Source organism: Silurus meridionalis, chromosome 1, assembly GCF_014805685.1.
Source record: "Silurus meridionalis isolate SWU-2019-XX chromosome 1, ASM1480568v1, whole genome shotgun sequence".
NCBI lineage: Eukaryota > Metazoa > Chordata > Actinopteri > Siluriformes > Siluridae > Silurus > Silurus meridionalis.
Window position 1 is genome coordinate 31,590,169 of NC_060884.1, and position 62,925 is coordinate 31,653,093.

General features: G+C 39.7%; 5 protein-coding genes across 9 annotated transcripts in view; all 5 read right to left on the reverse strand.

Annotated features, from left to right (window-relative positions):
* Window positions 1–3,972, reverse strand: part of LOC124390098 (polymeric immunoglobulin receptor-like) — a 6,289-nt gene extending 2,317 nt beyond the window's left edge. Inside the window, exons 1-5 of one of the 3 annotated variants that reach the window (XM_046855821.1) lie at window positions 3,733–3,972; window positions 3,335–3,652; window positions 2,404–2,727; window positions 1,190–1,531; window positions 821–925 (exon numbers count right to left, since the gene is read on the reverse strand). In XM_046855821.1, coding sequence (XP_046711777.1) covers window positions 821–925; window positions 1,190–1,531; window positions 2,404–2,727; window positions 3,335–3,652; window positions 3,733–3,775 — 1,132 coding nt within the window. In that variant the 5' untranslated portion in view covers window positions 3,776–3,972. Of the gene's footprint in view, window positions 1–820; window positions 926–1,189; window positions 1,532–2,403; window positions 2,731–3,334; window positions 3,653–3,732 lie in introns of all 3 variants that reach the window. The other 2 variants (XM_046855813.1, XM_046855831.1) reach the window with 2 other exon arrangements.
* Window positions 3,973–18,213: 14,241 nt separating this feature from the next.
* LOC124382790 (polymeric immunoglobulin receptor-like) lies at window positions 18,214–25,854 on the reverse strand. Its single transcript, XM_046845048.1, has 6 exons — window positions 25,736–25,854; window positions 25,332–25,652; window positions 24,833–25,159; window positions 21,142–21,483; window positions 18,410–18,441; window positions 18,214–18,309 (listed from the first exon to the last, which is right to left on the reverse strand). Exons 1-6 carry the CDS (start codon window positions 25,776–25,778, stop codon window positions 18,214–18,216), a joined length of 1,161 nt encoding a protein of 386 aa, XP_046701004.1. The 5' UTR covers window positions 25,779–25,854.
* A 2,947-nt stretch (window positions 25,855–28,801) lies between these two features.
* On the reverse strand, window positions 28,802–35,886 carry LOC124389388 (polymeric immunoglobulin receptor-like). 3 transcript variants are annotated; one of them, XM_046854810.1, is made up of 8 exons: window positions 35,747–35,813; window positions 35,603–35,663; window positions 35,343–35,495; window positions 34,844–35,170; window positions 32,103–32,444; window positions 29,857–29,961; window positions 29,666–29,697; window positions 28,802–29,560 (listed from the first exon to the last, which is right to left on the reverse strand). In XM_046854810.1, exons 3-8 carry the CDS (start codon window positions 35,446–35,448, stop codon window positions 29,297–29,299), a joined length of 1,176 nt encoding a protein of 391 aa, XP_046710766.1. In that variant the 5' UTR covers window positions 35,449–35,495; window positions 35,603–35,663; window positions 35,747–35,813; the 3' UTR covers window positions 28,802–29,296. The 3 variants fall into 3 exon arrangements, with proteins under 3 accessions (XP_046710766.1, XP_046710755.1, XP_046710744.1); XM_046854799.1 differs by having other exon boundaries at window positions 34,844–35,167; window positions 35,343–35,663; window positions 35,747–35,886; XM_046854788.1 differs by having other exon boundaries at window positions 35,343–35,663; window positions 35,747–35,886.
* Window positions 35,887–42,507: 6,621 nt separating this feature from the next.
* ppig (peptidylprolyl isomerase G (cyclophilin G)) lies at window positions 42,508–59,809 on the reverse strand. The gene is made up of 13 exons (XM_046854923.1): window positions 59,678–59,809; window positions 54,909–54,973; window positions 54,737–54,811; window positions 53,974–54,081; window positions 53,804–53,848; window positions 51,096–51,183; window positions 50,237–50,266; window positions 49,999–50,138; window positions 48,084–48,270; window positions 47,772–48,002; window positions 47,470–47,551; window positions 46,345–46,496; window positions 42,508–45,196 (listed from the first exon to the last, which is right to left on the reverse strand). Exons 2-13 carry the CDS (start codon window positions 54,967–54,969, stop codon window positions 44,236–44,238), a joined length of 2,160 nt encoding a protein of 719 aa, XP_046710879.1. The 5' UTR covers window positions 54,970–54,973; window positions 59,678–59,809; the 3' UTR covers window positions 42,508–44,235.
* Window positions 59,810–62,502: 2,693 nt separating this feature from the next.
* Window positions 62,503–62,925, reverse strand: part of klhl41b (kelch-like family member 41b) — a 7,084-nt gene continuing 6,661 nt past the window's right edge. Inside the window, exon 6 of the mRNA XM_046862545.1 lies at window positions 62,503–62,925. This exon is cut by the window's right edge and continues 186 nt beyond it. The gene's annotated coding sequence lies outside the window, so the exon portion shown is untranslated.

Below are 62,925 nucleotides of genomic sequence, written 5' to 3' on the forward strand. Positions count from 1 at the left end.
ATGAGGACAAAGAGACATGGTGGTGGAATGAGGAAGTGCTTAACAAGAGTTTCGAAGCTGAGAGGATGCCTGAGGAATGTAGAAGGAGTTTGCTGGTAGGGATTGTTCAGAATAAGGGAGACGTGCGATTGAGAATGCTGAGGATGGAGATGCCAGGATGGAGGAAAAGAGAAAGACCAAGGATGTGGTGAAGAAAGAGATGCAGGTAGTTAGTTTAAAGGAGGCAGATGTAGAGGACAAGCAACATGACCCCGTAGCAAAACTGATACGGAAACGGAAAGTAAGCCCTTGCCACCAAATGCGCCTCATGGCACGAGAGGAATAAAAAAAAACCCTGAAAATACCTCACTGAGGCAGCCCTCCTCTCTCTCTTTGCCCTTTTTTCGTCCCCACTCCATGGAAACTAGGCCAGTCCTCCTAAGACAGGCCTTTCTGTACTTCTCCTCTTTATCCCCTCTCTCACTGTTTTTGTTTTATCTCTTCTACAGGTCAGTAATCACAGGTGTGGGAAAAAGGCCTTCTGGTGCTTTGGGGAATCTGGGCATTTTTAATAATAATGCTGAAAGTGTGATGGTAGGGACGTTGGAACGCTTGGAAAAGAAGACTTTCAGGACATATTTCAGCAGTGTCAGAACCTCTGGGAGCGCTGTATTGTATACCACCTCATAAAAATTCAGTTCAGGTGTGTGCACGCGTTAAAGGATCTCTGGATAGTTCAAATGAATGAAATGGTAACGCAAGTGTATGTGTGTGTGTGTGTGTGTGTGTGTGTGTGTGTGTGTGTGTGTGTGTGTGTGTGTGTGTGCATGTCTGTGCATACCTTGTGTGTTTAACTTGTGTCTTTTTAGGAGAATCACAACAAAGATTCCAATCAGCAACAGGAGCAGACTCACAGACACGGCGATCACAGTGGAAGCCGGAAATCCTGGAAGTGTACACAAATACACAATCAGCTTCCCGTCACGTGATCATCATTCAAAAGTATCATAATGTCATTCATTTAAAAACATGCATTTTGACTATAGGTGCGATGTTTGTTTTATTCTTAGAATCTTAAGAAAACATTTCATCTCAGACATAATTTTATTATGAGCTTTAAATTTAGCCCTCTAGGAAACAAAAATCCACTTAAGGAGAAATGGGGCGGGGACGGACCCAGTACTAACCAATAGAAATGCTTAAAACTCACCTGTAACGGTCAGGTTGATCCGTGTAAAATAAACCTTGTATCCATAATCAAATTTCCAGGCTACTTCAGCTCCACACCAGTATTCATTAGAGTCCTGCTCAGTCACGTGCTTGATGCTTACAGTGAAGATTTGGTTCTCTCTGTCATCATACATGGTGATTTTCCCCACTTTTAAAAATCTTCTACTTTCTTTAACGGTTGCCGTATACAGACAGGCAGCCAAGTTGGGTCTCTTGCAGAGAAACTTTGGGGAACTCTTGAGGAACTCGGGGTATTTACAGTAGATACTCAGTTCTCCTCCTACATAGACAGTTTTACTGATGGACTTCTCATAGGAAGCATCTGCAAACCACAACCAATCAGATCTTATATTTTTATCTATAGTATATATCACATTCTGACAAATCAGTACAGTAAATCTAGAGACGTTTTGGGACGTTCGTCATCTTATAACAGACTGATATAACAATAATACTAATAATAATACATTTTATTTATGGGCGCCTTACATACAATTAAAACAAAAATGTTTATGGACAAATATTTAAAATAATAAAACACTATAGAACCAATAAGAAGTATGTATACAATATCAGTGATGTATCATCAAACATGGAGGTGGAAGCTTAATGATTTGTGGTTGTTTTAGAGCAAAGAAGGTTGGAGACTTATTCTAGGTGAAAAAAGCCAACATGGCAACCATTCCCTACTTCAGCACCATGCAATTCCATCTGGACTGCGGCTCATTGGAACCCACTTCACCATACAACATGAAAATGAGCCGAAGCATATGTCCAAGTTTTATTTTATGGAGCAAAGAGTCGGCTGGAGTGATATTTATCATGGAATGACCTGCCGGGTCACCGCACCAAAATCCTATTAAGCTGCTCTGGGATGAACTGAATTGTAAAGAAATCTCCAACTAGTGAATATCTTAGTTCAGCAAGTTTTACTAGAAGCATGGCAGTGTTTTAGCTGTTCTTCATGCTAAGGGAGAATTTTTAGAAGAAAATTCGGTGTAACATCTGAACATTTATATATTTGTTGGGTTAAAGTAAATCTTAATGATGTTACATTACCGCGTAACTGTTGTAAAGATGCCAAAAGCACATGCATGTGTGTCTCTCAAAAACCATCAAAAACTTGGTGTGTCCAAACTTTTAACAGCCACAGTTCATGTTCATGTATTAACAACTAGTGTATCAGCTACTCACATTCTGTGACGTTCAGCTTCACTACAGTGTAGATCTCTATTTGATCAGACGCAGCAACAGCACATGCGTACGTCCCAGTGTCCTCTATAATCAGCTCTCTGATAAACACACTGAAGAATCCTGCACTTCTGTTGTCATGAATTGAGAATCTGCCATCATGTGACCATTCACTGTGTGCTTCAGTGTTTATGTGTTTAATACTCCACTGATCTGTTCTGATCTTCCAGAAAGATTTGGGTTTGTGTTTGTATTGATCCTCGTATCTGCACTTGATGTTGCTTCTTGTCCCTGCATATGCAGTCACTTCTCTAGAGTCAGAACTTCCTGCTTAAAATGAATTGTAAGTAATTAAAAACCTGTATGTAATTAAGAAAATCCTGGTGATTTGCAGGAAAATAATGATCTTCTACGTTTCTCAGATCAGAAATGAAATTCTCAATTTCGCATTCAATGACTTACACAATAAACTGATGCTGAGATGTTTTGGGAGTTAAATCTATTCAGGTGAAACCAATAGAATATATTTTGATCAACATGAACATAAATAACTGATAATGTAGAAAACAGCAGACACAATCGAGTAAATGAATGTACAAAAGGATTCGCAATTCGATCAACGCGATAATAAAATGTTTTTATGATGAGCACAAGTGATGTGAAGGTCGAACAAGTAGTTTTGAGAATTTCATTTCTGATCTGAGAAACGCTCCAAAAGCGACTGAGAAAAACTGTAATAACGGAACAAATGATGATCAAAGCTGTAGTTAGAGAAAATGATTTAACGTTTTCTGACCGATCAGAATTCAGCATTAATCAGTGCTCTGGTATGTAATAAATGTAATATATGAATTTAACATTCTATTGTTTGTATTATGACTGTGGTGAATGAACGTTCAAGAAGATCAAGAGAAGGTAGTGGTGAGAGACTCACCTTTCTTAATCTCCAGTTCCAGTGTGTAATTGTTCATCAGTACATTCCAATGATCACCACACCGGTACGTCCCAGTGTCCTCTACAGTGAGCTCTCTGATCATCACCCAAAACTCTGCTGATTTGGTGTCATCAAACAACGAATATCTTCCGGAAGTTACCCACATGTTTTTATCTTTTGTCTTTATTTTGTCTGAACAGGCTGGCCATGAACCCTTACAGAAAGATTTTAGGTTTTGTGTGTATTCTGTATTATACTTGCACTTGATCAGGACTCCACCTCCTGAATATCCTGTTACTTTCTTGGAGGCTCCTCCATCTAACAAAACACCAAATATCCATCTGATCAAAAATCTTTCCTTGTTACACTGCTGCTGATTATAAAGAGCATTTCTTTACCTGAGATCAGACAGAGGGTGAAGATGAAGAGGAGGATCGTCATCCTGAGTTCAGGCTCCCACTGTGACTCCACTCGACAAAGATATTAATGGGTTTGTTTGTTTCAGCACGCCTGACCGTCTCTGTCTCAGTGTGTCAGTATACATTGTGCATTAACCACTTCCTTTTTTTGGGTCGCACTGTGAGGAGTTGCCAATTTCTCCGAAAAAAAAAGAGGTGTTAAGAATATGTGCGTGAGAAAGTATGTATGTACGTGAGGCAACTTCAAATCAATTCAAACGGTCACAATTTGCTCATTTGTAAAATATGGTGCAACTCTGTTATTGATTTACTTCAAATCGCAACAAAATACAAAATATAGGAGTATATGCAAATGTATATGCAAATAAACATATTAATCTATAACCAAGATGAGGTGAATAAATTGATGAATGCTTGTACTGTAGTAGTAGTTTTTTGTGTTGTTTTACTTTGTAAATTCTGTCATTTTACTTTTACTTAAGTAAGTTTTGTTTGTAATATTGTACTTAACCACATTTAAAATCATATCTGTTACTGAGTAAAATAAAGAAATACAAATAATACAAGGGAAAATACTGCACTGATTATTAGGTGGAGAACAAACACAAACTCACAAGTCAAGTTTATTTCTTTAGCGCTTTTCACAATGGACATTGTCTCAAAGCAGCTTTACAGAATATAACAGTAAAGGTGAACGATGTGTATTTACAGTTGTGTTCAAAATTATTCAACCCCCAATGCTGTAAATGGTTTTAAGGAATTTAGTGTACATTTGTAATTGTATTCAGAATGAAATCCTACAAGGACTTCTTAAAGAACCATATGCAACTAAAATGACATCAATTAGTTTTGTAATACAGTAGTAAATGTTTCTTTTGTGAATTCTTCATTGACATAATTATTCAACCCCTTAAAGACTACCACTCTGAAGAACAGAGGTTCAATGAAGTGTTTTTAATCAGGTATTGAAAACACCTGTGGATATCAGGGAGCAGCAATAAAGCCTAATAAGCACCAATTAGGCAGCTTTAAAATGACTGTGATACTCAGCTCCTTTTAGACATTTACTGGTGTGGTTACAAACATGGTGAGGTCAAGAGAATGGTCCAGGAAGACAAGAGAACAGGTGATTACTCTTCACAGGAAGGGCAATGGCTATAAGAAGATTGCAAAGATGTTAAACATACCAAGAGACACCATAGGAAGCATCATTCGCAAATTCAAGGCAAAGGGCACTGTTGAAACGCTACCTGGTCGTGGCAGAAAGAAGATGCTGACTTCGACTGCTGTGCGCTACCTGAAGCGTAGAGTGGAGAAAAGTCCCCGTGTGACTGCTGAGGAACTGAGAAAAGATTTGTCAGATGTGGGTACTGAAGTTTCTGCTCAGACAATACGGCGCACCCTGCGTAATGAAGGCCTCCATGCCAGAACTCCCAGGCGCACCCCCTTGCTGTCCCCAAAGAATAAGAAGAGTCGACTGCAGTATGCCAAAAGTCATGTGGACAAACCACAGAAGTTTTGGGATAGTGTTCTGTGGACTGATGAAACAAAATTAGAACTGTTTGGGCCCATGGATCAACGCTATGTTTGGAGGAGGAAGAACAAGGCCTATGAAGAAAAGAACACCTTGCCTACTGTGAAGCATGGCGGGGGGTCAATCATGCTTTGGGGCTGTTTTGCTTCTGCAGGTACTGGGAAGCTTCAGCGTGTGCAAGGTACCATGAATTCTCTTCAGTACCAGGAGATATTGGATGACAATGTGATGCAGTCCGTCACAAACCTGAGGCTTGGAAGACGTTGGACCTTTCAACAGGACAATGATCCCAAGCATACCTCCAAGTCCACTAGAGCATGGTTGCAGATTAAAGGCTGGAACATTTTGAAGTGGCCATCGCAGTCACCAGACTTAAATCCGATTGAGAACCTCTGGTGGGACTTAAAGAAAGCAGTTGCAGTGCGCAAGCCTAAGAATGTGACTGAACTGGAGGCTTTTGCCCATGATGAATGGGCAAAGATAACCGTAGATCGCTGCAAGACACTTGTGTCAAGCTATGCTTCACGTTTAAAAGCTGTTATAACTGTAAAAGGATGTTGTACTAAGTACTAAGATTGAATGTCACTTGGGGGTTGAATAAAACTGATAATGATGTGAGCTCAGAAAAGACATTTGTGGTTATTTCATTATAAATGTTATGTTATATTTGTCTGACCTACACGTGCCTCTTTGATTTAATTGTAAGCAGGATGACTGAATGATCATAATCAATGTCAAACCGACCAAAACAATCAATTTCAGTGGGGGTTGAATAATTTTGAACACAACTGTATCTCTAAAGAGCAGCCATGGTGACTGTGACAAGGAAAAACTCCCTTAGATGTTATGAGGAAGAAACCTTGAGAGAAACCCGACTCAAAAGGGGAACCCATCCTCATTTGAGTGAGATAGAAAGATGGAGATGGATTAATACAGGGCAATGATTTCTGATTTCTCAATCTGTGTTTGCGATATCTCTCATTATCATAAATGACATTACAACAGAAGATTTTTATTTACTCCATAAATCGCATTGGACTTAAGTCCTGGACTGGACTGTAAGTTGACTCAGAACTACAATTCGCTTCTGATCCTCATCACTGTACCCCGCATCATTGTATATCTGCAATAAATGGACTTTCGATGCAACCCAGGTGAGGATGGGTTCCCTCTTGAGTCTGGTTCCTCTCAAGGTTTCTTCCTTATGCCATTTCGGGGAGTTTTTCCTTCACCACAGTCGCCACCGGCTCTCTTATCAGGGACAAACTTACTTATAAAGAGCATTTTTTATCACCACATTATAATTAAAAAGTATTAAAACATGACTCCACAAGAAATCTGAAATCTGACCGTAAGTTCAGCACACCCCCACAGATGATTGTTCAGTTTGACAATCGAATACTTCAGAAGCCAAATCAATGCTGTGAATTTTTTTTTGTATGTTCTTCAAAATCTGTCTGAACAGTTTTCTTAAGAGGGTCTTATCCTGCTTGAAGAATTGCCACTGCAATGAGGGAATAACGTTGCCATGAAATTGAATACTTGGTCTACATCAATGTATAGGTAGGTGATAGATATCAAAGTGACATCCACATGAAAGCTGAAACCCAAAGCATATGCCAGCTTGCCTCTTTCCCATAATACATCCTGGAACCATCTAGCGTTGGACGGTATACCGGTTCATACCGGATACCGGTGTTTATTTTTGTTATGATATGAATTATTAGTATACCGCAATACTGGTGTGTCACTTAAACAGCTGTTGTGTATGTTTCTTTTCACTGTTGCACTGGTGAGGGCACAGCTGGATGTCTTACTAAGCGTGACGGTGAAGATGGATAGGATAGACATTGACGCAAACGGCGCGGGACAAGATTTAATTAGTGAATCCGAATGCAGACGGTTAAATATTCGTGTGTGTGGGATGCAGGAGAATACATTTATTTGCGGGACTCCCTCAATATAGTCTTAAAAATCTATTTTAAAAAATGTTTACTATGAAAAATGTTACATTTGTTTCTTTGTTCCATTTCAACAAATAAACTATGTATCTTTTTTATGATAAGAAATAAACTATGTATCATTTCACACCTCACACTTCGTTATTGCACTAATGGACTGTTTACACGTAAAACTTATGCTCATATGCGCTACCAACTGTTTATTTACAGTACCAACTGTTTACATATGCATCTTGCACTAAAACACTTCATTGTATATATTTACCTGATTTCTGTTTATATTAATAGCCATATATTTTGTTTACAGCACATATCCTTCTGTGTATATTATGTTCATAGTACATACACATATGTAAACTACTTCTTTAATATCATTTTATTTAATTTATGTAAATTATGTAAACACTATATATCCTGCACTTGCTGCTATTGCACTTCTGGTTAGAACTAAGCTGCATTTCGTTGCCTTGTTCTTGTTCATGTGTAATGACAATAAAGTTGAATCTAATCTAATCTAATCTAATCTAATCTACTGATAGCACAATAGCAACAATGGCAACTAAAATAAAATAGAAGGATTTACAGGCACGAGGTCAGAAGCGAACTCTCGCGTGGTTCACGTGCGGTAACTACTAGAGCACAAAGAGGCACAACGTGTAAAGCGCAGCACAGCGGAGAATCGCTGAGTGCTACAGATATCACTCCGTTATTAAAGAAAGGAATAAACAACACAACAAAACCTTGGCCTGTTTTTTATAGCGTTTCAGATGTTCTGAAAACTTCCTTGTTCATGTCCGTGGTGATCATTAACACAAAAAGTCAAACCTAATTCAAACGTAACATTTGTTTACTTTCTATTTTGTTTTTATTCATATTCAAAAGGGAAGCAAGTGTAACAATCAAAAGTAAAAATGTAAATATTGCGGACGAGAGCAGGAGAAAATAACACATTTTTTTGCGGGACATAACCTTGCGGGAGCTTTCATGAAGGTTTGGTTGGTAAAAAAGAATACTGTGTAGAACTTGAAGAAATCGTATTATTAATGCAAGTTGCACACATTTTCTTTTTATTTGTTGAGATATTATGTATTTAAGTTGCATGCTGTTCAGTTGTTAAAGAAGTCTAAACTTTGCAGTTCTAGGGCAAGGGGATTGTTTACATTGTGTAGTTTGCCAGTTGGTTTACAAAACATGGTTATGTCATTGTTTAATGTAATTTTGTACAATCGTCTGCTTTTCTACATTATTACAGTATAAAATACATTATACGACTTTCTCCTAAATAGTCGTAACCCCCAAAACATCTGGGGTCAAAATCTGTCAATCTTCTCTTCTTCACATTGTCTTGAATGAATGAATTGTGCAGATGAATCTTTTCAGAATGAAGGTGCGTGGACATCATCAGATCCAGAGACACATTTTAGATGAAATTAGAGCCATTATTGTGAACTATGTTGTCAATCAGGGACTCACAATGGGTGAGGCGAGTTGGAGGGTACAGCGAAATTTTGAGAGTTCAACTGTGTCTTCAATAATTCAAACATTTCGTACAAAGAACAGGTAGGTAATCCACCAGTGTGGACTGTGCTGTAATACTGTATATACATTCTGTAACACACAAACACATGTAAGTATATCTGTATTACATTAGTGTATTTGTTCCACACAGAACCGCAAGATTACCTCATAGGGGTGGCAGAGGACTTTTTGCACCATGGTCAGAGCAATCAATGCCATTAGGCTAAGGGAAATACAGAGGGTCATTGTAGGAGACAACAATGTCTTTGACAACACCAAATCTGTTAGCGTCTCAACTATCGACAGGGTGTTGAAAAGACACCAGATACCATTTGAAGGGAATGGTGAAAATTGAAGAAGCTCCGCTACCAGTATGTACAGGTAAAACATCTATGAGTATACAGTAACTAATTTACATAAACATCTTATAGTGACTTATACTGTATACACTACAGTATGTGACCTGTATACATTTACTATTGCTGTAGGTAAAAAAATCTGCAATATGTGCACATTTGATATAACTGTATCTTGTGAAATGAAATGAAAATGCTAAACCAATTGGTTGTCTTCTGGGTTGTAGCGTGTAATGGAATTGGAGCTAACTTCATATACGTGGATGAGGCTGGCTTCAGTCTGCACAAAAGCAGAAGACGTGGTTGAAATGTCATCAGCCACAGAGCTGCTGTTAATCTGCCAGGCCACCGGGGAGGAAATATCACTATGTGTGCTGCTTTTTTAGAGCAAGATGTGCTAACTAATAATCCATCTGCACACCCAGAGAAAACTCATCATAACTAATCATGTCTTGCTTGAAGCGCCTAGAACAAGATATAAATCGTGGGGTGATCCTGCTCTCAGTAGCAGCTCCTAAGCTTTGGAATTCCCTCCCTCCTGATCTCAGACTATAATGTTTGCGGATGATGTTGTGATTTGGAGCCTCCAGGAAGGAGGAAAAGAGCAAGGCCAAAGAGGAGGTTTATGGATGTGGTGAGGAAAGACATGCAGGTAGTTGGTTTGAAAGAAGCAGATGTAGAGGACAGGGGGTATGGAGACGGATGATTCGCTGTGGAGACCCCTAGCCGAAAGAAGAAGAAAACAAGTATAAAGCTTAAAAAAGTCTGATTGTAGCATCTTCTCCCTGTTTAATTTTCGATAAACAGACACAGGCAGCCACAAATCCTCCAAGATTGTAAATTTTATTGAAGCTTTAAATACATACAGATGTTACACCATGGTCTCATAGTCCATCTCATTATACATCTCTTTCAGTCCCAAAAAGTTATTTGAATAAAGAAATTTTAAGTAAAATCAATGAAAAACTAAAAACATTCTGAGGAAATTGCATCATAACAGCATCAATATTGAATAATATATAAAGTTACTAACAAATAAAGAAAAGATTATTGTACACAATAAAACTAGTAAATTATCATTAATGTTCAATAGCAAAACAAGGTACACTTGACATTATTTTAATGAGCATATCCGTTGAGCTGAAAATCTTAATGCATTACTTTTTAACCATTGTGTTGGTGAAGATCTCTGAGATTCACAGGAGGTTCGTCCTATCTGGTCTTTCGAGATGTTTTTTTCCAGAATTGGTTTCAGATTGCAGCATCCTTTTACTATTGGATGCTTTGAAAAGATGACATGGAAATTATATATCCATGTTTACAAATTTCTGGGTCGAGGGTTACTCTTACTCATTCCAACGCCCTACCTCTGGATGGAGTTCTCTTTGATTGGAGACCACTCTGGGTGGTTCCACATCCAGATCTATGAAATTACTGGGCAACACAAGAACTTTGGATGGATTTGGACTGAAATTAAGTTGAACAGGCTGCTACAGTGGTTTAGAACCACAGGTAGTATTTAAGCACCCATCACTGCACACCTTATTGATGATGGAACTATAATGAATGTAAAGGATGTGTTAAGGATTGGTTCCCTTTTGAGTCTGGTTCCTCTCAAGGTTTCCTACTCCTACCAGCTCAGGGTGTTTTTGCTTCCCACAGTTACCACTGGCTCACTCTTTAGGAATAATCTTATACCCTCTGAACTGTATATCTTCACTTAGGCAAAAAGTCTAAAACAAGGTATTTCTCTAGAAAAGGAACAAAAAATACTAAATGAAATAAAACAGAAACATTCCAGAGGGAAGCTGGAGACAAGGTTGGAAACACAGGAAAGTAAACCACAAAGGTTCGAGTACAGAACATTAAGAAACAAGTAACAAACTGACACACAGCGGGAATTAAAATAGATGTAGTCAATAGTACACAGGTGGAGACAATCAGTAATCAGGGACGGGCAAAGGAACACACCGGAAACATCTGGTGGGGAAACAAAAGAAAGACAATGACAAAAACGAGTCCTGACCATGACCCCGAAATCTTGACACAATTGTTTCTAGGAATAGGCAAACAAGGTGGTCGCCTAGGCGCAACCAGCTGGGGGCGCCAATGAGAGCCCCCCTGCCCTGCTACCTCCCTTGACTATTTAAATTATATACCTGTTTTTCTGCTAAGGTTTAATAGACAGTACATTTTTACATACTTGAATTCAGGCAATTTAGCAATGATGACTAAATTAGTTTGACCCTTTTTTGGAGGGTTGCGAATTATTTGTACAGTGTGGGCGTGGAGCATTGTGGAGGGAGGGTGGAGCCATGTGAGGTGGCAATAGGAATCCCACCTAGGGTGCCAAAAAGGTTAGAAACGGCCCTGATTATTTTCATAAACCAAATAAACCATATAACCTTGCAGTGAATCTTACTGGTTTCTGGATCTGAACCAGTAAAACACATTGTATCAGAGAATCTCTTGTACACTAATCTGGATACATTTGAAAACAGCCTTTTCTTCTGAAAATGCTCCAAGTCCACACTGAAGCGTTTGAAAATGCTCGTGTCCCTGTAGTGCACGTGAGCGTAATTTTCGCCTGGTGTTTATTTACTACCCGTGTTAGGAAGTTTTCCTATCTAGCTCTAAGGACCAAATGTTAGGAAGTTTTCCTATCTAGCTTGAAGGACCATATAAGGATTCTCACTATCTGGTATGCGCTGATCAGGGGATTGCACTCGCCCCAGTGCATCAGTAAAAACACGATACAGGATTCAGAACACTCTACTTTACTGGGTATAGAATTGATTGTATATGAGGTGATTCTTGCTGTCTTCTGCTAGCTGCTGTTTAGTGGGTTGCGTGATGCAGAATGCATGCCACGGCTCCGTGTTCTGGCCTTTTATACTCTCGATGGGGGGACGGTGGACTGGGATGTCATAGATAGCTTGTCATTGCCTGGTAAACTGTATATCTGCCTCTAGTGGTGAAGCATGGAAATACAACTAAATAGGAATCCTTTCTTACACTGCACCCTAAATATGCATAGCATATTTGCTTCTAAATCTTAGCTAAAGGTCTGTCGGTTTGATCTTGGTGTCGTCTTCAATTGCTATCTCTGGTAGATTAATGAGTCGGGTAACTGGCTGTGTGTATAATCGACCTTTAACATTGACCTCTGCAGACCTTACTTGTCCATCTGCTCCAGGGAATGTCTTTGACACTCTCCTGATCAACCAAAGGGCTCGTGGTAACTGGGGATCAACAATCATAACAACAGACCCAACTGCAAGGGTTTTAGTCTCTGCATGTCATTTATGCCATAGTTGGAGATTGGGTAAAAAGTGTCTCACGAAGCTTGACCAGAAATGATCAGTGAGAACTTGACTTTGTCTCCATCTATGTCGTCCTATGGATTCGTCGGCAGGGTATATCACTTGAGGTAAAGAACTGTCTGGCCGCCCCATCTGCTACATTGGAGGAGACATAACCTAAAGGTTTGCTATTAAGGATTCCCTCTATCTCGATAAGTACTGTTTGAAGAACTTCTTCTGTTACTGTTTGTGCACCTACTACTGTACGGAGGGCATTTTTAATATTTTAATCTCTATTTCCCAGCTGCCACCTCGGTGAGGGGCATTAGGCGGGTTGAACAGAAATTCAATCCTTTGTTTGGCGAGATGCCGTTGAAGTTCCTGGCTGCAAATCTTTAAGGCATCTCTTAACTCTCTCTCTCCTCCCTGAAAGTTAGTGCCTTGGTCAGATATCAGGTGCCTCTGCGTGCTATAAATCTCCTCAAAACCATGAGGAAGGAATCAGTGTCTATAGCTGTGAGAAGCTCAATGTGTACACATTGTGTTGTAAGACCTTTAAAGATTATTCCCCATCTTTTCTCCAGATGTCTGCCTATTTTGATTGGGAAAGGTCCAAAACAATCCATACCAGTACTGTAGAAGGGTGGTTTGTGAAGTCTCAAGCGTGCTGGAGAAAGATCAGCCATTTTAGGGTCCTCAGGTTTAGCCTTCCACTTACAACATTCCATGCAGTTATGTTGGGATTTTCGAATTGCTTCATGACCTCTTAGTATCCAGACACTTCTCCTCAATTTAGCAAATACTCGTTCTGGTCCTGGGTGACACAGCTTACTATCATAGTTTTGAATGAGTAATTTGGTGGCTCGATGATGAGGGTCTAGGATAATGGGGTAAACTGTTTGGAGTTCTAAGCCTTTGGCCAACATAGGCGTCCTCCTACCTGTATAAGCTGACTGGTGTTGTCGAATTCTGGGGCTGAAGTGAGTAATCTACTTGTGGTGGATACTGGCTTACCAGAGTTTAGTTGTTCGTATTCCTCTGGAAAACTGTCTTGTTAAATGTTACGAAAAAGGAGATGTTCTGCTGTCACATAGTCCTTAGCTGTAGGTATACTAGGTTGATCTAAATTACTTTGACGGTGTTGAACTGTGGCTTCAACAAGGTCTTTCCTAGAATTGTACTCACTGGGATCTAAGGGCTTTGATGTTTGTGTGACACTGCAGAATATACTGGCTGTTCTTTCCACTTTATCTTCAGGGGTTTTAAGGGATGGCAGGATTGGCCAATCTGATTAATCTTAAAGTAAAAAGGGTGGGCCTTGACTCCACCTGTTAGGTGTAACAAGCTCTAGTCTCTTAATCTCTTCATTATATGCAACTGCCTTCACGGAATCTCTTGCCAACTGCCGTTCTATGCTTCTTAAGTTGGGCATAACAGAGTTCTTAGAGGCACAGGGTTGTGGCATATTAGCTTTCCTTAAAGGGGGAGTTGCGATTTACTCCATCTACCATCACCCTGGTTGTTCTGGTTTGTAATTAATCGATTGCCACTTGATCCTGCTTTGATCACGTAACTAATTTTTAATTTCTGTGTGGAATAGTATCACCTTGCGAGAGTCTCTCTGCATTCCGGGATAGTTCTTCCATTTGAGGAGTAATAGAGATGAGTAAACATCTTTGAGGCTGTAGCTGTTGCTGCAGAAAGTGTGTTGGGCCTTGTAATGTCCAGCCTAGTCTAGTTCTTATAGCTGATGGACCTCCAGGGGGCCCTAGGCGTACAGGCTCAACGGGTGTTATAAGGTGAGGATGGTCTGCTCCTATCAAAAGGAGGGGTTGTACTTTATCAATTGGCGGTAAAGGAATGTCCTTTAGGTGTTGGTATCTCTGCTGGAGTGTTGCAATGGGATAAGAGTGCTCTGCCATACCTAAGTGCTCAGAGGTAAAGGCATTCTGGATCCAGTAACTCTGTTGGGGCTGCGATATAGAGTGTACTCTAAAGGAAACTGCTGCCCCATTGAGTTTCTTGATATCTTGTCGAATAGTTCTTAATGTTAAATCTTCCTTCTGTCCTTGTAACCCTAGTTTCTTAACTGCAGCTGGGAGTAACATAGTCCTTTCGGATCCGTCATCGAGTACTGCAAAGGTGTTCAGGGCTCGATTGTTGTGTTGTAATACAACGGGAATCACTTTTAGTAGAACATGCTTGGAACCTTCTGGCCTGTCTAGATACAGGGTTTTGTTCGTGGAACTCACTAAACAGGTACTCTCCCTTTGAGGTTGACTATTAACCTCATGAAGGATTTGAAGATGTTTCCCACTGCATAGACGACAGGGCTTCTTTAGGGTACAGTCTTTGGCTAAGTGTGATCGCCCACATTTCCAACAACGCTTGTTGTCTTTGATCCATTTGATCATCTGCTCTGTACTAAACGCCTGGAAAGTGGTACACTGGCTTAAATAATGTTCGGTACTATGGCAGTATGGGCACAGAGGTCTGTTCTGTTTAGATCCCTGTGCTGTCTCGAACTGATGTGAGGGCTTCAGCACTCGAGTAACTGTTTCTGGGGGGTGGTCAGCTCCATGTAGGACAAAAGCGAGTTTATGCTTTGCCACTGGGCCTGGTTTGGCCCGCACCATCCTACTTATCTGATCTTTCCCCTGATTCGATTGCTCAGAGTCTTGACACCAGGATTCAATCCTGAGCCACTCTGCCAGATCTGGTAGAGTGTAGGAATCCTGATGGGGCAGGTGTCGTTTAAATGCGGTACGCAAATCCGCGGGTAACTTAGTGAGTAAGCGAGCTGCATGTAAGGCGCATCTTAGTTCGCTTTCTCCCTTTGAACCTAATGAGTTCAGGAGACCCACAAGGGCCTGAATTTCGAGGGCAAACAGTTTGAAACTAGTTGTATCTCCTGTCTGTACATTAGGAGCATCCATGACTTCTGCTATCTTAGCTAGGGCTAACTGGAAAGGTAGTCCGTATTGGCCATTAAGCATAGTCATAGTGTCTGTGTATGGCTGAGGGGAATTCAGGAATGTGTCTGCTATTAGGCGAGCCTCTCTAAATTTGAGGTGTCCTAAGAGAATCTGATATTTAAAGAGTTCATTTGCATCGGGAGGGAGGATATTATCAAGGGCTAACTTTAAATGAATGAATTCTCTGGGGTCTGGACTGGTGAAATCTGGAATTGTTGGATGCGGGCCCCTATAAAACATGTCCGGAGATGCGGCACTCTGAAGCCGCCCCATCAAGGGAGGATATTGTGAATTAGGTAGATGGGCATATGTATCTACTTCTGACTTTAAGGGACTCTTACTAGGGGGCACTTGTGGTGTATGAGGCACTGGCTCTGGCACCGCTGCCTCAGGTGGTTTATTTATAGTTGGGGGCAATGGGACTGGGGTCTCTCTGACCTGTCGATGTCCGGGGGCTAGCTGAGCTGCCTGCGAATTTACTGATAAATTCTGTATGTCCTTGACAAGGACCTTAAGTTCTCGGAGTTCCTCCAGGATGGCCGCTTTATCTTCACGGAGTTGCCTAATCTCCTTCTCCATGTCATGAATCTTTGACTTATGACTAACGGGTGTGAAGGCAGCCTTGTCCTCTTGTAAAGAAGGCTCCTCCTCTTCATCACTCTCGAAAGGCTGTGTGGTGAGCCACGGTCTATCTTGTTGTATGTCGACATCCGAATACAAAGCGCCAGTAGCGACCGCAGTTGCGTAGATGTCATCAGTATGTGAACTTAGAGAAAGGGAATCAGTATAATCAGGGAGTAGCACACTAGATTCATCGCTCATCATGCTTAGCTGTGTTTCCTCTTTTTGTTCACGTGAACGCTGTGCATAGTATTTCACCTTATAGTCTTTAAGGTGGGATGAGGGCTGAGTTCTGCGTCGTGAACGCGAAAACTCGCTGGAGGGTTGTTCTGACATCCTTCTTCTGTGGTAAGCACACTTATCTGGCTCGAAGGACCAAATGTTAGGAAGTTTTCCTATGTAGCTCGAAGGACCATATAAGGATTCTCACTATCTGGTATGCGCTGATCAGGGGATTGTCTTCGCTCTAGTGCATCAGTAAAAACACGATACAGGATTCAGAACACTCTACTTTACTGGGTATAGAATTGATTGTATATGAGGTAATTATTGCTGTCTTCTGCTAGCTGCAGTTTAGTGGGATGCGTGATTTAGAATGCATGCCGTGGCTCCATGTTCTGGCCTTTTATACTCTCAATGGGGGGACGGTGCACTGTGATGTCATAGATAGCTTGTCATTGCCTGATAAACTGTATATCTGCCTCTAGTGGTGAAGCATGGAAATACAACTAAATAGGAATCCTTTCTTACAACCCGACTTTTTGAAACGTCACGCCAATAACGGGAAAGTGTACCAATGCGTCATCGTTTGTGAAAGCCATCGTTTTCACACTCGGCATTGCAACGTGAAATGCATTTTAAGTTTTCAAAGGTATCCACTTTGTTGCGCCAAAAATTTACGTTTTCGTTTACTAAAAGCGCTGTCTCAGTGTGGGCAGAAGGCCAAAACTTAATTATGCGTAAAAAAAAAAAAAAAAAACTGTGTGGACATGGTTTTAATGGTTTGAGGGGGATTTTAGATTTTACCTACTCAACTCCTGCTGTTGCTTTTTGCACATTTTGTGTACAATGTTTACAAGTACACTCTTGTTTACAGTCCTCTTTTTTGCATATTGTACTGTATAACATATACAGTAGGTTTACTGGTCGGATCTATTTTGCGTTTTGTGTATCTGTCTTGCACTGTCTTGTGTTGTGTGTTTGCACTCGGTCGCACACGATGCACTTTATGTGGTGAGGACACTTACCGTAATTTCCGGACTATAAAGCGCACCCATATATAAGCCGCATTGTCGCACTGAATTTGACAAAGATTTTTATTTTGAACATAAATAAGCCGCATGTGTCTACACTGAAACTAATGAACTTTACACAGGCTTTAATGAAAGACATTGTCTGTTACACGGTGTAACGGGTGAAATATGTTGTGGCTCCTTTAAGAGCATAGCGGTATTTTGGGAATAGCCTGCCGCCCCATTTTTTCGGTATTACTGCATGTGTGCAAGACCCAGGAATATGTCCTTATTATTTTCTGATGCTCATTTCTAAGTTTCTTTGACTAACCCATAACGGTGTTGCCAAGAAAAATAAAATAGCACGAGTTTTGTAAACCTGTCTGTGCTTATATGATTTCTGTTGCAACTGGAGTTAGCGAGCTCTCCCTTCACCCTGACTCAACACGCTACAACGGCTTGTATCTAAGCAGTAGCCTACCAAGAAAGTCATTGTTCACTGTCTTCCTCCTTCCTTTCACAACTATTTTTCTCGGGAGTTTATCTTTTGGCATCGTCGTGCGTTTTAAAAAAAAATGTTTTTTCTCCCGATGCCGTGCAGCTCAGAAAACAGTTGAGGTGAGTTTTATTGTTTCGGTTCGGAAATGTCATTGGTCTAATGTTATGGGGCTCAGTTTTTTGGCTTGAAATTTGTGAAACCTGGAAAAACCCAGGAAAAAAGTTCAAAAAGTAGCGGCTTATAGTCCGAAAAATACGGTACTTTAGTCCTTAGCTCTGTTTTCTGTTATGTAGCTCTATGCTGTGTGATGTAGCTCTATGTTTTTTTTTTATGTTGCATCAGGGTTCTGGAGGAACATTGTCTCATTTCACTGTGTACTGCATCAGATATATGTGGTTGAAATGACAATAAAAGGTTCTTCTTCTTCTCTAGACTCTGGAAGACTGACTAAGGATGGTCAGATTAATTGAGATTTTCATAGACAGGATTAAATTGGTAGGTGTTGGCATTCACCATCTCATAGATCATCTGTGGGTCAACTTCATCTTCTCTATTAGCCTGAAATTACAAAAAAAAATTATAGGTCTAATGTTAGGCCACATTAATGAAGCCTAGGTCACATGTGGTTGAGCAATTTTGCTGTTAAGGTTTGACTCACCATCCTGGAAACTTGTGCAGTTTTTTTCTGGCCTACAAGGAGATGTGGACAATAAAAAACAATTAACAAACAAGTTTATTAGTAATTTAATTCAATTCATTTTTATTTGTAGATCACTTTTAACAATGAACATTGTCTTAAAGCAGCTTTACACAGATAATGCGGTAATAAAGAATAAATAAGATGTTCTTTATAAGTGTAAGTTTGTCACTGATGAGCGAGCTGGTGGCGACTGAGGTGACGGAAAAACTCCCTGAGATGGCATAAGGAAGAAACCTTGAGAGGAACCAGACTCAAGAGGAAACCCATACTCATCTGGGTGGCACTGAATGTCCATTTTCTACAGATAAACGATGTTGCGGGGTGAAGTGATGTGATCACTTCATATGACTGAAAGCATCTTGACATGAGTAATGTGATTTAAAAAAGATCTGAGCAGCAGTATAAATATGAGTATTTGGAGAACTGAAAATAAATCCTACAGTCATTTGTGTTTTTTTTGTTCTTTATTTCCAGGTTTAGAGTCCAGATTTCATTTCTGAGACAGTGTAACAGGGACTGGACTTGTTGCAGAAATGTGAAAGGACCGGGCCTAAGTTATATCATTAGAAGCTTGTGTCTGTGTTAGGATGGGCGTTTTGTCTTGAATGCAGTCTGCCAGATGTTATTGAATTATTAGTGATAGATGAAGGGGAGAAGGTCTTCTCAGATGGTACTGTAGGTGGTGGGATTGCTTGAGGAGAAAAAATACACAAGATTAAATGCCTGCCTGTTTCTTCTTTTCTAATCAAAAATGGTGAGACATCATCAGCAGTCAAGCCTGCAAGGATCTTGTCCAGAGTCTTCCAGATTTTCAATGTCTTAGCCTACTGTAGCAAATGTTTTAATAGTTGCCACACCAGATGACATGTCATTAGACTGGACATACCAACATGAGAGCAGATCGGTATCAGGTTTTGATTTTATTCGGCTGCACTACCATGAAAAAGAACATAAAGAGTAGACAATGTTGGTGACTGAATCCAGTAGTATCAAGTAAAAGAAGTTGGGGTCTGGAAGGGATGAAAGGATAGAGTGAAGGTTTTGGTAACAGCATGGAATTCAAGTTAATGAGATGTTCAGGTGAGATAAGACCTCTGAAGCAGTATCTCTGAGACAAAACCACCACCTCTGTCTTTTTCTTTGTGAAAGGAAAGGGAAAGACCAAGCAGCCTTTTTGTGCTGTGATCAACATCTCCATTAGCATCAACAATTATAGGATGCTAAAGCTCAGATGAAATCTGACTTTGGTAAAAAAACAGGGGGTGTCCAAGCTTTTCCACACAAGTCCAAACAATCAAGGGCCACACCTGCTGGTCATTGAAAATGAAAATCATTTGATTTAAACAGGTAGAATTTGGTGAAAAAGATTGGGCATTCCTGTTCTAGGGGTTAGAATTAGAGGAATTAAAATTGTGTGTGTGTGTGTGTGTGTGTGTGTGTGTGTGTGTGTGTGTGTGTGTGTGTGTGCATGCATGCCTTCTTACGTCTCTTTTGAAGAGTCACAACGAGGACTGATATTCCAACCAGAAGCACCAGGAAAACTACAGTCATGATGATCACGGTGGAAACTGGAAATTCTTTTGACCAAAATGAAAATGCACAATCAGTAATTTGGTCACATTAAAGCTACACTTTTGGTAAGTGGACACCCTTAATCCCAGCACAATCATGTATTCCCATTCCAGATTTGTTTTATATTTAGAATTACCTTCACAGTTAGACTGGAAAATGACTAAGGATTTGTCCATAAGAACATTAGGGAGGTCAAGCACCGATGCTCAATCTCTGTTTGCATCACACACAAATAAAAGGTGTAAGGAATAACACTTTAGGAAAACACGTTAGCCGTTTCATCCTGAGATGCTGACGCCTGCCAGTGCCAATACAGACTCAGCTCAGCCAATATATATTTATAATATAGATAAGAGCACTGCAGAATGCTTTGTTTTTATTATAAGCTTTCGGCTTCTCCCTTTAGGGGGCGCCACAGCGGATCATCCCTCTCCACACCCCCCTGTCTGTCCTCTTCATCTACCTGTTTCAAACCAACTACCTGCATGTCTTCCCCCACCACATCCATAATCCTCCTCCTTGGTCTTCCTCTTTTCCTCCTTCCTGGTGGCTCCATCCTCATCATTCTCCTACTGATTTACTCCATGTCCCTCCTCTGCACATGTCCAAACCACACCTCCCTCACCTTGTCTACAAAACGTCCTATATGCACTGTCCTTCTAATAAACTCGTTTGTTTTTAATATATACATAGTATGTGCTAGTGTGCACCTTTAGTTTAGTATGTTCTAAATGCACCTGCTGTCTGCTTGTGTTCTGCAGATTTGTTTAAGGTTTGCTACCTTCAAGAAGTCTACTTTCTTAAAGCAGATGAATTAAAAAGGGAGTTCATATATCTGTCTACTTTTATGTATTGATTAAAATGTAGCCATGTGCAATGATATTAAAAATTGAGGATGCAATGCACCGTGATATCGAATTGAATCAAATCGTTGACATGATCATCATAATCGAATCGTGAAACCATTGAAGATTCACATCTCTACTAATAACCGGAAACGTATCAGACATTAACTCATGATAAAAAATGCTAAATCATTCATGCTCCATGGTTATCGAAATATCTATGAAATGTGTGTCTGATGTTCCAGAAAGTAAGTGTTAATCATACAGACTCACCAGTAACAGTCAGGTTGACTTGTGTGAAATACACTTTGTATCCATGATCCTTTTTCCAGGCCACTTCAGCTCCACACCAGTATTCACCAGAGTCCTGCTTAGTGACATCTTTGAGACTCACAGTGAAGACGTGTTTCTCTCTGTCATCATACAGGGAGAATTTCCCCACACTTCTATATTTTTTACTTTCTTTAATGGTTGCAGAATAAAGACAAGCAGCAGTTTTAGGCCTCTTGCAAAGAAACTTATTGTCATTTCTGTGGGATTCTGGGTATGTACATCTGATTGTCACATCTTCCCCTACATGTGCCGTCTCGCTGATGGTCTTCTCGAAGGAAACATCTGTACATGACAATGAAAAAGATGAGGTTTTATATATATATCAGTTCTGGGCCAGCAAATCATTCTCTGCTGGCCTAAACTTCAAACTGGCAGTTATCCACCATCTTATTAAGAAACCTGACCTTGACCCATGTCAGTTGTCCAACTACAGAGCAATATCAAATCTCCCGTTTATATCCAAAATTTTAGAAAAGGTTGTAGCACAGCAGTTATGCTCACACCTACTTATGAATAAAATTTTTGAAATGTATCAGTCAAGATTTCGGCCTCATCATAGCACAGAGACGGCGCTAGTTAAGGTGGTAAATGGCCTGTTATTGGCCTCTGATCAGGGTTTTGTCTCCTTACTTGTTTTGCTCGACCTTAGTGCAGCTTTTGACACCATTGATCACACTATACTGCTTGCTAGACTTGAGAACGTTGTTGGAATAAAGGGAACAGCTCTCTCTTGGCTCAGGTCTTATTTGACTGATCGCTATCAGTTTGTTGATGTAAATGGTGAGTTTTCCACACTCTATGAGGTAAAGTTTGGTGTTCCTCAAGGATCTGTCTTAGGCCCACTGCTTTTCTCTTTATATATGCTGCCTCTTGGTGAAATCATTCATTAACATGGGATTCGCTTCCATTGCTATGCTGATAACACAGCTGTATATTTCAGCATTGCCAGATGAGCGAGATCAGCTTGTGTGTAAAGGACATTGGACAGTGGATGCTTAATAACTTTCTTCTGCTCAACTCAGATAAGACGGAAGTACTTTTACTAGGACCACATGCAGCTAGAAGTAAACTTTGCAGTTTGCCTCTGATCGTCATCACTGTACCCCACAACATTGTATATCTGCTTCAAATGGACATTTGGTACAACCCAGATGAGGATGGGTTCCCTCTTGAGTCTGGTTCCTCTCAAGGTTTCTTCCTTATGCCATCTCGGGGAGTTTTTCCTTGCCACAGTTGCTCATCAGGGACAAACATACTTACAAAGAACATATTTACATTTAATCACCACATTATCTGTGTAAAGCTGCTTTGAGACAATGTTCATTGTTAAAAGCGCTATACAAATAAAAATGAATTGAATTGAATTGAATTGAATAAACACTATCAGAAGCACTGACCTACATTTACAACCTAAATTCTAATATTTGTTCCATAAAATTGTATTAATTTATTCCCAACAGTTTATTCTCTTCATTTCGTAGTGTTTCTCTTGGCTGCACTGCTTCCAGTACGTGTATGTGATGTTAGATTTTTTTGTCAAAATCAGATTTCAGCCTCTATGTGCTGCCATGTCAATCTAATCTGCTCAGGGCCTTCAAATTCAGTACTGCTGGCTCTTTTACCTTTGTCTCCTTAAGAAATAGCTATTTTTCTTTAACCAATCAGATTTCATATTCTCCTCACAGGGCAGCTAGCTGGCCCAGAATAGCGTCAGCATTTTTCCGTCCTCTGATTGGTTAGTCAGAGGGACCCAAGTTCGACGGGCAAAACACATCTGTAGCTCTGCACACATTAATACATCGGAATTAGACTTTTTTATGCCCACAATGGCTGACGGAGGAAGAGAAATTGATTTGGCCTTGGACATACATAAAAATAAATTTTTAAGAAAAGCTACACATCCTAAGGAAGTCGGCCAACCGCGAAGCTAGCTAGCTTGTCTCAGCCCAGGAAAGGTTTTGTTCACCACTTCCAGACCAGTGAATAAGCAGTACCACTGGATTACAGCCTCTGAGGAGTGGTGCAAATTATGAGTCTACATGTCTGGTGAGTAGGTTGGGTGCATTTTTTGGTCTCTTGTTTTTCTTGTTTCTCATTTTCCTCTTGACAATACTTTATTGATTCTCTATGGGCTTCAGGTCTGGTAAGTTTGCTTGCTGTTCAGGCAGACCAACATCATGGTCATTTAAACAACTTTTGGTGCTTTTGGCAGTGTGGGCAGGTGCCAAATCCTGCTGAAAAATGAAATCAGCATCTCCATAAAGCTGGTCAGCAGGGGAAAGCATGAAGTTCTCTAAATGTTCTTGGTAAATGGCTGCAGTGACTTTGGTTTTCAACAAACAAAAACTTAACACTGGACTTCAAGAAACTTGGGTTATGAGCTTCTCCACCCTTTCTCCAGACTCTAGGACTTTGGATTCCAAATGAAATTTTGGAATTCTCTCATCTGAAAAGAAGACTTTGGACCACTGGGCAACAGTCCAGCTCTTCTTCTCTTCACTGACATTGTCTGTGGTTCAGGAGTGGCTTAACAAGAGGAGGTTGACAAATGTAGCCAAATTCCTTGACACGTCTGTGTGTGGTGGCTCTTGATGCCTTGACCCCAGCCTTAGTCCATTCCTTGAGAATTTCACCCAAATTATTGAAAGGATTTTGCCTGACGAGCCGTTGGGCTGCAGTTCTCTCGGTTGGTTGTGCATCTTTTTCTTCCACACTTTTTCCTTCCACTCAACTTTCTGTTAACATGCTCGGATACAGCACTCTGTGAATCGCAGCTTTTTTAGCAATGAATGTTTGTGGCTTTCCCTCCTTGTGAAGGGTGTCAATAATTGTCTGTTGGACAACTGTCAGATCAGCAGTCTTTACCATGATTGGGGTCACGCCCAGTGAACCAAACTGAGAGACCATTTTGAAGGCTCAGGAAACCTTTGTTGGTGTTTTGAGTTGATAAGATGATTGGCATGTCACCATACTCAAATTTTTTGAGTGAGTGAATTGGTGTTTTTTTGTTAAATGTGAGCCAAAATCAGAACCAAAAACTTAAACTACCTCAGTCTATGTGCATTCAATCTATTTAATACACGAGTTTCACAATTTGAGTTGAATTACTGAAATAAATGACCTTTTCCACAAAATTCTAGTTTTTTTGAGATGCACCTGAGATGCACACATTCATCAACAGGAATATAGTATATTCTATTAGAGGTGTAATAAGGACCTGAAAATCATATTTGAGTAAAAATATAGATATGTACTTAAAAATTTACTCCATTATAACTTTATATATTAAATTCACCAATTCCAATATGACTTGAGTAAATCTCTTTGAGTTTCTGATTTGAATAGAACTTAAATATTTGACTCCTATTGAATGCAGTCTTAAAGATGCACCAATCCTCAACAACAAGACACACGTTAGAGAAAAGCCAAAAAATTTTGATATTTACTCAGGAAAACTAGAAAGTAGCCAAAAAATGACTTAAGTACAGTAATAAAGTGCTTTTACTCAAATACGTTACACCACTGCAATCTGTTCTAGTGATGTTGCGACTGTTGAGGATGAAGATAAAAGATAAAAACTGCTTTCAAACCGTGCTATAAACAGTATCACAGTATTTTATTGCCTACTCACCTTCTGTGACGTTCAGCTTCACTACAGTGTAGATCTCTATTTGATCAGACGCAGCAACAGCACATGCGTACGTCCCAGTGTCCTCTATAATCAGCTCTCTGATAAACACACTGAAGAATCCTGCACTTTTGTTGTCATGGATTGAGAATCTGCCATCATGTGACCATTCACTGTGTGCTTCAGTGTTTATGTGTTTAATACTCCACTGATCTGTTCTGATCTTCCAGAAAGATTTGGGTTTGTTTTTGTATTGATCCTCGTATCTGCACTTGATGTTGCTTCTCGTCCCTGCATATGCAGTCACTTCTCTAGATTTAGAACTTCCTGCTAATGTAAAACAAGTGAACACATTCTGACCAATCAGAATTCCTAAATATGCAGTGAACAAGTGTTCTATAAGAATTGAATCACTTTCTACTGTTTGTAAATTCCTTGTGGTGAATGTTACTGATGATGAATAGTCCAGAAAATAAATAAAAGGTAGAGTTTGGAGACTGACCTTTCTTTATCTTCAGTTCCACTTGTGTGTACATTTTCATCCATGCAGACGGATAATCCCCACACCGGTACGTCCCAGTGTCCTCTACAGTGAGTTCTCTGATCATCACCCAGAACTCTGCTGATTTGGTGTCATCAAACACTGAGAATCTTCCTGAAGTTACCCACATGTTTTTAGCTTCTGTCTTTATTTGGTCAGAACATACCAATGATGCCACCTTACAGAAAGATTTTGTATTTTTTATGTATTCTGTATCATACTTGCAGTTGATCAGGACTCCTCCTCCTATATATCCTGTTACTTCCTCGGACGCTCCGACATCTAACAAAAACACCAAATATCCATCTGATCAAAAAACTTCCTTTATGTACCACTGCTGCTGATAATGAAGGGCATTTCTTTACCTGAGATCAGACAGAGGGTGAAGATGAGGAGGAGAATCTTCATGATTTTCACAGACCTCCACACCAACTCCACTTCAGAAAGATATAAAAGCTCCTGTTGCGTTATTCTGTATAACTGTCTCTCTTCTGAATGTGCCGTGTCTTCATGTGCGTCTTAACCAAACATTAAAGCAATGACCACTTCTCTTTCTGGCTTTGAGGGAATCCATCTCAGCAATATGAAGTGTGAAGTGCGTGAGTCGAGTGCAGCGGGCGGTATATGTGTAGAAATATACAGGCTACCTACAACAACAGGGCAATCCAGGAAGTAGATCAGAACAGCAGTAGTGTGTGTGCGTCAGCTGGCACTTTGATGCCAGTTGCACCTTTACAATATTATAAATTAGCAATTAGTTTTAAAAGTATGTTCAAATCATATCATAATATTTATTCTCATTATTTAAATACAAATGTATATATTCATGTATTTAACATTTTCCTATCTTAAGTATTTAAAGCTGTTTTAAGTTTGCGCTTTGAGAAGTATGTGTGTATATTTACCCCATGTGGTCGTTTAGCTGAAACCCTCTGTGGCTGGAAACTCAAACTCACCCAAATGTTGAAAATATAGCTTGTTAAGCAACACATGGCAACCCAAGTCTATTATATAAGTCATGAAACACAAGGAAAGGCAGATATGAGTGCAGGAACTTTCTTTATTAGCAAAACATAAAACACTAACAATATAAATAAACCACACAATTACTTAAAACATGAACAAAGACCCAACAACTGCAAAAGACAAACCTGAGATAATACACACTGTAAAGGCTGAAGCTACATACACAGTTGCTAATCAAGATGAGGAGGAACAGGGACGAGTGGATGTGATATCTTCCAGATCCACGATCCTGACACTATGCAATGCATTTACAGAGAAGAGCAAATAATAATCATGCAAATATAAATAATCAGTGTGTGGCTAAGCGTACTCATCCCAACCTTCTAAATATATTAGGCATCATTACAGCATTAATATGGAAAATGATTATAGAAAAATAATTACCGTATTTTCTGGACTATAAGCAGCTACTTGGCCCATGCCGCCAAAAAACTGAGCCTCATAACATTAGACCAATGATATTGCCGAACGGGTTAAGGTAAACCAATTAAATCGCACTCCCACTGAATCGGGCCGCACCACATCATAAATATGGATGAAGTTCCTCTGACGTTTGACCTGCCTCTTACTTGGACTGGCAACAGGAAAGAAGAACTTCACCTGTGTTCTGAGCTGCATGGCATCGGAAGAAAAGCTTCCATGATTTTTGAACGCACAACGATGCCAAAAGATAAACTCTCGAGAGAAATAGTTGTGAAAGGAAGGAGGAAGACAGTGAACAATGACTTTCTTGGTAGGCTACTGTTTAGATACAAGCCGTGTAACAGACACTGTCTTTCATTAAAGCCTGTGTAAAGTTCATTCGTTTCAGTGTAGACACATCTTTGTGAAATTCAGTGGGTGCGGCTTATATTTGGGTGCATTTAATAGCCCGGAAATTACGGTACTCAAAATAAATGAAGTAAAAATAATAAATGCTCACTGTTGTATGATGATGGTGGCTACTGGGCTAAAACTGTTAACTGACTTCTATGTCTGTGGTGGGAGCTTAGTGGTTAAAGCATTGGACTTTGCATCTGAAGGTTGCGAGTTCAAATCGCAACCACACCACGCTGCCACTCTTTGGCCCCTGAGCAAAGCCACATAGTTGATCAGTTGTATGATTGAGATAAATGTAAGTCGCTCTGGTTAAGTCGCATCTGCCAAATGTAGGAAATGTAAATGCATGGATGTTATGAATCAAGTCAAGTCAAGTCAATTTTATTTCTATAGCGCTTTTCACAACAGACATTGTCTCAAAGCAGCTTTACAGAAATCAACAGTGAAGGTGAATGGTGTGTATTTATCCCTGATGAGCAGCCGTGGCGACTGTGGCAAGGAAAAACTCCCTTAGATGTTATGAGGAAGAAACCTTGAGAGGAACCAGACTCAAAAGTGGAACCCATCCTCATTTGGGTGACATCAAGAGTTTGATCATAAATCTTTCAACAATACAGAACACTGGAGAGTGAGAACTAACATGAGCACTGGAGTATAAGGTTATAAGTGATGTTCTTTCTGCAGTCTTATACAGTCTATATGGTTAGTAGCTCCTAGTTTTATGAGCTCAACATTTGTGATCATTACAGATCCAGCATCAGCTTCTCCATGCCAGAGCATTTAAACACTCCAGGAGGTCCAATGTCAAAACTCCACACATGTAGTGGGATCCAATTGGCACTGGTACGTCTCTAGATGGTTCGGGATGTTTGCGAGTTCGGCATCTACTTCTTCAAAGGTCCGTAATCATCACGAGGTGGGAGGTGACTGGAGCTGGCCAAACCTCAGGAAGCCTCGGGATGGGGAGAGAAAGAGAAGCAGTGGAGAGGAATTAGCGTAGCTGCTGTTCATGATATTAACAGCACAAGTTGATAATGTGCATGTGATCAGATGTTCTGGAGCACAAGGTTATGATGTGATGTGTGTTATGTGTAGGCTTTGCTAAAAAGATATGTTTTTAATCTGCACTTAAACTGGGAGAGTGTGTCTGAGCCCCGAACACTGTCAGGAAGACTATTCCAGAGTTTAGGAGCTAAATGTGAAAATGCTCTACCACCTTTAGTGGACTTTGCTATTCTAGGAACTACTAGAAGTCCGGAGTTTTGAGATCTCAGGGAGCGTGGCGGATTGTAGCGTGTTAAAAGACTAGATAGATACATGGGAGCCGAACCATTTAGTGCTTTATAAGTAAGAAGCAGTAGTTTGTGGTCTATTCGAAACTTAACAGGAAGCCAGTGCAGGGATGATAAGATCGGGGTTATGTGATCATATTTTCTTGACCTTGTAAGAACTCTTGCTGCTGCATTCTGGACTAACTGAAGCTTGTTTAATAATGATGCAGGACATCCACCTAGTAATGCATTACAATAGTCTATTCTGGAGGTCATGAACGCATGGACGAGCTTCTCTGCATCAGATATAGACAACATGTTTCTTAGCTTAGAAATATTTCTAAGGTGAAAGAAGGCTGTTTTTGTAACTTGGTTGATATGATTTTTGAATAACATTAAACATTAGCGGAAAGTGTGAACTGTTCGACTCCTGACTGTCAAAATCCACTCATAAGAACCAATATTCACTCTTTGGCAACCACTCGTAGTGCAAACGATCATTTTATACACTCTGTGTAGGGTTTCAGAACATGAGAAATTAAATTTTAAATTTTTATCTTTTTTAACTGTAAGAATTAATGACTAGAAAAAAACTGTTTACTGCTTACTACAGGATTGTTTACATGTTTACTGCTGTGCTATGATAAATGTTGTGTGGCTGTTGGTCTGAATTGTTTTTCATAATTTTTGGTCAAAATAATTGTGAGTGAGGGTTTAGGCACTGACTGGATTATGTTGTTTGGTGTTAAGGTTCAGAATTTGGTAGAGTGAATCTGATTGGTTGGTGTTGGGGTTCAGGCTCTGATACACTTAATCTGATTGGTTGGGGTTCAGGCTCTGATAGACTGAATCTGATTGGTTGGGGTTCAAGCTCTGATAGACTGAATCTGATTGGTTGGTGTTGGGGTTCAGGCTCTGATAGACTGAATCTGATTGGTTGGTGTTGGGGTTCAGGCTCTGATAGACTGAATCTGATTGGTTGGTGTTGGGGTTCAGGCTGTAGTAGACAGACTCTGTTGGATTGGTGTTTTGTGCTGATTGGAGACGATGCATATCCTCATAATCTTCATTTTTCTAAAACGAAAAAAAAATATAAATGAAATAGAAATTATTTATCTTCTGTAACATTAACAGAGTAAACCAAGTGAGTGAAGAGTTTAATTGCCACTTTGTACTCACCTTGCTGGAAGTTTGTGTCATGGTCTCTCGGTCTACAGGGAGATGAGGATTACAAAAAGAATGTGCTACTTTTTTTCATAAATATAGTTCATTAGGAGCAGGAGAATGTGTGTGTGTGTGTGTGTGTGTGTGTGTGTGTGTGTGTGTGTGTGTGTGTGTGTGTGTGTGTGTGTGTGTGTGTGTGTGTGCACCTTGAATTTTGCACCTCTTGTATAGAATCACAATGACGAATATGATTCCAATCAGGAGCACCAGCAGACCCACACATAAAACTGTCAACCTGATAGCTAAAAATCCTGGAGATAAAACGTGCAATCAATCAAACAATCGCACTTAAACACTCAACATTAACTACAACCCTAATACCAAAAAAGTTGGAAAACTGTGTAAAACGTAAATAAAATAGAATGCAATGATTTGCAAATCTCATAGACACAGATTTTATTCACAAAAGAACATAGAAAACATAGGAAATGTTTAAACTGAGGAAAGGTACAATTTTACTGAAATAATGGAATTATGAATGTGATGGCTGGAGCACGTCTCAAAAATTTTAAACGGAGTCTGGAAAAGTCTGGAAAAAGTAAATGTTATTAACATTAAACTTTTTAAAACTAATTTGTAAACACAAACACCTGCATTCAAGGACTCATCAAGGATGCGGCCATCCAGGCGAGGATTAAAGAGTTTTAATTGACAACAGGTCAGTAAGATGATTGGGTATAAATAGTGTCTCTTCAAGAGTCTCTTAGACGTAACGATGGGCAGAACTTCAATCCGTGAAAGACTGTGTCCAGAAATTGTGGAACAATGTTCCTCAACATAAAATTGGAAAACAGTTTTATAACTTTACAGTACATAATACCATCAAAGGTTTTAACGAATCTGGAGACATCTCTGTACACAAAGGGCAAGGGGCAAAAATCACCTTTATCACTTATCACCTGTCTGACCTCTTCCCTGAATCTCACACTATACTCTTCCTCCTTCAGTTTCCACCATCTTATTCTTCTTTCAGTCCTTACTCTCCTCCTCTTCTTCATCACCTTCAAAACCATCCTACATCCGATGCTGTCTAGCTACACTGTCCCCTGCTAATACCTTACAGTCTCCAATCTCCTTCAGGTTGCATCTCCTACATAGAACATAGTCCACCTGTGTGCACCTTCCTCCACTCTTATACGTCAAGTCAAGTTTATCTCCATAGCGCTTTTCACAACAGACATTGTCTCAAAACAGCTTTACAGAATTGAACAGTTAAGGTGAACCCTATGATCCTCCTTCTTCTTAAAATAAGTGTTCACCACTGCAATTTCCATCATTTTAGCAAAATCTACCACCATCTGCCCTTCCACATTCCTCTCCTTAAAACCATACCTACCATCACCTCCTCATCACCTCTGTTCCCTTCACCTACATGCCCATTAAAGTCTGCCCCAATCACCAATCGTTCTTTCCTAGGTACACCATCCACCACTTCATCTAATTCACTCCAGAATCTTTCCTTCTCCTCCATCTCACAGCCCACTTGTGGAGCATAAGCACTGATGACATTCATCATCCCTTCAACTTCCACCTTCACGTTCATCACCCTATCAGAAACTCTCTTCACCTCTACTACACTCTTACTGTACTCTTCCTTCAGAATCCCCCCTACACCATTTCTCTTTCCATCCACACCATGATAGAACAGTTTAAACACCTCCAATGTTCCTGGCCTTACTTCCTCTCCACTTAGTCTCCTGAACACACAACATATCTACCTTTCTCCTCTCCATCATATCAGCTCCCTCTCTCCCTTTACCAGTCATAGTACCAACATTTATAGTTCCCACCCAAACCTCCACTCTCCTACACTTCTCCTTTCCCTGCAGTCTCTGTAGACGTCTTCCTCCTCTCCTTCTCCTCTTTCGGCCAACAGTAGCCCAATTTCCTCTGGTACCCTGTGGGATAACGATACCTGTGGCGGTCGTTGGTAACCCGGGCTTTGACCGATCCAGGTTAAATTTCTTATTCGTGATCTGCATATTTGATTTGGCACATGTTTTATTACATTTATTGGCACATTTTTTTTACATTTATCCGGGCTTGGGACCGGCACTAAGAGGGCACTGGCTTGTGCAACACTAATGGCTGTGTTGATTAAAAACAAAGAGCCATTTAGTTTCATTTTGAAAACTAAAAAATGATTATTTTATTACTTTTGATTGAATAATATGCATGCAAATGTGTAAAAGAAGCAACATTTTCAGCTTTGGCTATAAAAACATTTATAATATGATTTATCTCATACATATAACTACATAGCTAAGCTTGAAGTATTACATTAGACAATAATGAAAACTCTTTCCCAATAGAATCAGGCATGTCCAAAAACTGGAATTATATCAAATACTTTTGATGTTTTAGAAAGTCAGTGTTAATCATACAGACTCACCAGTAACAGTCAGGTTGACGTGTGTGAAATACACTTTGTATCCATGATCCTTTTTCCAGGCCACTTCAGCTCCACACCAGTATTCACCAGAGTCCTGCTTAGTGACATCTTTGAGACTCACAGTGAAGACGTGTTTCTCTCTGTCATCATACAGGGAGAATTTCCCCACACTTCTATATTTTTTACTTTCTTTAATGGTTGCAGTATAAAGACAAGCAGAAGTTTTAGGCCTCTTGCAAAGAAACTTATCATCATTCCTGTGGGATTCTGGGTATGTACATCTGATTGTCACATCTTCTCCTACATGTGCCGTCACGCTGAGGGTCTTCTCAAAGGAAACATCTGTAAATAATAATGAATTAGATCAGGTTTATACTGTATTCAACTACAACTTCTGTTTATTTATATAGCACATTTAAATGCAACTTTGTTGCCCAAAATGCTTCACAACATTCAAGAGAATTAAAGTATACACACCAAACATTTTACACAAATAAAACAAACACAAGTAAGGGGTCCCAAGTACCAATATCTCACAATAAGCCATACAAGAAAATGCGTCTTCAACTGACACCTAAAAACCCCTATGGATGAAGCACAATCACCTTCTGACTTCATTTTATACTAAGGAACAGCCAACAGGAAATGATTTGTTGTTCTAAGTGGCCTACCCAATGTGCAGATATAATTTAGAGACAAATTGTTTATTGCTTTAATAAACAATAACAAAATGTTAAACTCAATCCTATACTTGTCTGGCAACCAATGGAGAGAGAGGACAGCACGGGAGTGGTGTTCCCTTCTTTGTGTGATATAAAAATCATAAACTCCATCGAAAATTATTTTTAATCACCAAACATTTGTTTTACTGATGGGCAGTCTCAGCACCAAAATCCACCATGATTCTTCTTCTTCTTTATTGGCAGTTCGCATTCTTAAGTAGTGCATTAATGCCATCTACTGTGGTAATGGATTAGAGACTTGTATCCCTATTCCCCAGACCAAAAATCCGCCATGATGCACACATCTGGCAATTAAAACCGTCCATGTGGAAACAGCAAAAGGTATGTTTGGTGTCCTGATCATCTTGTTCTTTCAACTGCCGCCATTAGGGGTCGCCACAGCGTGTCATCCATCTCCATACCCACCTGTCCTCTACATCTGCCTCTTTCAAACCAACTACCTGCATGTCTTCCCTCACCACATCCATAAACCTCCTAGTTGGTCTTCCTCTTTTCCTCCTTCCTGGGGCTCCATCCTCATCATTCTCATACTGATATACCTCATGTCCCTCCTCTGCACATGTCCAAACCATCTCAATCACACCTCCCAAACCTTGTCCACTAAAGGTACAACATGCGCTGTCCCTCTAATAAACATCTCGTTACTCCAAGTGAAAACCTCAACATCTTCAGCTCTGCTACCCCCAGTTCCACCTCCTGTCTTTTACTCAATGCCACTGTCTCTAATCCATACAACATCTCAGGTCTCACCACAGTCCTATAAACTTTCTCTTTTACTCTCACAGATACTCTTCTATCACAAATCACTCCTGTCACTCTTCTCCACCCACTCCACCCTGCCTGCACACTTTTCTTCACTTCTCTAACACACTCTCCATTACTGTGCACTGTTGACCCCAGGTACCTGAACTCCTCCACCTTCTCCACCTCTTCTCCCTGTAACTGCACCACTCCACTGCCCTTCCTCTCATTCACACAAATGTATTCTGTCTTACTCCTACTGACTTTCATTCCTCTTCTCTCCAGCACGTACCTCCACCTCTCCAGGCTCTTCTCAACCTGCTCACTACTCTCACCACAAATCACAATATCATCTGCAAACATCATAGTCCAGGGAGACTCCTGTCTGACCTCGTCAGTCAACCTGTCCATCACCACTACAAACAGGAAAGGGCTCAGAGCCGATCCTTGATGCAGTCCAACCTTTACCCTGAACCAGTCTGTCATTCTTACTGCACACTTCACTGCTGTCACACTGTCCTCATACATGTCCTGCACCACCCTCACATACTTCTCTGACACACCTGACTTCCTAATACAATACCACAATTAAGTTGCTATTAATCTTGATTGAAATATTTTAATCGAATGAGAGATATATATATATATATATATATATATATATATATATATATATATATATATATATATATATATATATATATCTGAGGAAACATATTGTCAGACCACAAGTCTGTTTAGTCTCCTCCTTGCACTTTGGGCACATTAGATTGTTTTTTAACTGACACAACAATGCCAGGGGTATAAAATATATATATAAAAAAAAAAAATACAAAATAAAAGTTGAGTTAGCGCAGTGTCACTGTGGCTACGCACTTCATACCAGAAATAAGATTTATTTTCAATATAATAAAAAAAAGTGTATTGCATCCATTTGATTTATTTTATTTTTATAAAATATAAATTTTAGATCATTTATAAAATTATATAACAATTTTATAAACTATTTAAACAAGCACACATTTAATTTTGATTTGTTTTAAAAATGTTTAAATGTTGATCACAAAAATTAATAACAACAAACTGCATTAATAAAAACGACAAGCAATTTTGTGTTTTGCATCCCACCCCCCAATTGTACTGAAATTGAACCGAACCATGACTTAAAAACCGAGGGACGTACCGAACTGTGAATTTTGAGTACCGTTACACATCTAATATATATACACTGATCAGACATAACTCAAGCCTACTCACCTTCTGTGACGTTCAGCTGCACTACAGTGTAGATCTCTATTCGATCAGACGCAGCAACAGCACATGCGTACGTCCCAGTGTCCTCTATAATCAGCTCTCTGATAAACACACTGAAGAATCCTGCACTTCTGTTGTCATGGATTGAGAATCTGCCATCATGTGACCATTCACTGTGTGGTTCAGTCTTTATGTGTTTAATACTCCACTGATCTGTTCTGATCTTCCAGAAAGATTTGGGTTTGTTTTTGTATTGATCCTCGTATCTGCACTTGATGTTGCTTCTCGTCCCTGCATATGCAGTCACTTCTCTAGATTTAGAACTTCCTGCTAATGTAAAACAAGTGACCACTCAGAATTCAAAGAAGTAAATAAATATATATATAAATAAGTGTTCTATAACAATTGAATCACTTTCTACAGTTTGTAAATTCCTTGTGGTGAATGTTACTGATGATGAATAGTCAAGAATATAAATAAAAGGTAGAGTTTGGAGACTGACCTTTCTTTATCTTCAGTTCCACTTGTGTGTACATTTTCATCCATGCAGACGGATAATCCCCACACCGGTACGTCCCAGTGTCCTCTACAGTGAGTTCTCTGATCATCACCCAGAACTCTGCTGATTTGGTGTCATCAAACACTGAGAATCTTCCTGAAGTTACCCACATGTTTTTAGCTTCTGTCTTTATTTGGTCAGAACATACCAATGATGCCACCTTACAGAAAGATTTTGTATTTTTTATGTATTCTGTATCATACTTGCAGTTGATCAGGACTCCTCCTCCTATATATCCTGTTACTTCCTCGGACGCTCCGACATCTAACAAAAACACCAAATATCCATCTGATCAAAAAACTTCCTTTATGTACCACTGCTGCTGATAATGAAGTGCATTTCTTTACCTGAGATCAGACAGAGGGTGAAGATGAGGAGGAGAATCTTCATGATTTTCACAGACCTCCACACCAACTCCACTTCAGAAAGATATAAAAGCTCCTGTTGCGTTATTCTGTATAACTGTCTCTCTTCTGAACGTGCCATGTCTTCATGTGCGTCTTAACCAAACATTAAAGCAATGACCACTTCTCTTTCTGGCTTTGAGGGAATCCATCTCGTCAATATGAAGTGTGAAGTGCGTGAGTCGAGTGCAGCAGGTGGTATATGTGTAGAAATATACAGGCTACCTTCAACAACAGGGCAATCCAGGAAGTAGATCAGAACAGCAGTAGTGTGTGTGCGTCAGCTGGCACTTTGATGCCAGTTGCACCTTTACAATATTATAAATTAGCAATAAGTTTTAAAAGTATGTTCAAATCATATCATAATATTTATTCTCATTATTTAAATACAAATGTATATATTCATGTATTTAACATTTTCCTATATTAAGTATTTAAAGCTGTTTTGAGTTTGCGCTTTGAGAAGTATGTGTGTATATTTAACCCATGTGGTCGTTTAGCTGAAACCCTCTGTGGCTGGAAACTCAAACTCACCCAAATGTTGAAAATATAGCTTGTTAAGCAACACATGGCAACCCAAGTCCATTATATATCATGAAACACAAGGAAAGGCAGATATGAGTGCAGGAACTTTCTTTATTAGCAAAACATAAAACACTAACAATATAAATAAACCACACAATTACTTAAAACATGAACAAAGACCCAACAACTGCAAAAGACAAACCTGAGATAAAGGCTGAAGCTACATACACAGTTGCTAATCAAGATGAGGAGGAACAGGGACGAGTGGATGTGATATCTTCCAGATCCACGATCCTGACACTATGCAATGCATTTACAGAGAAGAGCAAATAATAATCATGCAAATATAAATAATCAGTGTGTGGCTAAGCGTACTCATCCCAACCTTCTAAATATATTAGGCATCATTTCAGCATTAATATGGAAAATGATTATAGAAAAATAATTACTCAAAATAAATGAAGTAATAATAATAAATGCTCACTGTTGTATGATGATGGTGGCTACTGGGCTAAAACTGTTGACTGACCTCTATGCCTGTTCGGAGGTGGGAGCTTAGTGGGTAAAGCATTGGACTTTGCATCTGAAGGTTGCGAGTTCAAATCACAACCACACCACGCTGCCACTCTTTGGCCCCTGAGCATGGCCCTTAACCCCATAGTTGATCAGTTGTATGAATGAGATAAATGTAAGTCGCTCTGGTTAAGTCGCATCTGCCAAATGTAGGAAATGTAAATGCATGGATGTTATGAATAACATTAAACATTAGCAGAAAGTGTGAACTGTTCGACTCCTGACTGTCAAAATCCACTCATAAGAACAAATATTCACTCTTTGGCAACCACTCGTAGTGCAAACGATCATTTTATACACTTTTCTGACCACAAGCTTCAGGGTAAGTGTGTAGGGTTTCAGAACATGAGAAATTAAATTTAAAAATGTTATATTTTTTAAATGTAAGAATTAATGACTAGAAGAAAACTGTTTACTGCTTACTACAGGATTGTTTACATGTTTACTGCTGTGCTACAAGAAAAGTTGTGTGGCTGTTGGTCTGAATTTGTTTTCATAATTTTTGGTCAAAATAATTGTGAGTGAGGGTTTAGGCACTGACTGGATTATGTTGTTTGGTGTTGAGGTTTAGAATTTGGTAGACTTAATCTGATTGGTTGCCCAATTTCCTCTGGTACCCTGTGGAATAACGATACCTGTGGCGGTCGTTGGTAACCCGGGCTTTGACCGAGCCGGTATGAATTTCTTATTCGTGATCTGCATATTTGATTTGGCACATGTTTTATTACATTTATTGGCACATTTTTTTTACATTTATCCGGGCTTGGGACCGGCACTAAGAGGGCACTGGCTTGTGCAACACTAATGGCTGTGTTGATTAAAAACAAAGAGCCATTTAGTTTCATTTTGAAAACTAAAAAATGATTATTTTATTACTTTTGATTGAATAATATGCATGCAAATGTGTAAAAGAAGCAACATTTTCAGCTTCGGCTTATAAAAACATTTATAATATGATTTATCTCATACATATAACTACATAGCTAAGCTTGAAGTATTACATTAGACAATAATGAAAACTCTTTCCCAATAGAATCAGGCATGTCCAAAAACTGGAATTATATCAGATACTTTTGATGTTCCAGAAGTCAGTGTTAATCATACAGACTCACCAGTAACAGTCAGGTTGACGTGTGTGAAATACACTTTGCATCCATGATCCTTTTTCCAGGCCACTTCAGCTCCACACCAGTATTCACCAGAGTCCTGCTTAGTGACATCTTTGAGACTCACAGTGAAGACGTGTTTCTCTCTGTCATCATACAGGGAGAATTTCCCCACACTTACAGTTGTGTTCAAAATTATTCAACCCCCAATGCTGTAAATGATTTTAGGGAATTTAGTGTACATTTGTAATTGTATTCAGAATGAAATCCTACAAGGACTTCTTAAAGAACCATATGCAACTAAAATGACATCAATTAGTTTTGTAATACAGTAGTAAATGTTTCTTTTGTGAATTCTTCATTGACATAATTATTCAACCCCTTAAAGACTACCACTCTGAAGAACAGAGGTATAATGAAGTGTTTTCAATCAGGTATTGAAAACACCTGTGGATATCAGGGAGCAGCAATAAAGCCTAATAAGCACCAATTAGGCAGCTTTAAAATGACTGTGATACTCAGCTCCTTCTAGACATTTACTGGTGTGTTACAAACATGGTGAGGCTTCACGTTTAAAAGCTGTTATAACTGTAAAAGGATGTTGTACTAAGTACTAAGATTGAATGTCACTTGGGGGTTGAATAAAACTGATAATGATGTGAGCTCAGAAAAGACATTTGTGGTTATTTCATTATAAATGTTATGTTATATTTGTCTGACCTACACGTGCCTCTTTGATTTAATTGTAAGCAGGATGACTGAATGATCATAATCAATGTCAAACCGACCAAAACAATCAATTTTAGTGGGGGTTGAATAATTTTGAACACAACTGTATATATTTTTTACTTTCTTTAATGGTTGCAGAATAAAGACAAGCAGAAGTTTTAGGCCTCTTGCAAAGAAACTTATTGTTATTCCTTTGGGATTCTGGGTATGTACATCTGAATGTCACATCTTCTCCTACATGTGCCGTCACGCTGATGGTCTTCTCAAAGGAAACATCTGTAAATAATAATGAATTAGATCAGGTTTATACTGTATTCAACTACAACTTCTGTTTATTTATATAGCACATTTAAATGCAACTTTGTTGCCCAAAATGCTTCACAACATTCAAGAGAATCAAAGTATACACACCAAACATTTCACACAAATAGAACAAACACAAGTAAGGGGTCCCAAGTACCAATATCTCACAATAAGCCATACAAGAAAATGCGTCTTCAACTGACACCTAAAAACCCCTATGGATGAAGCCTGACAATAATATAAAGGGGGAGACCATTCCACAGTTTAGGACCTACTACTGAAAAAGCACAATCACCTTCTGACTTCATTTTATACGATGGAACAGCCAACAGCACATGATTTGTTGATCTTAGTGGCCTACCATATGTGAAAGATGCACGGGAGTGGTGTTCCCTTCTTTGTGCGATATAAAAATGATAAATGAAAAAATTATTTTTAATCACTAAACATTTGTTTTACTGATGGGCAGTCTCAGCACCAAAATCCACCATGATTCTTCTTCTTCTTTATTGGCAGTTCGCATTCTTAAGTAGTGCATTAATCCATCTACTGTGGTAATGGATTAGAGACTTGTATCCCTTTTCCCCAGACCAAAAATCCGCCATGATGCACACATCTGGCAATTAAAACCGTCTATGTGGAAACAGCAAAAGGGATGTTTGGTGTCCTGATCATCTTCTTCTTCTTTCAACTGCCGCCATTAAGGGGCGCCACAGCGGATCATCCGTCTCCATACCCACCTGTCCTCTACATCTGCCTCTTTCAAACCAACTACCTGCATGTCTTCCCTCACCACATCCATAAACCTCCTCCTTGGCCTTCCTTTTTTCCTCCTTCCTGGTGGCTGCATTCTCAGCATTCTCCTACTGATATACCCCATGTCCCTCCTCTGCACATGTCCAAACCATCTCAATCTCACCTCCCTCACTTTGTCCACAAAACGTACAACATGCGCTGTCCGTCCAATAAACTCCTCGTCACTCCAAGTGAAAACTTCAACATCTTCAGCTCTGCTACCTCCAGCTCCACCTCCTGTCTTTTACTCAATCCCACTGTCTCTAAACCATACAACATCTAAGTTCTCACCACAGTCCTATAAACTTTCTCTTTTACTCTCACAGATACTCTTCTATCACAAATCACTCCTGCTATCACTCTTCTCCACCCACTCCACCCTGCCTGCACTTTTTTCTTCACTTCTCTAACACACTCTCTATTACTTTGCACTGTTGACCCCAGGTACCTGAACTCCTCTACCTTCTCCACCTCTTCTCCCTGCAACCGCGCCCCTCCACTGCCCTCCCTCTCATTCACACACATGTACTCTGTCTTACTCCTACTGACTGCTCACTACTCTTACCTCAAATCACAATATCATTCACAAACATCACAGTCCATGGAGACTCCTGTCTGACCTCGTCCGTCAACCTGTCCATCACCACTGCAAACAGAAAAGGGCTCCGAGCCGATCCTTGATGCAGTCCAACCTCCACCTTAAACCAGTCTGTCGTTCCTACTGCACACCCCACTGCTGTCACACTGTCTTCATACATGTCCTGCACCACCCTCACATACTTCTCTGACACACCTGACTTCCTCATACAATACCACAACTCCTCTCTCCACCCTGTCATACGCTTTCTCTAAATCCACAAACACACAATGCAGCTCCTTCTGACCTTCTCTATACTTCTCCATCAACATTCTCAAAGCAAATAATGCATCTGTGGTGGTCTTCCTCAGCATGAAACTATACTGTTGCTCACAGATGGTCACCTCTTCTCTCAGCCTGGCTTCCACTACTCTTTCCCATAACTTCATGGTGTGACTAATCAACTTAATTCCCCTGTAGTTACTGCAGGTCTGCACATCTCCCTAATTATTAAAGATCAGTACCCTCCAGCACACTCCTTCTCCATTCCTCAGGCATCTTCTCACCTTCCAGAATCTTGAACAACCTGGTTAAAGTTTGGTCTCCTGGTGATTTATGTAATTTAAAACACCATCATTACTTTAAAACATTTACAAGAATATTTTGTCTTCATGCTCAATGTTGAGTTTGGCTTAAAGCATGTTGAGTTTGGCATAAAGCATCAACATTTGTCCATGTTGATTAGATTTCAAACTTTAAAAATTTTTGAAAACTTTTAAAGTATTAATTTAAGGTATATTTGGAACAGATAATGTGCAATTAAGTCCTGAGTTACCTGAGATCAGAAAGAGGGTGAAGATGAGGAGAATCTTCATGATTTTCACAGACCTCCACGTCAGAAAGATATAAAAGCTCCTGTTGCGTTATTCTCTATAACCATCTATCTCCTGAATATGCGGTGTCTTTGTGTGTCTTAACCAAACATTAAAGCAATGACCACTTCTCCTTCTGGCTTTGAGGGAATCCATCTCAGCAATATGAAGTGTGAAGTGCGTGAGTCGAGTGCAGCAGGCGGTATATGTGTAGAAATATACAGGCTACCTACAACAACAGGGCAATCCAGGAAGTAGATCAGAACAGAGGTAGTGTCTGGCACTTTGTTTATGCTCTGATGGGATCTAATTGGTTATTGAGATACTGAAGACGTAAAGATGGGCAGAACTTTACCAACCTGTAAAAGACTGTCTACAAATTGTGGAACAATTTCAGAAATGTTCAACATGTTCATTAAACAGTTTTCTCTTATCATTTACTCTACATAATATCAAACGTTTCTAAGATTTTGGAGTACACAAGGGATAAGAATTTATATTGGATGCTTGTAAATTTTTGGGCCCTCAGGCGGCACGGCATTTAAACCAGTCATGATTCTGTAATGGAAACCACTGCACGGGCTCATTAACACCTCCAGAAGTCATTGTCTGTGAACACAGTTTAGCGTGTCATCCACAAACGCAGGCTAAATCTAAGGTAAACCTGCCATGGTGTATAACCTATTTAAATGTGTCGAGATTGGTACCGTTTTTGTTCTTTAAATCATATCAAATCTCATGTTGGTAAAACAGACGTGTCGTTAGATGCGCTCAACCACAGAATACCAGAACGTGTACCAGAATACCATGTGCTTCCACTTCAGTCAGTCAAGAAAAGGAATTTGTTTGAAAATGCATATTTTTCTGTTTTTTAACTTTCTGTCCACACCAAGACGTCAGGCAAAGAAAAGCACAGTTTTCGTGACGCAATGTGGACTGTGAAAACGGAGGCTTTCAAAAACGATGAATCAATGGCGTAACGCTTTAAAAAGCCGAAAAGTAAATAAACGTTTTGCTCATGTGCAGTACAGGGACGCAGCGTTTTTCATACGTTTCAGCGTGGATGAGCAACTTTTGGAAAACGAAAGTGTGAAAATTGAGCGCTTTTTTTTTTTTGGACAAACAAAACGTTCAGAGACCAAATCAGGAAGTACCAATTGATGGATTTACTGTGAAGGCATAATCATACGTTCAACACACAGAAATAAGAATGTCACACAGAGATATTTTTAGAATCGGGTTTTAATTTTCAATCAGAACCGACACTCGTATGTGGACATTATTACAAACATAAAACCCCATATAAAACTCCAAAAATGGTAATTCCCATCCTGGCTCACACTAAACACTGAGTAGAACAGAAACGTGAAAAGTGTAGGACCTCGGAGTGGGGGGAGGGGGGAGCGTTCCTTTTATGCTAACTAACATCAGATGACTTTTGAAATATAGCTCCTGTGAAACAGCAAGGAGAAAATGAAGGGGAAAAAAAAAAAAAAAAAAAAAAACAAGACTGCGACAGTTTACTTCGAAAAACCCGTCACGCCCTCTTGGCTTTGTAGCCAACACAAAGAAAAGGAAAAAAAAAAAAATCCAATTTCGGTCCGACCTGCATAATACCGACGTGGCTGCTGGCCTTCGTGTACATACAATAGGACATCAGAACAACAACAAAAAAAAATTAAAAAACACCACTCGAATCAAATCCACGAGGGCTGAAATCGCTCACCTTCAACCAGCAAGGACCGTTTTGGATTCATTTGGGACATGATCAGCTATTTAGAGATGAACCAGAGCCGAGATAACAATAGAAATCCAAATGATATATTTTTACTTCTTCACAATCGTCCGAATGAAACCGGGTGAGTTCTGAGTCTCATATTTGCGTCCTTAGTTTAATGGAACAATGAAACCAACAAGTAATTCAAATCCTCTCTTTAAATACACACTCATGCACTTGAACTTGGAATGGCACCGCTACGCTGTGGAACCGCGTTATTAAACAAACGAGCGTTAAAACTGAGCGACGGAGGCGGACGAAACGGTGAGACCTGGGTTTCTATTCGCAGTTGTGAAAAATGGACACGTAGCCTCAGCAAAGTTCAAACTGGCAGTGTTTCTTCTCTTGTTCAACAAAAACGAGGACGTGAATTACAGCAACGTGATCGACCTCGATGCTTGAAATGTTTATCGCGCATACTGATAAATCAGACCACCCGCTGCACTACAAACAGGTTGGGGTTTTCAGCATGCAAAGGATATACAGGTATGCAGCAGGAGGGGAAACCCCTACCGGGAAAAAACAAAAATAACGGGCGTAGCAAAGATGTCGAAATCTCTCCAGCTACCTCGGCGGTACAATTCAATTTCGATAATTTTTTACATCAAGACGAGGAAACCCCGCAAAAACATCACAGCGGCGTGTAAGAACGAGCCTCGGATATTGTATCTAATATTCAGTTTTACTCTCAATCCAGACTCTCCTTGTGATTTAAGGACTAAAGAGTCTACACTAGAGCTTTAAATCATTGGTCCTGAACTTCCTCTACTTTTAATTAGTGCTGCCTCACACACTCTTTGGCCTCTTGCTGGGAATTTACATCCTTTGTGTCCATTTCCTGTACTAGCCAATCAACTCTCTCTATATCTATTTTATCTATTGTGCCACTTTTGGGTTGGTTTTCGGGCAACTAAAGCATTCAAGTCTTTCCTCGTAGCGAGTGTTTAAAAAAAAAAAAAAAAAGATACGATTTGCAAATTACTTGTTAGTTACACGATGTCCATAATTAAACCTTCTATTCTACATTTGGGATAAAATAGAAAATAAATCCAAGTTTAAGGGAAGGAGAGAATGAAAATAAAAATAAAAATAAGTCCATCTTGGACCGGCGTGGTGATAGGTGGCGCTGTTGACTCGACGGGGTGTTCAGAAGACGTGGAGGTTCATGGTCGGGTTCAGTCACTGTCGCTGGAGCTCGAGTCCTTTTTGTCGTTCTTGTGATCCTTCTTGGGGATGCGTGATTCGTCTTTTGCTCGCTCTCTGCTTTTGGGGCTCGGGCTTTTCCCTCTTTTTTTGCGTTTGTCCGTCTCGCTGTCTGAGCTGCTGCTTCTCGCACGTCTCCGCTTTGCGCTTCTTTCTCTGCTCCGCCGTGTCTGACTGGGCCGCTCTTTGGAGCTTGGGTCTCTCGCTCGGCTCTCTTTGCCTTTCGATTCGTCTGGTTTTACGTCGTTTTTCTTTTTCTCTCCGTCCTCTCGGTCTCGTGCTTGCTCTCTGCCTCGGTCTCGCTGATCCCTGCTTTTAGACCGACGTGACTTCCTGTCCCGGCTGCTGCTTCGCCTCTTGCCCTGTCCTCTATTGCGTGACCTGTCTCGTCTGCCACGTCCTCTCGATCTGGACCTCGACCGAGACCTGGAACGTCTCTTCGCGTCACGCTCCTTCTCTCGGCTCCTAGATCTTTCACGTCGAGTCTCTCCGTTCTTAGTCTTTTTGGAATCGTCCCGCTTGTCCTTTGCGTCTCTCTCGGGCTGCTTAGGCCGTTCCTTGCTCTTGCTGTCCTCTCGGTCCTTTCTCGCCTCTTTATCTTTCCTGTCCTTGCTGCTCGGTTGGCCCTTTTTGTCGTCTATTTTGCTGCGTTTCTGGTCCTCCTCTTCTTTCTTCTCCTTGCTCTTGCTGCGACTGCGCCCCTTTCGTTTCTCCTCCTCGCCGTCTGTTTTTTTCCGTTTGTCCCTCTCCTGGCTCTTGGAACGGTGTCTGCCGCTTTTCTTCTCTCGTCCTTTATCCGGGCTGTTCGATTTGTTCCTCTTGGTGCCTTTTCTTTCTCGCTCGGAGTCCTTCCTCTCTCGCGGCTGCTCGGCGTCTGCTTTCTCTCTTTCCGGCTGCTCGGTGGTGTCCGTCTTCTCCTGCGAGACGTCCCCTCTGGAACAGACCGAAGCACAGTAACTGTTATATTACAAAGACTACGACTGTCTGAGTACGAGTCTATACTAATACTGAAACGAGTAACATCCAGTACACGTGTACAACGTGCTTCAGCACGGCTTCAATCAAACCGTCAAACGACGACTGCAACTGAGCAACACTCTGGGAAGGATCTAAGCATGTGACCACACACTTAAACCATGATCTGAAACATGGGAGCTGACAAATTAAATCAATCTATTCATTTGATCCAATACACATCACCCCAGTCTGACCCGGCATTATAACATTATGTCTGCTGAAGTGAAGAACACTGATGATCTCTTCATCAGGGCACCTGTTAGTGGGTGGATTATAATTTATTAGGCAGCAGATGAACATTTTGTCCTCAAAGTGCTAAAAAGCTTTTAGCACATCGACTTTAAGGACAAAATGTCGTAAGCGTAAAGATTTGAGCGATTTTGACTAATTGAGACGTCTAGACGACTGGGAATCTGTATTTCAGACCCAGTGCGTGTAAAGTGTATTCGGAAAATTTAAAAAATGTCTAAAAAAATGAAGAGTCCTGACTTGAACCCTATTGAACATCTCTGGAGAGACCTTCAAGTTTGTCCACTGACAAACCCAATACAACCCGACTCCGCTTGAGAGCATTTGCCGATGAAGAATGGCAGAAGATTCCCTAGTTCAAGTGAGCAAAGCTTAGTTGCGACATTGCTGTCAAAGGTGCTTCACCTAACAACTGAGGTAAAGGGTCTGAAACAAAGACATTTCTTGAATCCTGTTTTTACTTTGTCATGAGGGGGTACTGAGCAGAGGATAATCAAATGATTGTGGAATCAAGCTGCTTAACAAAATCAGAAATTTTTTCATTTTTTATGAGTTTATTTCCATCATCCATCTCCCTATATAATTACATTTAATACCCTATTATACTTCACATACTCTTTATATTTACTATATTTTGAATATTTTTCTATATTGATTGTTATATTTCTATTCGCATGTTGGACAGTCGTAAGACGCATTTCACTACGTCGTACTATGCATGTGTGTGTGTGTGTGTGTGTGAGAAATAAAACTCGATTTAACACTTCAGTTTAAAAACATTGTGTGCTGAACGTAAGGGCGTGTGATAAACGTACTTGTCTCCTTTGATCCAGCGCTCCTGCGTGGTCTGTGAATTGGGTTTGGCTTTTTGGGTCCTCTGCATCTCCAACCTCCAATGTGGAGGAGTCTCGCTACGCCGGAAACGATCCCAGGACCGAGAGCGAGAGCGCGACGGAGTCCGATAGCGCTACACAGAGGGAGGGGGAAGAGAAAGAAAACGGGAGAGAAAGGGGACTTAATTAATTTGGAACAAATACGTTCAAAGAAAAACAGTTCACTTCTAAAAATCAAGCATTCAAATATTATATTCAAAGATCAAACATTATACTGCTTTTACAACTGGTGCCTTTTATTATGGAGGTAAAAACACAGACTAAGCAGAAAGTCATACTAGTTCCAGTACAGTGCAGCCTCACTAACTACATTTCTATCTATCAGTAGTAATTCAGATTCAATTTGACAGAAAGACAGGAGGTGGCGCTGGAGGTAGCAGAGTTGATGTTCATCGGGAGTGATGAGGATGGACGGGATTAGAAAGTAGTTGATAAGAGGATGTGTGGATGTAGGATGTTTTGGAGACAAGGTGACAGTTGTGATTGGCATGGTTTGGTCATGTGCAGAGGAGGGACATGGGGTGTATCGGTAGAAGTGATCCAAGTAGAGGAAACACCTACTGATGACTTCCTAGTACAATGACTGGTGACTTTTTTTATTTGTGAACGCAGCTGTTCCCAGAGGTGTTAAGTGCTTGTTGGCTGCTTTTCCTTCCTACATCTATCTGTCGGTCTCTCTGATTATACAGTATATCTGTCAATCATTCAGTCAATCATTTGGTCTGTCTATTGGATTATCTCTTCATCTTTCCCTTTATCTAGCTATCCCTCCCTCTATCTCCCTCCGTCCATCTATCCACCTCCCTCCCTACCTACCGATCCATTTATCCGATTACACAGTATAATCTGTCATTTGGTCTGCCAGCCATCCATCTATCCCTCCATCTATCTCTTAATCCATCCATTAAAAATAGATTGCTTTATGTATAATGTATTTTTTCGAACCAGATGCCATAGAGTTTTATCTTTTTTTATTCTACCCATAGAACCTGTTTCATTATAGTTGGTAGGTTCCTACGGCTAAACTTCATATTACAAAGTTCTCACCCTGGGTCCTCTTCCTTTAATTCTCCGGCCGGATCGGGTCATTACCAGACGTGGTCGATTGGGTCGTGAGTTCATCACGGGTCTGAAACACAGCACCGTTTGTTTACACAACAGATCTAAAGGAGCATTACTACATATGGACATTGACAGACCCAGAGACCGACAGAGAGAAAGAAAGACAGAAACAAAGAGAAACTTGGAAAACACACAAATGTTTCTGAAAATATTCCCGGTCTAAAAAGAGAAAGTCAAAGGATTGTCTCTTTCATTTATATATATATATAGATTTTGTTATAACACACCTCTCCCTGTCCCTCTCACGGTCTCGTTCTCTGTCCCTCTCCCTCTGCCGCTCTTTTCCAGGATTCTCCTTGTGTTTGTCCTTCCCCTGTTCCTCTTTAGGCTGAGGCTGTGGACTGCGCCTCATCAGGAAGCGGTTCTCTGGGATGGGTGGGACTTCGTCTGGGCGGACAGACGGAACCGGCTGCTGAGCCTCCACCTCTTTTGCTTCTTCTCCCTCTTCCTCGTCTGATCTAAAGACATAAGTAACAGCAATTAAAAAGCAACGTCTGGGAACGAAGCTCCTTGGAAATACAGAAGAGTATCATACTGACCCCTTTTCCTTTTTCTTCTTGTGTTTCTGCTCCTTCTTCTTTTTCTTCTGCTCCTTCTTGTGTTTTTTCTTGTGCTTCTTGTCCTCCTTGTCAGACTCCTCGGACTCGTCAGAAGACTCGGAGGAGGACGAAGAGTCATCGCTGCTCTCGCTGGATGAGTGCTTTTTCTTCTTCTTCTCCTTCTTGGCTGGCATAAGCAAAGATAAACACAAATTTATACACGCACTCAAAAAGAGTGATTACTCCGTTTTAAACTCAAAAAGAGTGACGGGAATCGTAAAGAAAGACGTTGTTGCTACTGATAATCTGATGTGGGTTGTTCTGGTTTCAGAATTACTGTAAAGGGGAAATGTATAGCTCGATTGGAGTTCAAATCCCAGCACCACCAAGATTCAATTGTTGGGCCCTTTAGTACCCCTCACCTGCTCAGTAGTATAGATGAGATCGCTGTAAGGGTTTGAATTCTGTTTTCCGATCGGTCAGAAAGTCAGACCTTCTAACTGTGTTTGTTTATAATTATTAGGTTTTTACACCATGTTAGCATCAGGGCTATACACATGACAGAGGAAAGGAATAACACATTCCTCTTCAGGAAAGTGGTAGCGCGGTGGTTAAGACGTTGACCTCACTACTTTCTGATTAGAAGTCCAAATCCAAGTACCATCAAGCTGCCGCTCCTGGGCCCTTGAGCAAGGCCCACCTGCTCAGTTGCATACATGAGATCATTGTAAGTCACTCTGGATGAAGGCATGTGTCCTTTGCCATAAATCAGTATATGAAATGTACACTCTTTAGGGGAGTGATAAGCGGTTAGGACATTGAACTTCTAATCAGAGGGTCGTAGGATCAGATCCCAACATCACCAAGCTGCCACTCTGGGTCCTTAACCTGTAACTGTTTGGGTGCAAGTCACTGTAGATGAGGGTGTCTGCCAAATGTCATAAATGTGAATGAAAAGTATCATGAATTCTGTTTTCCGATTGGTCAGAAACTTGTAATTGTGAAAAGGATGAATGATAAATCAATTTTTTTAGTAAAGTGGTAGCTCAGTGATTAGGACGTTGAATCCCAAGACAAACAGCCACTCCGGGGCCCTTAAGCAGGGCCCTTAACCCTCATCTGCTCAGCTGAAAGTCACTCTGAATAAGGGCATCTGCCAAAGATGTGAAATTGAAATCGACACATCCGCTTCAGAAAAGTGCAAGCTCAGAGATTAAGATGTTGGACTTTAACCAGAAGGTTGTGAGATCAAATCCCAGCACCATCAAGCTGTCACTTCTAATACCGAATAATATAGTCTTGGTCAAAGGGAGTTAAAAATAAAATAAATATTAAGTAAACAAGGTTTTAAGGTTTATCCTCTGTTGCCATGTTTATCCCCAACAGATTTCAAAAACAAACAAACCAATAGATTTGTTTTCAATTCAAAATAACGTACAAATTTCCATTCTGCTTGACAGAAAGTGTGGACGCCTCAAATCTCGTGCTGGAGCAGGACAATAAAGCAACCAGCACTTGTTACTTTTAATCGAGTTTCACAGTTGACAGGTATCGGCTTTAAATCAAGTGACAGACTGATAGTCGAATATGATGTCGTTTCAGATTCAGATCTCTGAGAGAAGTCGAATGGAGCATCAATTCAAATCGACTGCACGAGGTCACATGGTCCATCATCGAATGGTCTTCTGCTTATTGAGAGGAAAAGGGAACTCGTTTGCTATATTTTGGAGTTATAGTTCATTAGTGTGGAAAAAGTGGAACGTTGCGGCATGAAGCCCAATGGCGTTAACGTGCTCATGCACATCGAGTGCAGAGCTTTCAGATATTCATAAAATAATCTGTATATTTCTGAATATGGTTCCTTTCTTTTGAATCACAAAATTGGGTTTAATCTAGAGGGGAAAAACTGATGCACCTTTAGACTTGGGGATGAGCTCTCCGCAGTTGAGCACCTTGACCTCGGCGTACGGCCGGCTGTTAGTGTCCGTCTTTTGACTCTCGATGGTCCGGATCACCTCCTGGCCCGAGATCACCTGACCAAACACCACATGTATTCTGGGCAAAACAAGACAAGATGGTCAAATTAGCACATTGTAGTCAGTATTGGAGTATTTATAGATCTCACACACACACACACACACACACACCCTTACCCATCCAGATGAGGAGTAGGCTTTGTAGTTCTATGGTCAGGGACACAAAACAGTGAGGCAGAATGTAAATACAAATCTAATGAACACAAAAACAGTGATTAATGCACATCTCCTGTTCAATCATCACATGATCATTGGCAATTTCACAATTGAACCTTGGACACACTCGGAGCTGGAAAACCATCGTATTTACAAAAAAAAAAAAAAAAAACAATTGCATTTCCACCTGAGGAATCGAGGTTCATTTTATTTCCTGCTCGTGAGAACTTCAGCTAAAACTGAGCAAGCTTCTTCTAACCTAAAGATTAATAAGTAAAAACATGTCTGATTCCAGACAGACATACCAATGACACCTAGGGCTTAATATAGACTCACACGACACTATGAAACACCAGTCTCGTTTCTGTTCTGGTGCTTCCACACCTATTCGTTTGTTTGCGCTAATTATGTACATATCTCCTGATCATATCACCTTCAATCAGTAGCTCGACTCACTATCATCCGCAAGCAAAAGCAGCGTGTTCGCTTCAAACTCTGGGTCTGCATGTATACATACTACATCTGAGCCAAAGTCAGAATCAGTAGAAACACTGAAAACAACTCTCGACTGGGGCTAATCTCCTGAACTACAACCAGCTCCCTCCCAGTTTGCAGTGGGCATCAAAAGGGTTCAATTTAAACACCACATCCTAAAACAAAAACCGGTCCAGGGGGTCTATTAGCTTCACAACCTTGGTGGAAATGCACGTGTACCATCAGTGTAAACTGAAGTGAGATTTTTTTTTTTATTGTTTTTGCACCACATGATGAAAAATTGATTCTTGTATATCGACAGCCCACTGATGGTCTTCTGACTCACATGAAGAACTGTGAGCCGTTGGTGTCTTTGCCTCGGTTCGCCATAGACAGCAGGAACTCTTTATTGTGTTTCACAGAAAAGCTCTCATCTGTCATAGAGAGAGAGAGAGAGAGAGAGAGAGAGAGAGAGAGAGAGACGAAATTAAACAAGCGCTTCATTTGCTGCTCATCAATAAATCACTTGAATACACACGTATAAGGAGGGTTTACGCAAAGTCATATTTAAGACTAAAACCAATAAGAATGGAGAATTGTTTTCCTGCACCAATAACAGAAAGCTGACTGGCTGTTTCATGTCTCTCATTTGTAGTCGTAATACAGCGATTATTATTTAGACGAGCAAAAAAAGGAACACCACCACCACAGAAACAAACGTTCTAAAGTGCGGCGAGAGCATTTCCTGAGCGTTAGAGGGAGCGTCACATGAACATTGGAAAATTAAGACCTGTTCAAAATGATTTAAGACCCAGAACAGACTTTAAGGATTACATTTCTGATTTCTTTTATTTTAGACCTTTTAAGACCCCACAGAAAGCCCTGATTTTCTACATATATACTGAGTTACAACGATAACTAACAATTTTTTTATAATATACAGTACAGACCAAAAGTTTGGACACACCTTCTCATTCAAAGAGTTTTCTTTATTTTCATGACTATGAAAATTGTAGATTCACACTGAAGGCATCAAAACTATGAATTAACACATGTGGAATTATATATGGAATTATATACATAACAAAAAAGTGTGAAACAACTGAAAAATGTCATATTCTAGGTTCTTCAAAGTAGCCACCTTTTGCTTTGATTACTGCTTTGCACACTCTTGGCATTCTCTTGATGAGCTTCAAGAGGTAGTCACCTGAAATGGTCTTCCAACAGTCTTGAAGGAGTTCCCCGAGAGATGCTTGGCACTTGTTGGCCCTTTTGCCTTCACTCTGCGGTCCAGCTCACCCCTAAACCATCTCGACTGGGTTCAGGTCTGGTGACTGTGGAGGCCAGGTCATCTGGCGCAGCAACCCATCACTCTCCTTGGTCAAATAGCCCTTGCACAGCCTGGAGGTGTGTTTGGGGTCATTGTCCTGTTGAAAAATAAATGATGGTCCAACTAAACGCAAACCGGATGGAATAGCATGCCGCTGCAAGATGCTGTGGTAGCCATGCTGGTTCAGTATGCCTTCAATTTTGAATAAATCCCCAACAGTGTCACCAGCAAAGCACCCCCACACCATCACACCTCCTCCTCCATGCTTCACGGTGGGAACCAGGCATGTAGAGTCCATCTGTTCACCTTTTCTGCGTCGCACAAAGACACGGTGGTTGGAACCAAAGATCTCAAATTTGGACTCATCAGACCAAAGCACAGATTTCCACTGGTCTAATGTCCATTCCCTGTGTTCTTTAGCCCAAACAAGTCTCTGCTGCTTGTTGCCTCTCTTTAGCAGTGGTTTCCTAGCAGATATTCTACCATGAAGGCCTGATTCACACAGTCTCCTCTTAACAGTTGTTGTAGAGATGTGTCTGCTGCTAGAACTCTGTGTGCCATTGACCTGGTCTCTAATCTGAGCTGCTGTTAGCCTGCGATTTCTGAGGCTGGTGACTCGGATGAACGTATCCTCCGCAGCAGAGGTGACTCTTCTCTTGGTCTTCCTTTCCTGGGGCGGTCCGCATGTGAGCCAGTTTCTTTGTAGCGCTTGATGGTTTTTGTGACTGCACTTGGGGACACTTTCAAAGTTTTCCCAATTTTTCAGACTGACTGACCTTCATTTCTTAAAGTAATGATGGCCACTCGTTTTTCTGTACTTAGCTGCTTTTTTCTTGCCATAATACAAATTCTAACAGTCTATTCAGTAGGACTATCAGCTGTGTATCCACCTGACTTCTGCACAACACAACTGATGGTCCCAACCCCATTTATAAGGCAAGAAATCACACTTATTAAACCTGACAGGGCACACCTGTGAAGTGAAAACCATTTCAGGTGACTACCTCTTGAAGCTCATCAAGAGAATGCCAAGAGTGTGCAAAGCAGTAATCAAAGCAAAAGGTGGCTACTTTGAAGAACCTACAATATGACATTTTCAGTTTTTTCACACTTTTGTGTTATGTATATAATTCCACATGTGTTAATTCATAGTTTTGATGCCTTCAGTGTGAATCTACAATTTTCATAGTCATGAAAATAAAGAAAACTCTTTGAATGAGAAGGTGTGTCCAAACTTTTGGTCTGTACTGTATATATATATATATATATATATATATATATATATATATATATATATATATATATATATATATATATATATATATATAAACAGTTTTAGCTGCATAAGAAAAGAAAAAACAAAAAAAAATATTAAATCAGTGCCACCTAAGTTGTCTCTCAATATTTCTTAAAGGCACTAAACAAATACAAACCTCTCTCTCTGTAAAGCTGCTTTGGGACAATGTCCAAAATATATTTAAAAAGAAATATAAAGAATTGAATTCCTGAGGATGTGATGTTAAAATAACAAAGTGTTTCACTCGTTTAAACCCATGATATCCAAAAGCGATACGGTCAAATCTCATGTTATAAAACAGGAACGACATCCTGACCAATCAGAACTGAGATTTATTTCTTCAACACAGCCAATAAGCATTAAAAGGGAAATAATTAGGACATGGACATCACTTGGCTAATAAATAAGAGAAATCAAGGGGAAATACCTTCGAAGAATCCGCCGTAAATGGATTCTCCACCTCTGCCATTCCCTAAAGAACAAAACCAAAACAATGTTATTTACTGCGGAAAGATTAGAATTTATAACCAAATGAAACAAACACAAGCAGCACATGGGGGGAAAAAAAATAAATAAATAAATAAAATAAAATCACACCTTCAGTGAAGTCTCCTCCTTGGATCATGAAATCCTTCACTATCCGGTGGATCAGACAGCCTTTATAGTGTAAAGGTTTCTGTGTCGTCTTCCCAATCCCCTTCTCTCCTGCAATAAAAAAAATCTGATTTATATCACTACATTTTGTATAGGGGACCAAAAACTTCAATATGTTATATACGTTTTCACAATACATGTGTTTATTTACAGTCCAGGAAATAATACTCACTTTCCACTTTTAAAAATGAGTACGTTTTCAAACATCCAATCATCTGCGTCGACTCGTTTGCAGTTATTTAATATACACTTTATGCTCAAAAGTTTGTGGACACCTGGCCATGAGTATGACGTGCTTTTTGAACATTCCACATTTAGTTCCTATTTTGCTGTTACAATAACTTCCATTCTTCTGGGAAGACGTTCCACTAGATTTTGGAGTGTGCTTATGGAGATTTGTGCTAAAGTCAGGTTGTGATATAGGTGATGTGAGGAGGACTGGAGGCAAGATCTTTATAGCAGGCCACAAGATCTTCCACTCCAAACCATGTAGAGCATATTTCCATGGAGCTGGCTTTGTGTCATGCTATTAGGTCTATTTCATCAACACAATTGTTCACCTCCAGCTTTGTGGTAACAGTTTGGTTTATAATAAAAAAAAAAAAAAACACGGCTGGAAAAGACTGGTGTCCCAATACTTCTGACCAAATTTTTTTTGGGAAAAAAAATTTCTCACTTTATATAATTAGAAAGTCGTCCCACTGACCTGTGCAGAGACAGCGGAAGTTTTCGCACGTCTTGGGACACGCATCAGAGAAAAGCTCGAACACGACGCGGCCGACTGAAAGCGCAACAAAAGGTTAATCAGCTTTAGAACAAACAAACCATCGTCACAGACGCTGGCCGGAGCGTTAATCTCCTCGAGGCGGAGTTCTCACCGAGAGTGTTTCCGATGCCGATGTCAAAAAAGCAGCGAGGACGTTGCACCTTCACCCCCATTGTTCTGGCAGAGGGAGAATAAATAACATTAAACCACAATCAAATTTCCTCCTACACCAATTACAGCTCACTGTTGCTTTCTGACACTACGCTTCATGGATCTACATGGTTTTAGTGATATGAGCAAAAAAACACTACAAAAGGAACCAGCCCTCATCCTAAACACAGAAATTCCAATCACTGTTGAGGTGAACTGTTCTGTAGGGCAGCAACATCAATAAAAATCCAAAAAAAAAAAAAAAAAAAAAAAAAAAAAAAAAAGTCTGATTAATCGAGTATCAAAATAATCGTTCGTTGCAGCCCAACTGTTTAGTGACGGGTTCTTAAATGCAGAACTGTTTATTCATGCAGACTGCAGTCCTGAGCCAGTGTAGTAGACTGTTGATATTAATTACAGTCCAAATCCATCTTATTTCAGTGCCCCCAATAGAGGATGGGTTCCCTTCGGAGTTTGGTTTCTCTTAAGGTTTTTTCCACATATTATCTAGGGGATTTTATCCCTTGTCACTGTCTCTCTCGTTAGAGACGAACTAATAAAGAATCATTTAGAAATTTTAAATATATACATGCATAATTTCTTTTTTTATAAAGCTGCTTTGGGACAAGGTCACTTTTTAAAACCACTACAAGTAACACTGATTTGTGTGACCTTGTCCCCACACTCACTCACTCACTCGCACACACACACACACACACAAATACATACACATTACACACACACACACACACACACACACACACACACACACACACACACACACACACACACACACACACACACACAGGTGTTTGCCCCTTCCTGATTTCTGGTTTGTCACACTAATGTTTCAGATCATCAAATTAATGTAAATATCAGTAAAAAAGAAAACAAGTGAACACAACATGCAGTTTTATTATCAAGAAGAAACAAAATATAAAAATACATGTCCCCATGTGAAAAAGTGTTTGCCCTGAACCTATTAACTGGTTGTGCCTGCCTTAGCAGCAACAACTGCAGGCAAGCATTTACAATAACTTGCAGTGAGTCTGTTTCAGCGCTGTGGAGGAATTTTGCTCCACTCACAAATGCAGAATTGTTGTAATTTATCCACTTTGGAGCGTTTTTGAGCATGAACCGCCTTAGGGTCATGCCACAGCATCTCAATAGTATTCAGGTCAGGACTTTGACTGGGCCACTACAAAGTCTTCATTTTGTTAGCTTGAGGTCACGAACAAATGGCTGGATATTCTCCTACAACATGTCTTCCAGGTCCAGAAGCAGCAAAACAGCCCCAGACCATCACACTACCACCACCATATTTTACTGTTGGTATGATGATCTTTCTGAAATGTGGTGTTCCTTTTACAACAGACGTAATGAGACACACACCTTCCAAAAACTTTTGTCTCATCAGTCCACAGAGTATTTTCCCAAAAGTCTTGGGGATCATCAAGATGTTTTCTGGCAAAACTGAGATGAGCCTTAACTGAGGCATGTGAGGCTGCAGTTCTTTGAATGTTGTTGTGGGGTCTTTTGTGACCTCTTTGGGAAGGTTCTCCACTGTTTGTGAATAATGGCTCCCACTGAGGTTAACTGGAGTCCCAAAGCTTTAGAAATGTCTTTATAACTTCTTCCAGACTGAAAGATCTCTGATAGATGTCTAGCTTTTGAGGATCTTTTGGTCTACTTCACTGTCAGGCAGGTCCTATTTAAGAGATTTCTTGATTGTGAACAGGTGTGGCAGTAATCAGGCCTGGGTGTGGCGAGAGAAATTGAACTTGGGTGTGATAAACCACAGTTTCAAACACTTTTTCACACAGGGCCATGTAGTTTTGGATTTTGTTTTCTCTCAATAATAAAAACCTTAATTTAAAAACTACGTGTTCATGTGTGTTATCTTTTACAAATATTTAAATTAGTTTGATGATCTGAAACGTTAAAGTGTGACAAACATGCAAAATTTCACACCACTGCGTGCACGTGTGTGTTTGTGTGTGTGACTTCACTGAAAAAATGTGCATTGGACACAAGTTTCATAGTTCTTAACATATTTGCATCAGTAAACCCAGATTTATCTGAGTGTCTCATTTCAAGTACAGATTAACATGGCAGAGGTAGAGCTGCAGCCTCCTGGAGACACAACAGGAAAAAGAACACCTGGTTTTATTTCATCTTTTTTTCTTTCCCCACTACAAAGGCGTTTGTGAAAAAGCCATGCGTTAGACGTCAGAAGGAGTTTTGTAACTTTTTTTTATTTGGTCTGTCTGAACCAAAGAAATGACAGTGATCTATCTGTACCACACCGGATTGAATAGCATCATATCGCACTGCATCGTAATAGTCCTGAATCGTATCGTATCTGTTTCATATCTTATCAGCTACGCATCCCTGATGTTTACACATGCACCTGTATTTGCAGTTATTTTAGAAAAAGAATAAATAAAAATACAAAAATATTAATTCTACACAATAAATTATTTATAAGTAAAAGGGAATTATTTTGACAATTGACAGATTTCAGATAAATATTTTTGATCAGATTTGAGATCAAAGCTGGAAATTCCCATAATTCTCTGCGAGTTTGACACCTTGAGCCATGAATTTCCAGGTGGGATTTTATCTCCAGATCTGTGTGTATGTGTGTGTGTATATATGTATGTATGTATGTATGTATATATATATATATATATATATATATATATATATATATATATATATATATATATATATATATATATATATATTAGGGGCATACAATTCTCAATATAATATTGAACCGTTGATACGACATCCACGGTTCAAAAGCAGCTTAATAATTGCGTTTTTTCGGTTTTACGTTTAAATAATTTGTGCTTTTTATTTCTCTCCGAATTGACTGTGCGCCTGTAAGTCTACGAGCTGAGATGAGGAAACTCCTGTTTTCAAGAAAAGTAAAGGCAAAATCACTCAAAACATCACTGCATTTTCAATCACGTTCTATATTCAAACACTCATAAAACATTTTTCTATATAGGTTTGCTCAATCTTTCAAATTATTTTTATTTACAGTGTCCCTGTCTATTACTCTGTAAAATTTCAACTGATTTTACTGTGGAGTTTTTGAGAAAAGTAAAGCCAAAATTACTCCAAGCATCTCCGCATTTTCAAATGTCACATATTCAAACACTCATTAAACATTTTCCTTTATAGGTTTGCTCAATCTTTTAAATAATTCCTATTTACAGTGTCCCTGTCTATTTATCTGTTGAATTTCAAACCATTTTACTGTGGAGTTTTTGAAGAAACGTAAAGGCAAAATCACTCCAAAATCAAACATTAGACACGCAACACTAAAAGTGCGGCTGGCTTAACCGCAGTGGTGATCGGAGATGCAGCCTTTTGTCATCTTATAAAAACACTCAATCCGCGTTACAGACTACCTATCGCACTTTTTTCAGCACCGAGATAATTCCCGACCTCTATGAAAAGACGTGCAACAGTATTGTGTAGGAATTGGCTCAAGCACAGAGCCTTGCTCTGACCACAGAGGGTTGGACCTCGCGGGCAACCATGAGTTACCTCACTGTAACTGTTCACTACATGTCGGATTGGTTTATTTATGTTCACTGAAGTACAAGTATGTTTATTTGAAATGGTCAATTTATGTTTACTAACTTCACATGCATGTTTATTTTCAAAATTGAGGAATTGATGTGTTCCCCAGGTTGAACATGGGCTTTCAGCAGCTGTGAGAGTGTTAATTTTGAAAGAAAGTTTTTTTAATATTATACAAAACACTAGGAACCAGTGGACTTTGCTTTGCTTTTAAGTAAAATAAAGGAGTATTGCAATAAAATCATTTTTATTTGTTTATTCTTAACCTTTACCTGTTCCTATTGCCTAAGCATAGAATAACAAAAAACATTTATGTGTTAAGCCATCAGAACCAAACCGAAAACCGTGGTTAAAAAAACAAGGTATGTATTGAACCGTGGACTAACTGTATTGTTGCATCCCTAATTATATATATATATATATATATATATATATATATATATATATATATATACACACACACACACACACACACACACACACACACACACACACACATCTGGAGAAAAGCACACCTGGAAATTCATGGCTCAAGGTGTCAAACTCGCAGAGAATTATGGGAATTTCGAGCTAAATATTCAGAAAATAAGTTAAAATACCGAAATAAATTATTATTAGAATAATAAAAGCAAGCCTTAAAACATATTTCGCTCCTTAACTTTGCTTTAACATAAATGATTTTGTTAATAATAAATAATGATGAAGTCAGTGCTCCACCCGGAAGTGTCTGCGGTGCACGCGCCAGCTAAGAGCCTAGCGTATTCCCTCGCGCTGGTTAGCATAACTAGCTAACAATACACAGATCAAATTCGTGACATATCCCCAGCTTATAGTAACACGCTGTATAAAATCTCTCTTATTTTATCGTCCCGACTTCGTCACCATGTTTTATTCTTTGCCAATTGTATTAATTTAAACGGTTTAAACGCATACGGAGCTAGCATGCGTTATTCCCACGTGACCACCCGTATTCGGGCATCCCCTCCAATAGAAAAAAGGGGACGTTAACCGGAATACGGGTGTGTGTAGAATATCTCGCGCCCAAAATAAACGCGATACGCGTTTAAAACGCTGACAGAAACGAGGCGGCGGTCGTTTGCGTATTTATGTAATGAATTAAAAAGGCACACTTACATGCGAAACCGAAGGTTAGATGTATTATTGTTTTAAAAATAAAAAAAAACAACACACAAACAAATGGAAAGCTTGTGATATCCAGCACAGCGTTACAAAGATGGCGCTCTCTGTGGCAGCGGTGCATTATGGGTATAGTGCTGCGCGCGCAAAAAAGGTGGGCGTGGCTAATGACATTTCTTACACAGTGTGTATATATATATATATATATATATATATATATATATATATATATATATATATATATATATATATATATATATATATATATATACTGTATATTCTTCTTAATCCACCACATCTACAGAAAGCATCAGTATTATAGAGAAGTGCAGTAAAACAGAGCGCTTACTCACACACAGGATCTCATACAGTGAGAATGAAGGTCATCACTAAAGAAGAAGCCCAATGAACACAATTCAACACGTCTCCTTTCACTGTAGCCACAACTGCAACTCCACATACATCATCTCTAACAGAAGCATTGATATTCACCTCATCACATGACCTCTGGTTTTCCCTGCGTTTGCTTCTGTGCATTGTTTTTAGGGGGGATTTGAAATTGATTTTTTTTGGTAAATCTTTTACAGGAAGGAAAACACAATAATATAAACGGTTCATGAAAAAGCTTAACAGCTGTTTTAAACTGCTTGGCTGACCCTTTCCTCACGACTTGTTCAACCTGCCCAAGTTCTCCAACACCACCCCACTGCTCCTTCCACTGGCTTCCAGTAGCTTCATGTATCAGATTCAAAACACTGATGCTCTCCTATAAGGCCAAAAATGGATCAGCACTATCTTACCTCAGTGACCTCATCACATCTCGCACTGCACCACGCTGTCTGAGATCCTCCAGCACTGCTCGACTGGTACCTCCTTCTCTCAGAACGAGAGGTTAATATACTTCAAGGCTCTTCTCTGTTCTGTCACCGAGGTGGTGGAATAAACTTCCTCTAAATGTCTGAACAGCAGAGTCCCTGGTTCTCTTCAAGTGACGGTTGAAGACCTTTATCTTCCTGAAACACTTAAATTAGTACTTTCCAAGTTTGCTTTGTAAAAATCAAGAGTTGTAGTTGTTGAAGTTTATATTAAGTTTGTTATCTTGCTTACCAGTGAAGATTAATTCATTGCTAGAGACTTAAAGCACATTTGTACGTCGCTCTCAGTGACTGCCAGATGCCTTACATATGTATTGAATACATAAGTCAGTGATTCTGAAGCAGAGAAGGTTGGAGGGTTGTTGCAGGTGAAAATAACCAACATGGCAACCATTCCATATTTCAATACCATTGCAATTCCATCTGGACAATTTCACCATGAGCTGAAGCGTACGGAAAAGTTCTGTAAGCGCTATGAACTGGATCACAAAGAAATCTCCAACTAGTGAAGAACATCTTCGACACGTTTTACCAGAGGGACAGCAAAGTATTTTAGCAGAATGACCAGATGCCAAGATCTTGTAAAATAAAGTGGAATATCTGTACATTTATATGTTTGAGAATCAAAGTAAATCGTAATATTACTTGGATTTTTTCATAGGAACAAAAGGAACATGCATGTGTCTCTCGAAAACCATAAAAGACTCAATCTTTCCACACTTTTATTCTCCTACAGCATTATTTTTTCACCTACAACCACTGATAGACATGTGACCTTCATTTTGTTCTTTTTTTCCTGCTGCGAAATGTGAATTTGCCTGGAAACATCTGATCATCTGATTCATCATGATTCATCTGATTCATCATGACTCATCTGATCATCTGATTCATCTGATCATCTGATTCATCATGATTAATCTGTTCATCTGATTCATCTGATCATCTGATCATCTGATTCATCATGATTAATCTGTTCATCTGATCATCTGATTCATCTGATCACCTGATTCATCATGATTCATCTGATTCATCATGATTCAATTGATCATCTGATTCATCATGATTCATCTGATTCATCATGATTCATCTGATCATCTGATTCATCATTATTCATCTGATCATCTGATTCATCATGATTCATCTGATTCATCATGATTTCACTTGATCATCTGATTCATCATGATTCATCTGATTCAACTGATTCATCATGATGCATCTGATTCATCATGATTTATCTGATTTATCATGATTCATCTGATCATCTGATTCATCATGATTCATCTGATCATCTGATTCATTATGATTCATCTGATTCATCATGATTTATTTGATCATCTGATTCATGATGATTCATCTGATTCATCATGATTTATCTGATCATCTGATTCATCATGATTCATCTGATTCATCATGATTCAATTGATCATCTGATTCATCATGATTCATCTGATTCAACTGATTCATCATGATTCATCTGATTCATCATGATTTATTTGATCATCTGATTCATCTGATTCATCATGATTCAATTGATCATCTGATTCATCATTATTCATCTGATCATCTGATTCATCATGATTCATCTGATTCATCTGATCATCTGATAAATCATGATTCAATTGATCATCTGATTCATCATGATTCACCTGATCATCTGATTCATCATGATTCACCTGATCATCTGATTCATCATTATTCATCTGATCTGATTCATCATGATTCATCTGATTCATCATGATTCATCTGATTTATCATGATTCATCTGATCATCTGATTCATCTGATTCATCATGATTCATCTGATTTATCATGATTCATCCGATTCATCTGATCATCTGATTCATCATGATTCATCTGATTCATCTGATCATCTGATTCATTATGAACAAAACGCTTTTTATTCAACATACTGTACCATTTAGAGACAGAAAAGACACACCACCAGACGTGAGTTTAAAAAATGTTTAATTGTGTTAGAAAAAAAAGAGAACGATTTGTAGAGCCTGATCATATCTGTTAGTTACATTTGTATTATTTAAAACATACACACTTATGATCTGAATGAAGTAATGAAGTATTATAAAGCTGAATGTCCTGAATTCAGGCAGGGGCTCTGTCTCAAATCGTGTACTATAGTCTCTCAGAAGATCCACTATGGAGGTTTATAAAGCAGGAACGACTCATGCACACTAATATCTCTAAGATCACGTGAGAAAGCATGACCTCTCTGTGGTTCTCAAACATCACCCAGATATCGCGTTTCACTGAAATTCCTTACAACACTCGCAATGAGAGTATGTGATTTGAGACAAAGCCACAGTCGGACATACGTAAACACATTTTTGTTCACTGTTTCTTCTTGAGTAACAAT

Coding starts and splice junctions, on each gene's coding strand:
- LOC124389388 (XM_046854788.1), bottom strand. CDS start 35,885: ATGGCACGTTCAGAAGAGAGACAGTTATACAGAATAACGCAACAGGAG. Junction 32,445..34,843: donor GCAGCTGAACGTCACAGAAG/GTGAGTAGGCTT, acceptor TATTATTTACAG/ATGTTTCCTTTGAGAAGACC. Junction 29,698..29,856: donor CAAGAGGTGCAAAATTCAAG/GTGCACACACAC, acceptor ATCTCCCTGTAG/ACCGAGAGACCATGACACAA.
- LOC124382790 (XM_046845048.1), bottom strand. CDS start 25,778: ATGAAGATTCTCCTCCTCATCTTCACCCTCTGTCTGATCTCAG. Junction 25,160..25,331: donor GGAACTGAAGATAAAGAAAG/GTCAGTCTCCAA, acceptor GTTTTACATTAG/CAGGAAGTTCTAAATCTAGA. Junction 18,442..21,141: donor AGTCAACCTGACTGTTACTG/GTGAGTCTGTAT, acceptor ATCTCCTTGTAG/GCCAGAAAAAAACTGCACAA.
- ppig (XM_046854923.1), bottom strand. CDS start 54,969: ATGGGGGTGAAGGTGCAACGTCCTCGCTGCTTTTTTGACATCGGCATC. Junction 48,003..48,083: donor AAGAAGAAAAAGGAAAAGGG/GTCAGTATGATA, acceptor TTATGTCTTTAG/ATCAGACGAGGAAGAGGGAG. Junction 46,497..47,469: donor TTAAAGGAAGAGGACCCAGG/GTGAGAACTTTG, acceptor CCCTCTGTGTAG/CGCTATCGGACTCCGTCGCG.